This window comes from Chiloscyllium plagiosum, unplaced genomic scaffold (genome assembly GCF_037043375.1).
Source record: "Chiloscyllium plagiosum isolate Xiang-an unplaced genomic scaffold, Cpla_swu_hap1 HiC_scaffold_12, whole genome shotgun sequence".
Lineage (NCBI taxonomy): Eukaryota > Metazoa > Chordata > Chondrichthyes > Orectolobiformes > Hemiscylliidae > Chiloscyllium > Chiloscyllium plagiosum.
The window spans coordinates 30,141,536-30,194,020 of NW_028270150.1; the positions used below are offsets into that span (position 1 = coordinate 30,141,536).

Genomic DNA, 52,485 nt, shown 5'->3' on the forward strand with positions numbered 1-52,485 from the left:
ACCAAAAAAATTCACCACACACAATATATATGTGTGCATGTGGGTCTTTGTCTGTCTGTGTGTGTGTCTGTCTGGGGTGGGGGTTGTGAGTGTGAGAAAGTGAGTGTGTGTGTGTGTGTGTAGTGAGTGCAGAGTGTCTTAAGTCTGTGAGGGGGTGCATGTGTGGGAGTCTGTGTGTCTAAAAGGGTGTGTGTGGGTGTCTGTGTGCGCGTCTGTGTGTATCTGTGTCCGTGTGCATGTGAGAGTGTGTGTGTGTGTGTAGTGCAATGGTGATCACCTGTAATGTGACATGAACCCAAGGTCCCGGTTGAGGCCCTCCCTATGGGTACCGAACTTAGCTATCAGCCTCTGCTCGGCCACTTTCCTCTGCTGCCTGTCCCGAAGTCCACCTTGGAGGATGGTCACCCAAAGGTCCGATGCTGAATGCCCTGGACCACTGAAGTGTTCCCCAACTGGGAGGGAACCCTCCTGTCTGTTGATTGTTGTGCGGTGCCCATTCATCCGTTGTCGTAGCCTTTGCTCAGTTTCCCCAACACAGTACCTTGCCTCTGGGCATCCTTGCCTGCAACGTATAAGATAGACAATGTTGGCTGAGTCACATGAGTACTTGCCATGTACACGGTGGGAAGTGTTCCCACGCGTAATAGTGGTATCTATGTCCACAATCTGACACGTTTTGCAGCGTCCACCGTGACAGGGTTGTATGGAGTTGTCCTGAGAGCCGGGCAGTTTGCTACGAACAATGATCTGTTTGAGGTTTGGCGGTTGTTTAAAGGCAAGTAGTGGAGGTGTGGGGAAGGTCTTGGTGAGGTGCTCATCTCCTTTGATAATGTGTTGCAGGTCTCGAAGAACATGGCGTAATTTTTCAACCCCTGGGAAGTACTGAACAATGAAGGGTACAGAGAACACAGGGGGCTAACACCTTCAACATATTGTCTAGCTATCACCATTGTTAACAGCTAACCCGAGAATGCAACTTTAAAAAAAAGGGTGTTGTGATTTACACATGAAAGAAGTGAAACTATCACTGTATTCTAACAGATGAAAGGCTTAACAGACAATCAATTCTTCAATGTATAATTTCAGTTACATCACACTGCAAATTTTTGCTATAAATTCTGTGTTACGATCGAGCCCTCCACAATCACCTGATGAAGGAGCGTTGCTCCGAAAGCTAGTGTGCTTCCAATTAAACCTGTTGGACTATAACCTGGTGTTGTGTGATTTTTAACTTTGTACACCCCAGTCCAACACCGGCATCTCCGAATCTTAAATGCATATGAGCTTGTGCCAGAAGCCCACAGACAATGTTTCAGGAATCTAAGGTGAGACCCTGGTCAAATATACATTGAGTTTGAAAGGATCAAACAAAGTAATTTTGATAGGTGGATAAGGACATTAAAAATAGATCAAAGGTATGATGCTCTTAGAGGGACAATTATTTTGTAAGAGTTCAAAAAATTCACCTCCTGAGATAATGAGAACTCATGGTAGAACAGAGAGTTTAAAACAGCATGATCAGCAGCTGAAATATCTGATGATTATGAATTGGTTCATAAATCAACATTTGTCTTAAGACATCAATTTCATTCTGTGAGGAATAGAAACTGGGAAGAGGAGAAATCCTCAGGTGGTAAGGGAAAAGTAGATTTCAATGAAGATAATAAAGATAGCTTACCACAGGGTAAAAGGGAAACTCATGAAGGGGAAAGAGAAGTTAAAAAGCTCCGGTACTTTCACTGCAATAAAATAGGCCGTGTGAAGATACAGTGTTGGTGGTTTAGGAAAAGCACTGGGAAGACAGATGCAGGAAAACAGGATAGACAGTGAATTTTGTCAAAGTGGTAAGGAAAAGCACAGTAGAGGCTAAAAAGCTGCTTTAGAATATTGGAGATTGGTTGAGAAGGAAGTGCCAGATCTTTTTAAAGGTTTACTTACACAGGTCAGGAGCATCTTGTAAAGAAGCTACAGTATTAAGAGATATGGGATCATGTCAATCTATGATGTTGAGAGATGAAGAGAAACATAACTCAGAATGACTGTTGCCAGGGAAAGTGCTAGCATGTGGAATTCATGGTGAGACGAGGAGCACTCTATTTTATAAAGTGAGGTTGGAGTGAAAAGTAAAGAAGTGGTGGTAGGAGTACTGGAGAAACTCTGAGCTCGAGCAATACAATTTGTCTTCGGTAACAATATAGCTGGTTCAGAGGTAGGAGTGTTGTTTACTGTGGTTGCAAAGCCAGTGGAAAATCAGGCAACTGAGGTATTACAGTAAGTATATCCTGGGACATTTCCTGACTGTGTGATAAGAAGGTCACAAAGCGGCCAGATGAACTGGAGGAGAAATCAAAGAATACAGATAACGAAGTTGTAATAGAAATATCAGAGGCCATGCTTGATGGAATGATTAAGAAAAAACAAGTGGAAGAGAAAGTGGGTATTTTTAGTTCAGAGAAAATCACTGAATTACAACAGGAAGATGAAAAACTGAAGCAATTGTCTGGAAAAGTGTACACAGAAAAAGAATGAGTGTTTTGTAACATGCACATGTTACTATCTTAAAAATGATCTCTTGATAAGAAAATGGAGACCATCACACATTCAGACCAATGAGAAATGAGCAGAAGTTCATCAAGTTGTACTATTAGTAGGTTATAGAAAGGAGTTGTTGTAGGTAGCACATGAATTACCAGTAGGAAATCATTTAGGGGTAAGAAGAACTCAAACAAAATATAAAATCATTTTTACTGGCCTGGACTGCATAAGGATATAATTGACTTTTGCCAGATATGACATACATTTCAGGTAATTGGAAAACCTCAGGCAATAATAAAACCAACACTTTAGTACCCATTCCTGCATTTGAGGAACCTTTTACAAAGATCTTAATGATTGCTTAGCACCCATTTATAAATCAAAAAGTGGGAATTCAGTATTTGTTGACAATAGCAGATATGTTCACTAGACCTCCAGAGACCAATCCATTATGCAATATCACTGTGATAAGGATTGTAGAAGAGTTACTCAATTTTTACTAGATATGGACTAACCACAGAGGTATAATCAGATAATTTTATAACAAAATTATTCAGGGAAGTTATGGATACTTTAGGAATAAAACAATTCAAATCCACTGCATACCATCCAGAATCACAGGGAGAGTTAGAAAGTGGCATCAAATTTTAAAGACCATATTAAGGGCTTATTGCCAAGACTACCTAGACAATTGGGATAAAGGAATTCCGTTTGTACTTTTTGCCATTAGGGATGTACCAAATGAATCAACCAAATTCAGTCCACTTGAATTTTTAGGCATGAGGTATGTTTAGGCATGAAGTATGTAGACCACTGAAATTAATTAAAGAGAAATTGGTGAGCCAGAATTCAAAGACCACAGATTTGCATAATGTGTCAAATTTTAGGGAACAATTAAATAGGGCGGAGGTGTTGGCTATGCAGCATTTAAAAGTATCACAGCATACAATGAAACGGGAAGCAAACAAGACATCAAAAATTTGCAATTTTACTAATGGAGAGAACGTATATTACTTCCAGTGATAGGTAAACCTTTTAAAGCAAGGAGATTGAAAGGAGATTGAGGTGAATTATTTAATAAAAACTCCAGATAAAAATAAATCTCCCAGAGTGTGTGATGTGAATATGCTCAAAAGGTATTTTGATAGGGAAGGAAAGTCAAAGGAGACTGTGTTACTGGTTACAACACAGAGTGAAGAGCAAATTCAGAGGATTCTGAACTGGACATTCCTCAAATTAAATTGGACAATGAGGAAGTTCTCAAAAATTGGGATAAATTATTGAATTACTTTCCAGAGGAAAATCAAAATAACCTGAAAGGCTGAATAGGCTGTGGCTATTTTCCCTGGAGCATCAGAGGCTGATGGATGACCTTATTGAGATTTATAAAATCATGAGGAGTATGGTTGGGTAAATAGGCAAGGTCTTTTCTCTTGGTATGGGGAGTCCAAAATTAGAGGGCATAGGTTTAAGTTGAGAGAGTAAAGATATAAACAGGACCTAAGGGGCAACGTTTTCACAGAGGGTGATGCATTTATGGAATGAGCTGCCAGAGGAAGTGGTGGAGGCTGGTACAATTACAACATTTAAAGGCACCTGGATGGGTATATAAACAGGAAATGTTTAGAAGGACATTGGCCAAATGCTAGCAAATGGGATTAGATTTATATAGGATATCTGATAGGCATGGATGAGTTGTCAAAAGGGTCCGTTTCTGCATCATATATCTCTATGACTGTATGGTTTCAGGAGGCAGACTTGGTAATAAACCTGGTTAAGAGAGAATTCGCCAAAGCCCAGGTCACATTCCTGGGCCATGTTATCGGATATGGATAATTGACCCCATAGAATGTGGAAAAAAAAGGTTACTTGGGAGTTTCCCACACCATCGCTGAAGACAGCAGTACTACGATTCCTGAAATTGAGTGGGTTTTTCAGAAAATTTGTACCGAATTTTGGCAGTATGGTTGCTGCACTGACTGAATTATTGAAGAAGTGCAGAAAATTTCAGTGGACAACAGACTGTCAGAATTTGACAGTCTGAAAGCTGTGAGAAAGTGAGGACTGCAGATGCTGGAGATCAGAGTCAAAACATGTGGTGCCTGAAAAGCAGTCGGTCAAGCTTCATCCAAGGAGCAGGAGAAAAGTTAACCACTGCCCGTGTTAGCCACACTTAATTATGCAAAGCCATTCAAGGTGGCTATTGATGTGAATGATATAGGTGTCAGTGCTGTATTGTTACAAAATCATGACGAGAAGACAGACCTATCGGGTATTCCCCCAGGAAATTGAATATTCATCAACAGAAAATTCCACGAATGAGGAAGAGATCTTGAGCTTGGTGCTGGCGTTACAACATTTATATTGCTACCAGTGTGTCTGAGACAATTGTATATACTGATCACAGTCAATAAAGTATGAAGCTGGAAAAAGCACAGCAGGTCAAGCTGTATTACAGGAACAGGGGAGTCGATATTTCAAGTCTGACAAAAGATTCTGATGTGAAACATAGACTTACCTATTCCTGGGTGCTGCTTGATCTGCTGCACTTTCTCCAGATCCACAAGTCATCAATTCTGACTAACCAGCATCTGCAGTCCTGACCATCTCCTAAATATTGATCATAACTGATTAAAGCTTTTGGAGAAACTTAAGGACAACAATTCCAGACTGTTTAGTTGGAGCTTATTAATGCAGTCACGCAATTTGAAAATTATACACGTGGCAGGATGAGAAAACATAATTGCCAATGTGTTGTCACAACTTGGATGAAGGCAAGTTGTTCAGCGGCAGGAGTAAACCAACTGAAATAGGATGTAGTAGTGAATGTTTATCGGGTTAGAGTCAACGTTAAGTACAGGTATTGCAGTGTACTAAGAAGAAGACTAAAGGTTTTAAAATAAAGCCATCTTTGTATATTAATGATTTTTTAAAAAGGGGGAGGTGTAACAATGCTGTACTTTAAAGTTATTTTGACCTGGATTTCATTGAAGAGATGTTGCAAGGGCAGAGGTGTTGAAAAAGCTAGGGTGCCAGCCTGAATCAATAGTGTTTCTTTAAATCAATTTAACACTGGAAGGGGAGTGACCAGTTCTCCAAGTTCAGATGTTTCTAGTTTTTTTTTTAAGCTGTAGCACTCAAGATATTTGAGTACCAGAATGGTTGTCAAACTTCAATGAATGATTCCTGACTTTCTCTGAAATGTCTTTGGATGCTGTTCCCTCCTGCCTGTAAAGACCTGTATTTGAAGGGGGCGGGGGGGGGGGGGGGATGCGCAGTGTTTATGGGATGCTACTATATTGGAACAGTTAATTAGTTAAGTTGCTGCATTACGTTGGTTAAGTTTTCCAATAGTTACTCTAAATTCCACTTTCTTTTGTTTGTGTTTCAACTGTATTATTTAAGTAAATTCTGTTCTGCTTAAAGCAGTGATTTGACCAGTTACATCACACCTGGAACACCCACTATACATCTGTCTTTAAAATAAGTAAAAGCATATAGAATAGAATCCCTAGAGTGCAGAAACAGGCTGTTCAGCCCAACAAGTCCACATCACCCCTCCATGACCCACCCAGACCCATTCCCCTACCCTATTACCCTATATTTACTCCCGACTAATGCACCTGCACGCCTTTGGATTGTGGGAGGAAACCAGAGCACCCAGGAGAAACCCACACAAACATGGGGAGAATGTGCAAACTCCACACAGATATTCGCCAGAGGCTGGAATCGGAAACAGGTCCCTGGCACTGAAGCAGCAGTGCTAACAACAGAGTCATCGTGCTGCCTATTTAGGGTCTAGGCTACCTTCTTAGAATATTTTGAGGGGGTCTGGCCTGGTCTATAAAACTTATTAAATAAAATGATCAATTCCTGAATGTCAGAGTAACCAAGGCAGCCATGGAGTTTTCTGAAAAAAGTTCTGGAGAAACTCAGATCTGGCAGCAACTGTACAGAGAAAAACACCGAGTTAACATGTCAAGACCAATATGTCTCTTGCTTGATAATTCTAGCATTTGCAGTACTTTACTTTTATATTACAGGGTATGCTAATGATTGGTTTGCAATACAGAGGGATGCCAAGTGTAGTTCAATTCCAACACTAGCTGAGGTTACTATGACGGACTCAGCTTCTCAGTCCCTCCCATTTATCTGTCCACCCCGGAGGCTCCCTGCCTCATTCCTAATGAAAGGCTTTTTCCCGTAATGTCGATTTTCCTGCTCCTCGGATGCTGCCTGACCTGCTGTGTTTTTCCAGCACCACTCTAATCTTGACTCTGATCTCCAGCATTTGCAGTCCTCACTTTCACCCTTCTCAATTTCTTCCCGCACCTGAGGTGTGGTGACTTTCAGGTTAGATCAGCACCAGTCATCTCTGTCTAATGAGAGCAGCCATATGGCCTGGTAGGGCTATCCCAGTTGGAGGAGAAAGTGAGGTCTGCAGACGCTGAAGATCAAAGCTGAAACTTTATTGCTGGAAAAGCGCAGCAGGTCAGGCAGCATCCAGGGAACAGGAGAATCGACGTTTCGGGCATAAGCCCTTCTTCAGGAATGGGGAAAGTTTGTCCAGCAGGCTAAGATAAAAGGTAGGAGGAGGGACTTGGGGGAGGGGCGTCGGAAATGTGATAGGTGGAAAGAGGTCAAGGTGAGGGTGATAGGTCAGACTGGGGTGGGAGCGGAGAGGTCGGGAAGAAGATCTCAGGTTAGGAAGGCGGTGCTGAATTTGATGGATTTGACTGAGACAGGGTGGGGGGAGGGGAAATGAGGAAACTGGTGAAATCCAAGTTCATCCCTTGTGGTTGGAGGGTTCCTAGCCGGAAGATGAGGGCTATCCCAGTGTAGGTCAATGAGTATAGGAAGAAGAGTACTAAATTATTTGCCATATCAAGCAAAAAAATGTTAACTGAGATCATAGCTTAAGCATTGACAATGCCTCTGACTTTACTCTGCCACCTACAATTTGTTGGATAAACAGTGTACATATAGTAGGTGGTGAAGAGGAACTTTAGGATGTTTAAAGCATGCTGCAGGCCTTGGGTAAGTTGTGGGATCCTATAGTGCAACCTAATGTAGTAGAGAAGACTGTGGTGATGTCTTCCACCTGTGGAACAATTATACTCAAGGGTGGCTTCCATGATACTGTGAATGAAAAGGACAACAGACAAGATTGCATTAGATTTTTTATTCAGCTGAACAGTGCATTGTAGAGAACAGTCAGCAAATTGCCTGTAAACAACTTGTAACACAGAAGCTGTAAACATTCATCCAAAGCCAACTTTAGTAATCCATTGATTTAAGAGGCAACAATAGAAAACTGAAGATTTTAAAATCACAGAAAGTAATGAGAGATTTGGATCATGGAAGGACATTGCCCTGCAAAATGCTGCCATCAAGTGTCAGAAACATGGTACTACAGACTGCTATTGCAGCAAGTGACATTGGTAAACAGGATGTGACACAGGATACAGTAATATTATTGTGAAGGAATTTCATTCCACCCACTAGATAAAGCTAGTTAACCTCCTAGCAAAGAGTCAATCATGCTCAAAGGTCCCCCAGAGTTTGCCAATATCAAAGATGCTTTTGTAGCAGACCTCTGTCACATAGTTCCTAGAATAGGGTTACAGGTATATCAACCAAACCATACACAAAACATACACACACGGATCTGTCTTTGCCACATCTTCTATCTTTATTCTGATATACCATAATTTGCCTTGCAGAGACATCTGGCAAACTACCCACGAGTGAAAAGTGACTTGCTGGCAGAGCAAGAGCTGGACATCAATGAGGGATGAGGCACTGGTCTCAGGTAAGGTGCACAAGAGGTGACCACAGTCTTCTCTTCCCCCTACATTCAAACTAACACACTGCAGTGAGAGGATGGGCAAATCTGTTTCTACATCATTCTCACGAGTGTAACCATCCATCCTGTAAACTGTGGAAAACAATGGTCCAGCAGATACAGCTGACTTTTACAGTATTTTAAAGCTTTTTAAGAATTTGTCTAAGGTGATTTTTAAAAAAGATTTCCTAGTGTGGAAACAGGCCCGTCGGCCCAATGAGTCCAAACCGACCCTCCGAAGAGTAACCCACCCAGACCCATTTCCCTCTGACTAATGCACCTAACACAAAGGGCAATTTATCATGGCCAATTCACCTGACCAGCACATAATTTCATAACAAGAAGCCTAAAATAATGTTCTGGCATCTGTTTCTCAGCTTGTGTTTGGTCAAGAGGAAAGACATTGGTAGCAGTGCAAACATGGCCCTAAATTTGTTACTATATTCACTGCAATGCTGTGTTGTAGTAACACTGTAGTGGGCGGCACGGTGGCACAGTGGTTAGCACTGCTGCCTCACAACGCCAGAGACCGGGGTTCAATTCCCGCCTCAGGCGACTGACTGTGTGGAGTTTGCACATTCTCCCCGTGTCTGCGTGGGTTTCCTCCGGGTGCTCCGGTTTCCTCCCACAGTCCAAAGATGTGCAGGTCAGGTGAATTGGCCATACTAAATTGCCCGTAGTGTTAGGTAAGGGGTAAATGTAGGGGTATGGGTGGATTGCGCTTCGGCGGGGCGGTGTGGACTTGTTGGGCCGAAGGGCCTGTTTCTACACTGTAAGTAATCTAATCACTGAGCTGCACCATACATAGAATTCAGCTAGCCAGGATTTCTGTACCCAACTAGGACAATGGTTTGAAATGCTAATTAAGGACCCTGGATAATATAGTAATACAGGAGTAAGTTTGATTATAAATCCTGTTTATACTTGCTAGATTTCTTGGCCATTTATCTCTAGAACAGATTCTGGCCTGATTTATATTTGAATGTTATTTAAAATGAACTCTCAAAGCAGTCTGCCATTTGAGTTGAAAGAGAAAGATTCATACAGCAAATCAAACAATGATGAGCTGTACTCTACATTAATGGGATCAAATTCAGATTGGGGTCATCATTTTACTGAAAAACGCACTTCAGACTTGCACTTTCTTTTTAGTTCCCTGCCCATACTGACCTTGGCCTCTGACACTGGTCCAGTTAGATTGAGAAACAGTCCCTCATCTTTCAACTTTAAACAGTCATTATTTTCCATGCTTTTTTATGATTTGACTCCATAAATCACTGACCCCATATTTATACACGAGGGTTCTGCTGCTGCTATTTGTAATTCCTCTAATTCCATCTTTTGTTTTATTTCTTGCGCCATCACTACATCTTCTACCATGTACCCTCAGTCCTTTAGGCAATTAATCAGCTTCTTGTTTTTCATCGCTCACAGACCTTCCTTTTTGTTCTTTTCTCCCAACCCTCACCTTTTGTCTATGTTAAATCTCTATCCTCTTCCAGTTCTGATTACCTGAAGCACTGTCTCTTTATGCACATGCTGCCTGTACCTGGCATTTTCATTGCTTTGATTAAAGTCATTGAAACCATCATCTTCAAACAAACAGAATATGAGGAGGGATGTTTAAACCTGCCTTCCAGGTTTATTGTGATGCTGACAATAACAATATCCATTTTGAAACCAAAGGGCAGGCAGTAGCAGATGCAAATTGAAAACAAAAAAACAGAACTTGAGGAAATTCAGTAGGTCAGTCAGCATCTGTGGAGAGAAAGCAGATTAACATTTTGGGTCCAGTGACCTTTCTTCAGAACTGATTGTAGCTAAGTATGCTGCTTCATATGTTTAATATGGGGTGGGGGAGGAGGAGTAAACAATAGGCAGAGATGGAACCCTGAGAGAAGAGCAGTTGGGCAAAGGAATGGGTAGTAGTCAGCCTGGGAGAATCAATAGCTGCTAATGGGCTTATGCCTAAAATGTCGACTTCCCTGCTCCTCGGATGCTGCCTGACCTATGCTTTTCCAGTGCCACACTTTTCGACTCCGATCTCCAGCATCTGCAGTCCTCACTTTCTCCAAGCTGCTAATAGGGGCCAATCTGAAGGGGGGTTACTGAACCCAACATTAACCCTACCTTCTCTCTATGGATGCTGCCAGACCTGTTGAGTTTTTCCAGCGATTTCACTTCTCGATCCTAAAATTATGGAACTAAAAATTGAGTCTAGAAGGCTGCAGAGTCTCCGGGCAGAAATGAGATGCTGCTCTTCCAGCTCACACCGAGCTTCACTTGTGCACTGCAGCAAGCCCGAGAGAGATGTTGACCAGGGAACATTGTGGTACATTGAGGTGGCAGGCAAGCGGATGCTCGGGGTCATTTTCAGAGGCAGAATATTATGCTCTGAAAAGCAGTCACCCAGTGAGAGTTTTGTCTCCCCAATGTATAGAGCAGTGAATACAGTAGACTAGATGGAGTGATGTGCTGCTTTGCCTGGAAGGTGCATCTGGGGTCTAGGATGGTGAGGAGAGAGAAAGTTAATGGGCAATCAGCAACAAAACCAGAAATCGCTGGAAAAAACCTCAGCAGGTGTGGCAGCATCTGTGGAGAAAATTCAGAATTAACATTTCAGGTCCAATGACCCTTCTTCAGAACTGATTACAGCTATGAAAAGGTTGGTATATATGCTGAAGGGGGGGAGGAATAAATGATAGTTGGAGACTGATCCCAGAGGAAGAGAAATACAGTTGGACAGACAAAGGAATAGGTAAAGGTCAGCCTGGGGAATGAGTAGCGACTAATGGGCAGCAGTAGTGGTTGATAGAATTGTTTGTTGTAACAGCCCATATGATGACAAGGCATGTTGTGAGGGGGTTAGGGACATAGCACCAGGTGCTCAAGCCCTAAAATAGTTGAATTCAACGCTGAGTCCAAGAAGGCTGCAGAGTTCCCAAACAGAAAATGAGGTGCTGACCTTTCAACTCACACCGCCCTTCACTGGAGCACTGCTGCAAGCCCGAGACACAGATGTTGGCCAGGGAACAGGGTGGTGTGTTGAAGTGGCAGCTCAGGGCCATGAGCTTGAAATTGTGACCCCTAGTTACTGACAAACCAACTAATGGAAACAGAATATCCTCTTTTATCTTGTCAAAATTGCTGCTCATTTTGAACACCACAGTAAGGTCACATCTTAATCTTCTCTACTCCAAGAATAAGCCCAATTTCCCTAATCTTTCCTTGTATCTAAAACTTATATTATTCTAGTAAATCTACTTTGCCTCTCTTCAGGGCTTTAACATCCTTCCTTAAACAAGGTGTCCAGAATTGAACATAATACTCCAAATGTACTCTGACCGATGATATTGTAGAGGTGCGGCACCATTTCCTTGCTTTTATACTCTATGGCTCTATTTATAAACCCAAGAATCCTATAAGCTTCCTTAACAACTATTTCAACTTGGCTGACCACCTTGAGATAATTATGGATTGAACCCAGAGGTCCCCCTGTTCTTATATTCCCATTAAAGTTGTACCATTGAGCCTGTGTTCTCTCTCCACGTATCTTCTACATAAATGCATTACCTCACATTTGTCTGCATTGAAATTCATCTGCCAGGTATCTGTTCATTTGAACAACTTGTGAATGTCCCTCTGAAGTCGCATCATTCTCAATTCGCTACTCACCTTAGCCTAGTATCTGCAAATTTTGTCCTCAACATCCATTTGCAAATAGTTTATATAAATCAGAAAAAGCTAAGGTCTCAACACTGATCCCTGGAAAACACCACTTTCAAATTCACAATTTGAAGTGACAAAGGAAAAAAACAGTACAAGGAAAGAAAAAAAACCAGATTCTTGATCCCATTAATTGAAAGATGGCAGCAAGAACAACCAGAAATAGTCAGGAGACTGGAGGAGAAAGCACTTGCATGGAGAATGTAGTACGCTTGGTCCATTGGATATAGATAGGAAATGAATATTCATAACAGGTAACTAATACGAAAAGAACAACACCAATGATAAACTAAATTTAGAGAACTTTAGAGAGGTAAATCAGAGCAGGACTTACACACTTAATAGTAAGGTCCTGGGGAGTTTTGCTGAACAAAGAAACCTTGGAGTGCAGGTACATAGCTCCTTGAAAGTGAAGTCCCAGGTAGATAGGATAGTGAAGACGACATTTAGTATGCTTTCCTTTATTGGTCAGTGTACTGAGTATAGGAGTTGGGAGGATGATACCAGGATTGGAGGATTTGAGCTATAGGGAGGAGAGGTTGAATAAGCTGGGGCTGTTTTCCATGGAGCTTCAGAGGCTGAGGGGTAACCTTATAGAAGTTTATAAAATCATCTGGGGCATGGATAGGGTAAATATCCTCGGGTGGGGAGTCCAGAACTAGACGGCATCATATTAGGGTGAGGAGGGAAAAATTTTAAAGGGACTAAAGGGGCAACTTTTTCACGCAGCAGGTGGTGTGTGTATGGAATGACCTGCCACAGAAAGTGGTGGAGGCTGGTACAATTTAAAAGGCATCTGGGTGGGTATATGAATGGGAAGAGTTTCGAGGGATAGGGGCCAACTGCTGGCAAATGGGACAAGATTAGGTTAGGATTTCTGATCGGCATGAACGAGTTGGACCAAAAGGATCTGTTTCCATGCTGTACATCTCTATGATTCTATAACTGTGTAAATGTCTCCCCCTCTTGGTAAAAGATCCTGGTGAGGAGACTGCACATGATAGACAAGAGAAATCTCAAAGACTTAACTCAATGTGATCTGAAAAATTGGTAGTTTGAAACTACACAGTGGGTTTTACCCATGAAGGCATCTTTCTTCTCCTTTAACCCTCCTTTTATCTATGTGCCTAAAGATGACTTTGGTATTCCCCTTTAGATAAACTGTTTGCCTTTTTTAATAAACCCTCTGGCTCTTAATGGCTTTCTCACTTCCCTTTTGACCTCGATATTCAGTTTAATTCTCAAATATAGTTACTACCAGACTCCAGGCCATTTACACGCTTTCCTCATTAGCATGTTCTCTATCTCTTTTATCATCCAGTCAGCTCTGGATTTGTTTGTCCTACTTTTTCCATTCTCCTTCCCCATCTTTTCTGAACATTTTGTAACCAAAAATGTCAAACATGTCCTGCCAAATCTCAAGCCAGGTCTATTATTGCCACATCATAATTCCACATGGCAATTTGTGCCTGTAACCCTCCAATCTCATTTACCATATTCCACGCACTCACATGCATATTTGCTGATTTAGATTTTGTTGCTTTCTGCCTGACTCTGACTTCACTTAATGACTTTCTATTGTCTTTGCTAGCGCTATCCATTGCACCAAGTATTTTGTGCACCAGGGTATCTATGTAAAACACAGTCTCTCTTGGTTCCCACACTTCTTGTGAACCAGTTCTTTAAAAGAATCTTTACTCCTGTATTCAAACTCTCTAGCATAAAAAGCTTAATATATATTTTGCCTTTCTAATTGCTGAACATACCTGCATTTGTAATGAAATGGATCACCGTCTCTGTTTATGTGTGTATCATTTTTACCATCTGGATTGTAGAGCAGTGGCATGTGGGGTTGTGGTAACTTTTCTGAAGAGCTTTTAAAAAATTACCTTGGTCAGGCAGTCTTTCTGGAGCTGAGAATGTGTTGCTGGAAAAGCGCAGCAGGTCAGGCAGCATCCAAGGAGCAGGAGAATCGACGTTTCGGGCATAAGCCCTTCTTCAGGAATGAGGAGAGTGTGCCAAGCAGGCCAAGATAAAAGGTAGGGAGGAGGGACGTTGGAAATGCGATAGGTGGAAGGAGGTCAAGGTGAGGGTGATAGGCCGGAGTGGGGGTGGGGGCGGAGAGATCAGGAAGAAGATTGCAGGTTAGGAAGGCAGTGCTGAGTTCGAGGGATTTGATTGAGACAAGGTGGGGGGAGGGGAAGGGGAAATGAGGAAACTGGAGAAATCTGAGTTCATCCCTTGTGGTTGGAGGGTTCCTAGGCGGAAGATGAGGCGCTCTTCCTCCAACCTTTGTGTTGCTATGGTCTGCCGATGGAGGAGTCCAAGGACCTGCATGTCCTTGGTGGAGTGGGAGGGGGAGTTGAAGTTTTGGGGGTGGTTGGTCCGGGTGTCCCAGAGGTGTTCTCTGAAACCAACCCAACCACCCCGTGGCTCAACACTTCAACTCCCCCTCCCACTCCACCAAGGACATGCAGGTCCTTGGACTCCTCCATCGCCAGACCATAGCAACACAACAGTTGGAGGAAGAGCGCCTCATCTTCCTCCTAGAAACCCTCCAACCACAAGGGATGAACTCAGATTTCTCCAGTTTCCCCATTTCCCCTTCCCCTCCCCCCACCTTGTCTCAATCAAATCCCACGAACTCAGCACCGCATTCCGAACCTGTAATCTTCTTTCTGACCTCTCCGCGCCCACCCCCACTCCGGCTTATCACCCTCACCTTGACCTCCTTCCACCTATCGCATTTCCAACGCCCCTCCTCCAAGTCCCTCCTCCCTACCTTTTATCTTAGCTTGCTGGACACATTTTCCTCATTCCTGAAAAAGGGCTTATGCCCGAAACGTCGATTCTCCTGCTCCTTGGATGCTGCCTGACCTGCTGCGCTTTTCCAGCAACACATTTTCAGCTCTGATCTCCAGCATCTGCAGTCCTCACTTTCTCCTTGAAGTCTTTCTGGAGCAGTGACCTCATGCAGTATCTCTCAGAGAGCATGAAACTTTTAGACATAATGGAGAATTGTTTTTAATGTGGTGGTTTATGAATGTGGGTAAACACAGAGAGCCATCAGCTAGTGTTTTTTTTGGTTCAGGATGATCAAAGCTTGACTGTTTATTTGGAAACCCAGAGATCAAATGTTATTTGGAATTTGAAGGATACTTGGCTGGGGTAGAAGCAAATATAGCTTCTCTCTGAAAAAGGAGAATAGAACAGTTCGTGGCAAGCACCACTACCTCAGTAGAAATATTAAGTTTGGTGCAACATCCAAACCAGGAGTGTCTGGTTAGAAATTTGCAGACTACTAGGGACTGAGAAAATCTAAACTCTTAGATTTGTGCATACTCATGTAAAACAATTTCACATTTCACAGATAAGAACGGAGGAAGATCAATTAAGTCAAAATTAGTAATTAGATATATAGCGGTAACCTCTATGAATTTGCATCACTGTGAAGTGATGTCAGAGAACAGCTTTGACTTTGTTTTGCTGTGCATTTTAAGATTTTTTTTCTAATTATGTTTGATCTCATTAGCTTATTTTTGTGTTTTCACCATTTTATAACAAAATTCTGTTCTATTGTTACAGAAACACTGCAGCCTCAAGTGACAATGTTTCAATTAATGACCATCATATTAAATAACTTTAAAAAATAAATCTGTTAGGCCAGAATGACTTCTCCAGTAGTAGTATCAGCTAGGATCATAAAAATGTTAAGTTTCAGTGATGTACGAATAAGGCCACCCAGGTCTCTTTGAAAATCAACATTTTCCAATCTTCCACCATTTAAGAGAAACTGTTTTTCTTACCAAGGTTGACAATTCCAAAGGTTTTCATATCATTTTTCATCTGCCAAACTCTTGCCCACTCAGTCAGTTTAAGATTTACTTGAAGCATCTTTGCATTCTTCTTACAACTCACATTTCCACCTAGTTTTGTGCCATCAGCAAATCTGGAAATATAATATTTGGTCCCTACATCCAAAACATTTATTTTTTTCGCACCATATTTGCTTATGGCAGCTTGAACAACCATTTCCCTGAAATGTTGAAGATCAACAGAATCTTTAATCATAAAAGGACCCAGTTGAAATCTGCAGATCTAGCCTGGTTAATACACTTCCCTCTGATTCTTCCGAACTGTTACTGTTGGAACTTCCTTCATTAGAAAACTGTCCAGAATCTGTACTGGTTTGACCATTGTCATCACTTATCTCATTTCCAGTATTTGGTAAAGTTAAAGAACTGGAGTATGTACTCAGGTTTTCAGTTTCAAAAATGACTTTGAGTTGATCACAGCACTCTTCAGCATCTTCCTCTGGTGCTAGTTCAATGAATGCATTCTGGGTAGGTTCACTGAAATACTGCAACAATAAACAAAAAAATGATAAATAGAATTGTAATCATTTGCTATATTATTTATGCCAAGCTAAAGCATGTCTACTAAAAAAAAACAATTGTATTGTGTCGTTCGTAAACCCAGGACATTAAAGTACCTTACAAGCAAGAAAATATATTTTACAGCAGTGTCACTGCTGTGATGTAGAGAAATAGTCAGTTTGCATTCAGTAAGGACTCTCAAACAGCTTCAGATATAGGATCAATAGCATGGAAATATACTGGCTAGGACACCAAGATTTCACAGTGCTCTTATTTAAGATCTTTTATTTACACTAAAGGGCAAATGGATGTTTTAAAGTCAGAGATGTACAGCACAAAAACAGGCCCTTCGGTCCAACTCGTCCATGCCGACCAGATATCCCAACCTAATCTAGTCCCATTTGCCAGCACCTGGCCCACATCCCTCCAAACCCTTCCTTCATATATCCATCCAGATGCCTTTTAAATGTTACAATTGTATTAGCCTTCACCACTTCCTCCAGCAGCTCATTCCACACATGCACCACCCTCAATGAAAATGTTGCCCCTTAAGTCTCTTTTATATCTTTCCCCTCTCATCCTAAACCTATGCTCTCTAGTTCTGGACTCCCTGGACCCAGGGAAAAGAACTTGTCTATTTACTCTATCCATGCTCCTCATGATTTTATAAACCTCTATAAGGTCACCACTCAGCCTCCGATACTCCTGGGAAAACAGCCCCAGCCTATTCATCCTCTCCCTATAGCTCAAATCCTCCAACCCTGGCAACATCCTTGTAAATCTTTTCTGAACACTTTAAAGTTTCACAACATCCTTCCCATTGAAAGGAGACAGAAATGCACGCAATATTCCAAAAATGGCCAAATGGGCAGCACGGTGGTTAGCACTGTTGCCTCACAGTGCCAGAGACCTGGGTTCAATTCCTGCCTCAGGCGACTGACTGTGTGGAGTTTGCACGTTCTCCCCGTGTCTGCATGGGTTTCCTCCGGGTGCTCCGGTTTCCTCCCACAGTCCAAAGATGTGCGGGTCAGGTGAATTGGCCATGCTAAATTGCCCGTAGTGTTAGGTAAGGGGTAAATGTAGGGATATGGGTGGGTTGCGCTTCGGCGGGTCGGTGTGGACTTGTTGGGCCGAAGGGCCTGTTTTCACACTGTAATCTAATCTAATCTAATCAAAAAAATCTAATCTAATCAATGTCCTATACAACGCAACATGACCTCCCAACTCCTGTACTCAATACTCTGACCAATAAAGGAAAACATACCAAACGCCTTCTTCACTATCCTATCTACCTGCGACTCTACTTTCAAGGAGCTATGAACTTGCACTCCAAAGTCTCTTTGTTCAGCAACACTCCCTCGGAACTTACCATTAAATGTATAAGTCCTGATAAGATTTGCTTTCCCAAAATGCAGCACCTCATATTTATCTAGATTAAATTCCATCTGCCACTCCTCAGCCCATTGGCCCATCTGGTCAAGATCCTTTTAGTTTAATATCTTAGTTGAAAAATGCATCTCAAACAGTATACTCACTCTTCAGTGATGTATCAAAGTGTTGACTGTTTGGTTTTTAATTATTGACCAAAATTAATTTCTCAAGTCTTTGGAATGTAGCTCAACCCTACAACGTTCAGTTTTAAAAATCAAAATGCTTCCACTAATCAAAACTAACTTTATAAATAAATTTATTCCCTGCAAATTGTGAAGTGCCTTCCTTTCTTCACCTTCACTTTACTACTAATTGGATATGACTAAGTTGCAGATGACATCCTGGGATAGCTATTGGAATTCAAAGTCGCTATTATTTCTCAAACTTACCTCCAGAAACTCCAACCCAAATTGTGAATGTAAACCTTGGAATTGGTGATTCCTTGTAGACATTATTCTTAAAGAAATATTTTCTGTGCACTGCTTCTAATTCTTTCGATTACTAAAGGAACATTTTTCATGGGAGCTTTCAGCCATCTTTTCAAGGTGAAAAATGTCAACTAATTCCCTATAAATTTATGATACCGAAAAGGTTTAATATCTTGATTGTATTGCTGTCATATTAAGACAAGTGTTGACACTCAAGTGAAGGCTAGAGTCCAGTTTTCAACAAGTCCACAATTTATGAATCAAACTGTGGACTTGTTGAAAACTCAAACATATTTATGAATCAAAATAAAATATTTAACGTAACAAGCGACAACCTGTAATCAATTTCTCAACAGTTCGCAGCATGACTCAAATGTTTGCCTTAAAAAGAAGTTTGCTTTTAAAATGATATTCAACATTCAAATTTGAAATAGAATACATACCTCTTGTAAATGCTCTGGCAAAATGTGTGGTGGAAAGAAGGCATACTTTATGCATCGGTATGTGCAATATATACAGAATAAGCATCCTAATGTCACACCAAAAACAACCACCAGTGAGATGATAAAGGTTACACCAATCTGCCACAGTGGAATAGTACCTATACAAAATTAGAAAGAACACCTCGAAATGGATACTATTTCTTGAGAATAACTCCACGACAAAACATAATTAAAGAGCACATAAAATCCCAAGTCACATCACAGGACCATTATGGACTACGATTAGATTACTTACAGTGTGGAAACAGGCCCTTTGGCCCAACAAGTCCACACCGATCCACCGAAAAGTAACCCACCCATTCCCCTACATTTACCCCTTCACTTAACACTACGGGCAATTTAGTACGGCCAATTCACCTAACCTGCACATTTTTGGACTGTGGGAGGAAACCGGAGCACCTGGAGGAAACCCACGCAGACACGGGGAGAATGTGCAAACTCCACACACAGTTCCCTGAGGCGAGAATTGAACCCAGGTCACTGGCACTGTGAGGCAGCAGTTCTAACCACTGTGCTGCCCCATGATATGAGACTACTTAAGGAATTCAAAGTTTGTGAGAAGATTTGTAGCTCGGGTGCTCGTTGCTGTGGTTCTGTTCGCCGAGCTGGAAGTTTTTGTTGCAAACGTTTCGTCCCCTGTCTAGGTGACATCCTCAGTGCTTGGGAGCCTCCTGTGAAGCGCTTCTGTGGTGTTTCCTCCGGCATTTATAGTGGCCTGTCCCTGCCGCTTCCGGTTGTCAGTTTCAGCTGTTCAGACATAACAGACAACAGGACGTTGAACCCATCAACAAAGATGGCATACTTAAACTACTGGACTTGTGCCTCACAACACACTTCACATTCACAACCAGATATACGAACAAATCAACGGAACACCCATGGGCTCACCGATCTTGGGACTCATAGCAGAAGCAGTAATGCAAAGGTTAGAACAAACAGTCTTACCACAAATTCAACCCAAACTCTGGGTCAGATACGTTGATGACACCTTTGTAATCATTAAAAACACGGAAATAGAGAAAACACACCGGATCATCAACTCCACACTCACAGGAATCCGATTCACGAGAGAGGAAGAAAAGGACAACCAACTCCCATTCCTAGACGTGAGGGTACAGAGAGCATCAAACGGAGAATTCACCACTAAGGTACACAGGAAAGCCACACACAGACCAAGTCCTGAACTATGAAAGCAACCACCCCAATACACACAAACGAAGTTTCATCAAGACACTATTCAAAAGCGCCACAACACACTGCAGCACACCAGAACTGCAAAAAGAGGAAGAGGAACACCTATACAAGGTATTCGCCAAAAACAGATATCCTCGCAATTTCATCAACAGATGCCTAAGGGAAAGACAATGGAACGAGGACATGCCGCAACCCAAAGGACTAGCCACACTACCATACATCAAGAACATCTCTGAAATGACAGCCAGACTACTGCGACCAGTAGGACTTATAACAACACACAGACCAACAGCCAAACTCAGACAACAACTCACCAGAACGAAGGACCCAATACCCAGCATGAGCAAAACTAATGTAGTGTACAAACTCCCATGCAAGGACTGCACAAAACACTATATAGGACAAACAGGAAGACAGCTAACGATCCGCATCCACGATCAACTAGCCACGAAACGACACGACCAGCTATCCTTAGTAGCCATACACGCAGACAACAAGCAACATGAATTCGACTGGGACAATACTACCATTATAGGGTAAGCCAAACAAAAAACAGCCAGGGAATTCCTAGAAGCATGGCACTCATCCACAAACTCCATCAACAAACACATCAACCTGGACCCAATATACCGGCCACTACAGCGGACAGCTGAAACTGACAACCGGAAGCGGCAGGGACAGGCTACTATAATTGCCGGAGGAAACACCACAGAAGCGCTTCACAGGAGGCTCCCAAGCACTGAGGATGTCACCTAGACAGGGGATGAAACGTTTGCAACAAAAACTTCCAGCTCGGCGAACAGAACCACAGCAACTACTTAAGGAAACATTGGGCCAGGTGACTTCAAGCTTAATCAAAGCGATGGTCTTAAAATACTGTCTTAAAGGAGGAACTAAGGTAGAGAGGTGAAGAGGAAGGATATTCAATAACTGAGGGTCTAGACAACTGAAGGTGCAGTCACCAACTGTATAGTCATTAAAATTAGGGATGCTATGAGGCCACAATCAAGGGACTGTAGAGGGTTGTGGGAATGGAAGAGATTGCAAAGACAGGGATTGGCAAGGCCAGGGACAGATTTCAAAACAAGAATAAAATAGAAAAATACAGTGCAGTACAGGCCTTTTGGCCCTCGATGTTGCGCCGATCCAAGCCCACCTAACCTACACTAGCCCACTATCCTCCATATGCCTATCCAATGCCTGTTTAAATGCCCATTTAAATGCCCATAAAGAGGGAGAGTCCACCACTGCTCCTGGCAGGGCATTCCATGAACTCACGACTCGCTGAGTAAAGAATCTACCCCTAACATCTGTCCTATACCTACCACCCCTTAATTTAAAGCTATGCCCCCTCGTAATAGCTGACTCCATACGTGGAAAAAGGTTCTCATGGTCAACCCTACCTAAACCCCTAATCATCTTGTACACCTCTATCAAATCACCCCTAAACCTCCTTTTCTCCAATGAAAACAACCCCAAGTGCCTCAGCCTTTCCTCTTTAAAACTTTAAAACCAAGCCATTGCTTGATCAGCAGCCTATAGAATAAAATATTCAATTTAACACATTACTCAGTTTGTAATATTTAACCTCTTCAAAGGATAAAACTTAATACAGTATTTAAATAAAAGACACCTAACTCTATAGAGTCTAATTAAATTAATTTCCTGTTTAGTACCATATTTTGAATGATAGGAGAATGGGACTTAGTGTAAGAAATGGACAGTGGAGTTTGGATAAACTGAAGTTAGACCATAAGATTACAAGGGATGTAGGACAGAAGTAGACCATTTGGCCCATCAAATCTACTTCATCATTCAATGAGATCATGGCTGATCCGATAATCCTTAACTCAATTTTCCTGCCTTTTCCCCATAGACCTTAATTCCCTTATAGATTAAAAAATCTGTCTATGTCAGCCATGAATACACTTGATGATCCAGCCTTCACAATTCGAGGAATTTTACAGATTCACTATTCTTTGAGAGAAGCAATTCCTCCTCATCTCTGCCCAAACTGGGTAACTCCTAACTCTGAGATTGTGTCCTATTGTCCTAAATTTATGGAAAGTACAATATGGGAGACCAGCTATCTGTGTATTGGAGCACTAATGTCTAGAGGCAACAGACATAAATGAGGGTTTCAGCATGAGTTGAATTGAGACTGGGAGAAGCTGTGTGATGTCAGAGGTGGATAGGCAGCCTTAGTAGTGGCATAAATATGAGGCAAAATTAAATCAAATCACCACAAGCACCAAAACACCTTAGTGCCACTGGAAAACTAATACATCATGCTTGATTTTTCTCAGAGTGGAAAGTGTGGGGTCTCGGCAGCAAATGAACTAATGGCAGCGTGAACAGTAACAAACAAATCTGCCAATAGATTGGGTAAATAAGAGGTTGAAACAGAATAATTTTTTGTCCCCTATCTCACTAGCTTCTCTTTACACCTTCAGTTGACCGTTTGACTGACACTGATTGAACTAAGAGTGCAAATCCTTTGAAACAGAAATGCTTGAGCTGTCAGACCACCTTTTGACAGCAACCTGAGCAAAACTGCCCTTCGGCTGAGACAATATGATTCAGTCAGAAAGACTACTACACTCAATAATTTCAAAATTCCAACCCAAATTAGGAGCAGAGACAAGACAAGCATGTTTGTGCAAGTTTAACATTGGCCTGCTCAATCACTTGGTCAGGGAAAAGCATATGCTGTGGAAGCATGGGAAGTTAAAGAATAAATTATTGCTATGGGTAGTAGGTGTTGAAGACGGGGATGTGTTTTTTTTGTTATGCAATACAACCACTAATATTTTTAAAGAGATATAACTAAAAGCATACCTTTAGTCATTTTGCATACCACCTCACTAAACTGTCCTTCTACTCCAATTGTAGAGCTGAAAATCTGAACACGCAGACAGTATGTAGTCCAAGGTTCAAGTTCCAGTGACACTAGTGTACGTGTGCTGTTTTTCACCTGTAATTTAAGTAACTAAGTTAATACAGAATTATAAATCAAATTAACACACTGTTCAATTTGCTACATTTTATTACTCCAAAGAATTTCCTTAACACGGTATACAGATTGAAAGCATTTGATTCTTCAAAGTCGATTGTATTCTAACTAATTAGCATTTTTGCGCACACAGCATCAGGTAAGTATTGAAGGTGAAGCATTAATAGTGAAACCACATTTTCATGGTGGGATATGGCCAGCAAACAAAATTATATTAGCAACCAATGCATCCATGGATCAGAAAGGAAGAGGCATTGTCAATTTTATTTCATCGAAAAAGAAGTGTACTTTGAAGAGCAATCACAAAGTTAACGCTAATATCCTGACTATTCGGTGACTAAAATGGAGGTGGAATGCAGACAATGAATAAAACTGTCTGAAAATATACAAAACAGAAAATATACCAGATAAATCTATGAAATGACTTTTTATAAAGTGGATGCTGACATTTCTCTTAACATCAGGGATGGAGACTGGTTATCTGATAGTATGAGACTGCTCAATCTGATCCTGTCGTCAATACAGTAGTGTTGAAAGTGAGCAATCTTGGTGGAAATTAAGTGGTTTTAAAAGATTTTTATGCTACTTGTCAATTCAAGCAGCCAAGTTCAAATACACTTGAAGCTCAAAAAGCAGGCATGACTATACCATGAAAACAACATGGACTTATGACAATTAAGGACTTTCAGCGTGCTTTAAAGCAAATTAAATACTCTTTTTGAACTGTAGTCACCTACACAACATAGGAACAATGACCAAAGCTTCAAAATGAACATAGTAACTATTAAAGGCAATGGATGCATAATAGATAAACAGGGGAGGTTGTCAAAAGCCTCTTTAAAAGGTACTTAAGCAGCGCAACCTATAAAGAGGAAAAGCAATGGCTTCATTTGTATTACTTGGCACAGATTACAGTAGAAGTATTATATTTAAACTCAAAATCTTTGGCAATATTTGCACATGGGACCACCATGTCCAATTTTGATTGTTACAGTGAAGGATCTTGATTCTGGACATATGACACAGAATGATCCAAAACTTTGAAGTACTTGGATAAGTTCAAGAGTTCAAAAAATTGGGGTTATTCACTTCCAACGGTATTAGATTAAGTTTTAAAAATGACATAATTGAATATTTTCAGCTTTGACAATGCATAAAAGGTTATTAGCCTGAAACTCACTGAAAACCAATGCATTTACAAGGAGTTAAAAATCAGACCCATTTAACTTTTACCACAGCTTCATGCCTGTTGAGAATTTCCAGCACTTGTTGCTCTTCCTTAAAATTAAAAATCCAAATATCTTCCTGTTACATTTATTCATAGAACTGCAGAGCTGGAATGGTGATAGCAATAATGGCAGATAAGTCCATGAAATGATTTGATAATAAGTAAAAACAAATTGTAACAGAAGTGTTGCTGGATAAGGATCCAACGTAGTCCATGAGTAGAATGGGATAGGTGAATGCAACTTGGTGCAAATGTTCGTTTAGTTTCAGATTATATAAGATGAAAGATGGTAGGCGATTGGGGAAACATTGGAACACCGAGAACTAGTGACCCAAATACACAGATTATGGTTTCTGCTGCAGATTAACTGCGGCAGGGCAGACAGGGGTAATGTTATGCTTGCATGATTAAACAGCATTGCTAATAGGGTGCATATGAAATTGGAAGCTCACAGTAGTCATATGGGACATCAGATTTGTGATGTGTTTCATTCACCCTCAGACACCCCCCAGGGAGAATTATTCTGCTGTAAGCTATTAGTTGCAATTGAAACAAGTTGGGGGCAACCAGAACTCCTAGTGCTGTCTGGAATATTTCTTACTGATTTCCAAACAGCTTTCTTTTAAATTGGCTATTTAAGAAATAGCATTGCAAGTATGTAGAAAGTTGCTCTGGTAATTGATGAAACAGGATTAAATGGACCCAACTGCTTTGATCCTGTTAAAATTAAAATAAAAATCCTGATAGAGTATAATATTCTATTTTTTATCACCATCAACCTCATTGACTTCAGTTCAATTCCAGATATCACACAGACTATTCTAGTTTTAATTGTTCTAGTTTGACAGCTAGCAACATCTTTTCTTCTTCATTGCTCCAGAAACATGTGCAATCCTAACAATAACCAATGACAACAAGTCTTTGTTGAGCAAATCTGTGATATAAAAACCGTCACAGGTTTGCAAATCCTTCCATGACCTCAATTCACATCAATCCACCCCTCAACTCTAACTGCTTCCAGGTCAAAAGATCCTTCAATACCTTTGTGCTCCCCCAATCCAAGCCTCTTGCATATCCCTAATTTCAACTGCTCCACACTGGCAGCCATGTGATGAGTTGTCAAAATGCAAAAATTGAATTCCTTCTGTAAACCGCTGTCATTTTTTTTAGAATGCTCTTTAAATCCCCCCTCTCTCTACAGAACATTTCTAAAAAAAAAAGGATTGATCAGCATCCCTTGTTCATTCAGTGAAATGTTAAACTCCCGTGAAGACCTTGAGACTTCTTACTATAAAGGCTGTGACGACACGGGATAAATCCTCCTGCTTAATTTAAAACCAGCAACACAGAAAAGAATCATCCCGAGCAGTAATCTGTAAAAGTTTGAGTGGCCAAGTACTAAGTAAAAATTAACAACTTTATTTCTTAAATATAACAGAATAATTAACTAACCACTATTTAAAATTTCTTTCTCTAACCTATCTTTTACCTTCCCTTCTATACTATTAGTCTGATAAAACTCCCAATTAAAATTTACAAAACACTTATCTCAAAACCAGGCAGCTGTACGCTATCTTTGGATCTTCCTGTGTCTTCTTTTCTCCTTGTTAGAAATTTCTGTGTCATAGGTTACTGATCGAAAAGGCACTTTTAAGAGAGATATTTTCTCAAGCAGTCTGTTAAATGCCAGAGCTTGGCAATTCTCCTCTCAACTGTTCATTTTTCCCCAGGTCTTATACCCCAGAGCATTGGATTGTGTCAGCTTTTAAGATTGTCAATATAGTCAATTCAAACTTGATTGGAAATTGGTATTTGTTGCAGGGTATGATTTAAAATGATTGGCTGAATTTGAATTTGTTTTGGTCTCCAGGTAATAAGCTAATCAAGTTGTTTGACCAAATCTAAAGCTGATTGGGGGCAGATGTTCATAGGTAAAGGGATGGTTGGAAAATGGGAAGCCTTCAGAAATCAGATGAGAGTCCAGAGAAAGTATATTCCTGTTAGGGTGAAAGGAAAGGCTGGTAGGTATAGGGAATGCTAGATGACTAAAAGAAGTAGAGGGTCTAGTTAAGAAAAAGGAAGCATATGTCAGGTATGGACAGGATCGATTGAGTGAATTCTTAAGAGTGTAAAGGCAGTAGGAGTATACTTAAGGAAGAAATCAGGAAGGCAAAAAGGAACATGAGATGGCTTTGGCAAATAGAGTTAAGTAGAATTGAAAGGGTTTTTACAAATACATCAAGGACAAAAGGGTAACTAGGGAGAGAATAGGGCCCCTCAAAGATCAGCAAGGCAGCCTTTGTGTGGAGCTTCAGGAGATGGGGGAAGAGACTAAATGAGTATTTGGCATCAGTACTTTTTGTGGAAAAGGACATGGAAGATATAGACTGTAAGGAAGTAGATGGTGACATCAGGAAAAATGTCCATATTACAGAGAAGGAAGTGCTGAATGTCTTGAAATGCATAAAGGTGGATGAATCCCCAGGACTTGATCAGGTGTACCCTAGAACTCTGTGGTAAGCTAGGGAAGCGATTGCTGGGGCACTTGTTGAGATATTTGTATCATCGTTAGTCACAGGTGAGGTGCCGTAAGACTGGAGGTTGGCTAATGTGGTGCCACTGTTTAAGAAGGGTGGTAAGGACAAGCCAGGGAACTATAGACCAGTGAGCCTTACATTGGTGGTGGGCAAGTTGTTAGAGGGAATCCTGAGGGACAGGATGTATTTGGAAAGGCAAGGATGATTAGGGATAGTCAACATGGCTTTGTGCGTGGGAAATCATGTCTCACAAACTTGATTTGAGTTTTTTGAAGTAGTAACAAAGAGGATTGATGAGGGCAGCGCGGTGATGTGATCCATGGACTTCAGTAAGGTGTTCAACAACGTTCCCCATGAGAGATTGGAGGCCTGTGACCAGTGGATTGCCACAAGGATTGGTGCTCGGTCCACTACTTTTCATCATTTATATAAATTATTTGGATGTAAGCATAAGAGGTATAGTTAGTAAGTTTGCAGCTGACACCAAAATTGAAGGTGTAGTGGACAGCAAAGAAGGTTACCTCAGATTACAATGGGATCTTGATCAGATGGACCAATGGGCTGAGATGTGGCAGATGGAGTTTAATTTAGATAAGTGTGATGAGCTGCATTTTGGGAAAGCAAATCTTAGCAGGACTTATACACTTAATGGTAAGGTCCTAGGGAGTGTTGCTGAACAAAGACCTTGGAGTGCAGGTTCATAGCTCCTTGAAAGTGGAGTCGCAGGCAGATAGGATAGTGAAGGCGGCATTTGGTATACTTTCCTTTATTGGTCAGAGTATGGAGTACAGGAGTTGGGAGGTCATGTTGCGGCTGGAAAAGGATATTGGTTAGGCCATTGTTGGAATAGTGTGTGCAATTCTGGTCTCCTTCCTATCGGAAAGATGTTATGAAACTTGAAAGGGTTCAGAAAAGATTTACAAGCATGTTGCCAGAGTTTGAGGATTTGAGCTATGGAGAGACGTTGAATAGACTGGGACTGTTTTCCATGGAGTGTCGGAGGCTGAGTGGTGACGTTATAGAGGTTTGTAAGATAGGATAGGATAAATAGACAAAGTCTTTTCCCTGGGGTGAGGGAGTCCAGAAATAGAGGGCATAGGTTTATGGTGAGAGGGGAAAGATATAAAAGAGAACTAAGGGGCAACCTTTTCATGCAGAGAGTGGTATGTGTATAGAATGAACTGCCTTAGAAAGTGGTGGAGGTTGGTACAATTGCAACATTTAAAAGGGCATTTGAATGGGTATATGAATAGTAGGAAGGGTTTGGAGGGATAAGAGCCAGGTGCTGGCAGGTGGGACTAGATTGGGTTGGGATATCTGGTTGGCATGGACAAGTTGGACCGAAGGGTCTATTTCTGTGCTGTACATCTCTATGACTCAAAGTGTTACATACATTGTTGCCTTATTGAGAACACTTGATGCAATGTCCAGTAGTTCTGTTGCTTTTAACTCTCAAAGTACACCCACATCTTCATAACAAGGCACTGTTCAACATATGTAAACTGTTGTTACTCTGCCTTGTCATGTTTTCCCCAAAGCAAACAACTTGAACAAAAGCCCTTCCTGACGAAGGGCTTTTGCCCAAAACGTCAATTCTCGTGCTCCTTGGATGCCGCCTGACCTGCTGCGCTTTTCCAGCACCACACACTCGACTCTAATCTCCAGCATCTGCAGTCCTCACTTTCTCCAACTTAAACAAAGATACATCCTACATTTCAAGAATGGCCAAGTATATATTGATGTATTTTTAATATAAAGCAAGTTTAGGTTGGGCCACAGCTTCACTAATGAATGTGAGAAAGAGAACTATTCACATTTCCAATATAGGCTAACAGGTTATAATACATTGTAAACATGTGCTTCACAGAACATACATGTATAGTTTGGTTTAAATATTTTTTCCAGAAAATTATCCTGTATTTAATATCTTTGTAAGTTTTCTGGATGGATTTGCTATTTTCTGTTTGTAGGTCTGAGATGTAGACATTAAGAGTATTTTCGTTTGAGTCCATTTGTATCGACGGAGGACCAATTTTATCTGTAATTTTAAAGAAAAGATTCAAATCAATGATTAAATGCAGAATTACTATTAATACTGATTTATGCAGATAATTTAAAAAACTTTTACTTCATGAATAATTTAACAGTTCTACAATGTTGAATCTCATTACAAAGCTATCATAAGTCTACATTTTGATCCTGGCTAATTATGTATTTTAGTCAGAAGTTCAAAGTTCTAGATCCATACAGAGTCAGAATTACTTTCTGATGAGGGGTCATTGACCTGAAACATTAACATATTCTACTCTATACTATGCTCCTGTCCTATTAAGGATTTATCATTGTCTGTTCCCAATTCCTAGTAATTAGGATGGTGAGGTAGACTTAAATGTCATCAATAGAGATGTGACAATTGATAGCTTATGGATAATATTGCCCAAAGGGCAGCATATAGATGAAAAAAAAAAGGAGACATTAAGGATAGAAATAGTTACTGATAGCTTCTGGCTGTGATAGCTAACAGAACCAGGAACTGTAATCCCAGATGGTAGAGAAGCATTGCAGGATATTGCAGTCAACTGTGTTGAAAGCTGGACAAGTTGAAAGGACAAGGCATATAGCTTATCATTGTCACACTTTTATAGGATGCCATTTGACTTCAAGAACTTGAGTGGAGTAAATACTGGATTGGAAAGATTCAAACTTTTCTGGGAAAGACAAGTACAGATGTGTGAAGAGACAGGTTGTTGAAGGATGTGCAGGGAAAGGAAGGTTGGAGGTGGGGTTCAGAGTTCAAAGGACAATGGAATTAAGGGTTGGTTTGTTGAGAAGAGGCTGATGGAGGATTTCTAGAAGATACACATATTCCTGAAGACAGAGAACCATTAATAATGTCAAGTAACATGATGAACAAGTAAAACTAGGAATATATAAAGATTTATGCGAGGTAGGCAAATCTGGCAGTGAAAAGCTGAACCAGTCATCTGTCCTAACCATTCAAGCCTGTGTCTTTTCAACTTAAGGACTGGTGTTAAAAGCTAAATTGGAACAACAACCAGGGTGAGAGAGATTAATGGTTATAATGGGAGCAATGGCAAGGGTGGAAATGAAGACGTGGTAAAGATGATCAATAACTGAGAAATGTTGAAATGAACAGAGAGTCAAGGGCTGTTTAAGCTAATGTACCTTGTCCATGCTCTTACGTCCTTCCGGTATCTATTCTCATAGAATCATACCTTATAGAAGAGACCCAATGGCCCATCAAATCCACACTGACATAAAAACTACTCTAAATCTGCACTAGTCCCATTTTCCAGCATTTGGTCCATAACCTTCAATATTATGACATTTCATTATCTAAATATTTTTCTACCTCAACTACTCTCCGAGGCATTGCATTCCAGGTCTCCAAAACTCTCAAATCCCCATTTTCAACTTAAAATTACGCCCCTCATTATTTACCCTTCACAACTAAGGAATCAAGTACTTGAGAAAAAACTGAATAGATTGGGTTGTCTGGTTGCTGTGGATAAGTTGGATCATAAATGCTATATGACTCTAATAAACAAGAGTTTATCTTTGATCAATTCTTAGCTTTGGTCCTCAGAGGGGGTCAGTGATTAAATCCAGTCACCATGAAGTCAGTGTCTTGGCTAGTCAAGGAACATATGATGTAGCACAGAACCCTCTAGTCAGTCTGACGGCATCAGGATTTCAAGTGGAAAATGAAGAATGTAATTGCGGGTTATGCATGGACCCAAAGTACTCCTAATTTGGCATCATATTCAAACAAGTCACAACAGATAGGGCAATTGGAAAAATATACTATTGCTGTACTTTAAAGGGTGACATAGATGGATAGAATATTTTGTTTGCACTTAAATCATAATTTTTCTGAACTAATGACATCCTAATTAAAGTCACACTTTATAAAAACTCTAATATCCCTTAACCTGCAGCACAAATTCATTTGAAAAATAGCACGGTATGTCAAAGTTTCACAAGCTATTACCTGTGAACTGGATAATTTACTTATGTGGTCAGCTTGAGAATACACAAATGGAACCCACTGAAACACTACTTAGACTGTCATGCTGCAAAGTATTACGTTACATACTTTGCAAAGTCTTTGCACAAGTATCACAAATGACAGTTAGAGGCAAAAATAAAATTGGCTTATACCAAATATGCACTTGATGCAGAATCCTTAAAGCTAGCGGAAAGGTTTCCATTCCAGCAGAATTGCCGTGGATTGAATTCACATGCCAATGGCGGAAAGCCCTAGTGGCCCAAATATTGTTTGATTTTAATCTCCAAAATGTTTCTTACTGTGTTTATAGGGCGCAAAGCATGCTGATTTCAACCAAGCTGATGTTTGATTCCCCTGTTGTGCTCGTAGACGGAAGGTATAGCTTCCAAAAAAATGGATGTTCTTTGAAGTTAAATCACATTGTGTTTCGTTGATGCTTTTACATCCCTTCACGTCTGCCCAGTTTCCAACATTACTAAGAAACAACAATTAACAATTCAGTATATTGCTACAAGTATGAGTTATGAAAATATGTTTCAGGGCAATGCTTTTAAACAAAGGATAAAATAAAGGGGTTATTAAACTGTTCTGAAGACTGCCTAACAGGTCTAGGTTGAATAGCTGTTAAAGATTAAAGGGAGACTCGTTACTTCACTGGAAAGAACGTTCAAGCTGTTCATGCCTAAAGGCAATGATTGGAGTGTCTGTGTTTACACACTTTCCACTCCTAGGCAGGTTGCGAATGTCAAGTTAAATAGTTATAAATAATGTATTTTAAAGTACAAGATAAAATACAATTGGGATTTAAACAATAGACCCATGTGATACACATTGACTTGGAGATGGGAAGGGCTTCGAAGACATCCTGCAGGCACTCACATAAGGGATTGGGAGGGAGTGTGAAGCTACAGGCTGAAAGACTCTGCCTTGTAAAGGAGAACGCAGGGGGTAGTTTACATTTAGATTGAAATGATCAATTTAATGGGGATTTGAAAATAGTCTGGAAAATATGCTTACCTTGGTGCTGGAAAGAAATCTCCAGGAGAAACCTGACCATGTAAAACTAATTTGAGATCAAAATTAACTGGCTTGGAAATGAAAAGTATTGAAGTAAACCTTAAGAATCAAGAATGACCTTGGGCTGGTTCTGGGAAAAGTGTCTGTTTCTTTAAGGACAGATTGAAGTATAACTGTAACTGGAGAGATTTCCAGCTGCATTACAAGTAAAGGAGAAAGTTTTGTTTTGTGTCTTAAAGCAAGTTTTAATAGCAAGTTTTGAGAAGATTTATAGCTCGGGTTGAGGTTCTGGATGTAGGTTTGCTCGCTGAGCTGGAAGGTTCATTACCAGACGTTTCATCACCCTACTAGATAACATCTTCAGTGCGCCTCAGGCAAAGCACTATACATGATTCCTGCTTTCTGTTTATATGTCTGGGTATCTTTGGGTTGGTGTTGTCATTTCCTGTGGTGATGTCATTTCCTGTTCTTTTTCTCAGGTGGTAGATGAACATCAACTAGCCACAAAATGACATGACCTTCTCTCATTAATATCCTTACATACAGATAAGCAAGGACACCACTTCGACTGGGACAACCCACCCATCTTAGGACAAGCCAAATAGAGACATGCACGAGAATTCCTAGAAGCATGGCATTCCAACTGGAACTCTATCAACAAACAGATCCATTTAGACCCCATCTACCACCCCCTGAGAAAAGAACAGGAAATGACATCACCACAGGAAATGACAACACTAACTAAAAGAAACCCAAGCATATAAATACAAAGCAGAAATCATATACAGTGCTTCACCTGTGGCCCACTCAAGATGTTACCTAGTAGGGTGACCAAGTGTCTGGAAATGAACCTTCCAGCTCAGCCCGCAAACCTACATTAGTCTAATCAATGTTGCTTGTTGCAGTAAACATTGCAAAAGTTGAAACCTTGTGTGATCCTTTAGATTAGTGAAAGAACTCAGCCCTCTTTTTGAAATTCCATTTCTACCATTGTAACAAAATGATAAAGTTTATTATGTAGTACAAACACAATTTCATTTCAAACAAGCTGAATAAACACAATAAGGCAAAAGCAGCTTAATTCAATGACATGCAAAATAGTAGTGCCCACCAGCAAGCCAATTCACGTGCTGCTTATGATGAATAGTACAGATGCTGGTCAGAAGAACAGCCAGAATATGCCACCCAGAAAATTAGGACCATTTTGACTACACTGGGAGAGTGAAACAGGAAATATGGTTACAGATAGAGAGAAGGACAGTGCATAAAAAAGCATACATGCAAACTAGTTTTGGAAATTGCAGAGAGTGATTATTATACCCACATTATCGTGAATTTTTTTATTATGTTCACACCTTTTCACACATACTTACGTATTAATGTTCATTACGTGGTTTACTTGTGCTTCACAAATTCTGATAAGACCAGAGGATACAAATTTAAATAAATTGAAAACATATTTTACAGTGAACCTTTTAGAGTAATGAATCAAAAAAAGACAAGCAGGTTCACAGATGTAAAATGTATCAAAGAAATTAACATATATCTAGATATTAGCCTGACAGCTTATAGCAAAAAAAAGTAAATACCCAATTTTTTTTTTAAAAGAAGTTTTTTTTCTTGGAATATGGAGATTCCTGGCATGGCTACATTTGTTGCCCAACACTAATTGTCCTGGAGAAAGTGGTGGTGAGTTGGCTTCCTAAACCCCACAGTATATATGGTTTTGCATTTTGATGTTTCTATAACTATTTTGTACAACTGAGTGACTTGCCAAATCATTTCAGAGACCAGTTAAGAGTCAACCATATTTCTATAAATCTGGAATCATATGTAGGACAGACCAGGTAAGGACCAGGTTAGGCTTTTATAAAGACAAATGACAGTTTCATGATCACCATAACCAAGACTAGCTTTCAATTCTGAATTTTTATTAACTGAATTTATTAAGTTTAAACTCCATGAACTGCTGTAGTGGGATTTCAACCTGAGCCCTTAGAAAATTAGCCAGAGTCTCTGTATTATTAATTCAATTACATTACGACTAAAATAAAACCAAGAACTGTGGATGGGGGAAATTTAAAACCGAAACAGAAGTTGCTGGAGAAACTCAGCAGATCTGACAGCATATGTGGAGAGAAAGCAGAGTCAATGTTTCAGATCCAGTGCTGCTTCATCAGATCCTTCTAAAGAAGGGTCACTGGGCCTGAAGCATTGACACTGCTTTCTCTCCACAGATGCTGCACACCAGAGTTTCTCCAGCAACATTTGCTTTTGGTACATGACCATTGTATTACTGCTTCTCCCTGTGGAGTTACAAAGTGCAAAGAGACAAAAAAAGAGAGTGATTTCTCATAATAATTCGACTCATCCAACACAAGAAGAGTGCTTAGTGATGACTAACCAGGACATGATGCTCAACACCACCTATGTGCTAATTTAGTATTTCAGATCTTCATATACTCACCAACTCCCACCTATATATCCAATGGCTGTGAAAGACGTCAACAGTTTTTACTAAGTTGGATGGAGGTAACATTTCCTTCAACATAAATCAGAATGCACCTTGTGTGCTTTTCCTGTCACCAGATTCAAATGGGTGTCAGCCTCTGGTCTACCAGCATTTACCAGTTTGCAGCAAAGAAGGGCTTATGCCTGAAACGTCAATTCTCCTGTTTCTTGGATGCTACCGGACCTGCTGCGCTTTTCCAGCAACACATTTTCAGTTGGCAGCAAAGCCAAACACAGGTCGTGTTGAGGATAAAGAAAAACATGAATGAAGAACATAACAGCTGAAATCAGCAGCCATAATTTTGAACATGAAAGTGATTTTGGTGCCAAATTTTGGTTGAGCTTTCACAGTTTTCCAGTGATTTCCTAAACCTGCTTTCACAGGGCAACTTAAAGGTACCCTTGCAAAGCCAGGCAATCAATCCTTAGCACAGTCAAAGAACTGAAATATTTTGCATCATGAATACCACCATGACACAAATGACAGAGGTTATCTTCAATGCTTATGACAGCATTGAAGTCATTTAGATATTAGGATATTACCTTGAAACAGGAACAAGATTTATTAAATCAAATCACATTTAATGATCTTGCTTACTCACTCAGTTAAAACACTAAACCTTTATAACCCCAAAGCTAGACTGTTCTAATAGTTTTCTTCCTAACCTCTTATTTTGATCAATCTGCATTGATCCCCTTGTCCCGGTAAATCTCATGATTTTCTCGATTAGCTTCAATAAATCTCATCGCTAGGTGAGAATGACAACAGTGAAGTAATGTCACTGAAGTAGTAATCCAGAGCTTCAGGGTGATTCTCTGGAGATATGGGTTCAAATCCCACTAAGACAGCTGGTGGAATTTAGATTCAATTAATAAGTAGTTAATTAAAAACTGCAAGCTAGGTGTCAATAATTTCCATTTGGGGAAGGAAATCTATTGTCCTTATCAGGTCATTGTCATAGAGATGTACAGAACGAAAACAGACTCTTCTGTCCAAGTTGTCCATGCCGACCAGATATCCTAACCTAATCTAGTCTCATTTGCCAGGACTTGGCCCATATCCATCTAAACCCTTCCTATTCATATACCCATCCAGATGCCTTTTAAATGTTGTAATTGTACCAGCCTCCACCACTTCCTCTGGCAGCTCGCTCCACATACACATCACCCTCTGCTGAAAAAGGTGCCCCTCAGGCCCGTTTTATAACTTTCCCCTCTCACCCTAAATCTATGCCTTCTAGTTCTGGACTCCGCCACCCCAGGAAAAAGGCTCTGTCTATTTATCCTATCCACGCTGTTCATGATTTTATAAACCTCTAGAAGGTCATTTGGCCTTCATGTGACTCCAAACTCAGTGCAATGTGGTTGCGTTGTAACTGTCTTCTAAAATGGCCTAGCAAACTACTCATTTGGAATAGATAGGGAATTTTCTACATGGAATAGATAAGAAATGCAGGCCTTGTTAATGACACACACATCCTGCAAAAGAAACTGACTGACCATTTCATGTGTGTTCAGGATGCACATGTCTCCGTTGCAAATTACTTCACATTCCTCGTTGACACAGGACCTCTGTTAATTTAGTGGCCTCTGGAACCTTCTAACAAATTTCTTCTGGAAAACCCATCTTTAATATTCTTTTGGTCCCTACTCAGTTTTGTTTTTCTCACCCCTGCTCCATGTTTTCACCTTTACTTCTGCAGTGTGAAGTGCGATAAGATCATTTTCTGTATCCAAGAACTGAGAATTACTAGTTGATTTTCAAAAACTTAAATACAAGAATTACTGGCTTACCTTTTGCGCTGTACAGTATAGCTCACACTGTAATTATCTCGTTGCACATCATCCCATTTAAGCTCATACTTTAGATTATAAGCATGAATTTGTAAATTTGTAGGTATCGGTATTTCTCCAAGCACTGCCAGAAATAAAAACAAAGCAATGAATGTCATATGCACTGAAAAATAAAAGCAAAAGAAACTCCAAATGTTTTAACCTTTCCTGGACAAGTTGAGACTTTTTTTTCATACAATTTACAGTACAGACGGAAGCCATTCAACCCATCTTGTCTGAACCAGCTCCCGAAACAGCTACACCCATTCTCCAGCATTTTTTTTTTTGCTTTCTAAAGTCACCACTTTCAAATATATATTCAGCTCACTTTTGAAATCTCACATGGAAACTGCCTGCACCACTCTCCCAGGCAGCACATTTCAAATCCTAACCTGTCTGAGTGAAGAAGTTTTTTCTCATCTCATTTCTAGTTCTCTTGTTGACAATCTTGAAATTGTGACCCCTAGTTAGTGACATATCAACTAGTGGAAACAGAATATCCTTCTTTACCTTGTCAAAATTGTCAGAATTTTTAATGCCTCAGTAAAGCCACCTCTTAATCATCTCTGCTCCAAGGTGAATAAGTCCAATTTCTCTAATCTTTCCTTGTGTATAAAATCCCTCCTTCCTGGGATCATTCTAGTAAATCTCCTTTGCATACTCTCCAGAACATTAACATCCTTTCTTAAAAAAGATATCCAGAACTGAACACAATACACCAGATGTGGCCTGACCAATGATTTGCAGAGGTGTAGCATCACTTCCTTGCTTTTATAAACTATGCCACTATTTTAAACCCAAGGATCCTTTAAGCCTTCTGAACAAACCCTCTGAAGGCCTGGCTGCCTTCAGAGAAATATGCATGTGAACCCAAGGCTCCTTCTTCATCTGTACTTCTCTCAAAGTTATACTATTGAGTCTGTATTGTTTCTTCTACCAAAATGCATTACCTCACATTTCTCTGCATTGAAATTTATCTGTCAGGTGTCTGTCCATCTGACCAATTTGTCAATGTCCCTCTGAAGTTATCTAGAGATTACAAGGAGATCTTGATCAACTGGGTCAATAGGCTGAGGAGTGATTGGTGGAGTTAATTAGGATAAATTGCATTTTGGTAAAACAAACAGGGGCAGGACTTATACAACTAATCATTAAGTCCTGAGTAGTGTTCGGAGAAAGTGAGGACTCAGCTGCTGGAGATCAGAGTCAAAACCTGTGGAGCTGGAAACACAGCACGGCAGGCAGCATCTGAGGTGCAGGTGAGTCAATGTTTCAGGCACAAACCCTTCATCAGGAACTCCTGAAGGGCTTATGCCCAAAATGACAACTCTCCTGCACCTCGGATGCTGCTTAACTTGATGTACTTTTCCAGCACCACATCTTTCAACTCAAGTAGTGCTGTAGAACAGAGAGATCTAGGGGTTCAGGTACACAATTCTTTGAAATTTGCATCACAGATAGACAGGGTGGTTAAAAAAAGGCATTTAGCATGCTTGCCTTTATTGCTCAAACTTTGATCAAAGGAGTTGGGACGTCATGTTGAGGGCATAGAGGACATTGGAGAGTCCTGTTCTGGAGTGCTGTGCGCCATTCTGGTCACATTGTTATCGGAAGGATATTATTGAACTGGAGACGGTTGGGCTTGAGATATAAAAATGGACTGGAAAGGCTGGGACTTTTTTCATTGGCATGGAGGAGGTTGAGGGGTGACCTTTTTAAGGTTTATAAAATCACGAGGGACATAGATAAGGTGAATAACAAGGGTCTTTTCCTTAGGGTGGGAGAGTTCAAAGCTAGGGGGCAAATTTTTAAGGTGAGAGGAGAGAGTTTTAAAAAGGACATGAGCAGCAACTTTCTTTTTAACAGAGTGGTTTGCGAGTGAAATGAACTGCCAGAGGAAGTGGTGGTTACAACATTTAAAAGCCATTTAAAGAAGTTCATGATTAAGAAATGTTTGGAGGTATATGGGCCGAATGCAGGCAGGTGGGACTAGTTTCGTTCGGAAATATGGTCAGCATGGACTGGTTCTACCAAGGGATCTGTTTCCATGCAACATGATTCTATGATTCTAAGTTGCTAAGTGTCAGCTTCACAATTTTATTTTAGATTAGATTAGATTAGATTCCCTACAGTGTGGAAACAGGCGCTTTGGTCCAACAAGTCCACACCGACCCTCTAAAGAGCAACCCACCCAGACCCATTCCCCTACACTTAACCTGACTAATCCACCTAACACTGTGGGCAATTTAGCATGGCCAATTCACCTAACCTGCACATCTTTGGACTGTGGGAGGAAACCAGAGCACCAGAGGAAACCCACGCAGACACGGGGAGAACATGCAAATTCCACACAGACAGTTGCCAGAGATGGGAATTGAACCCTGTCCTTGGTGCTGTTTCTATTCTCCTTAGTTTCATATCATCTGCAAATCTTGCTCTCAACACCCATCTCCATTTATAGAAATCATTTATGTAAATCAAAAAAGCCAAGGTCCCAACACTGATCTCTGGGGAACATTACTTTCAACTCATCTCCAATCTGAAAAATGCCTATCTATACCAATTCTCTGTTTCCTATCTTTCATTCAACATCTAATCCATGCTGTCAAGGACACATCAACCCTAAACATTTATAATTACTAATCAACTGGCGTGTGGCACCATATCAAATGGTTTCAGACAATCCAAACATACGACATTCGATATCCTCATTCACTGCCTGCGTCACTTTGTCAAAGAACTCAATCAAATGGTCAGTTATGACCTGCCCTTGACAAAGCCATGTTCGCTGTCAAGTATTAACCTGTTTCACTAATGTGATTTCATATAAAACATTCATTTCCTCTTTTTCAAAACAAAAGGATCAAATCTGTAGGATTAAAAGTCATAATCAATACTGATAAGACCATAAGAAACAGGAACAGGAGTAAACTGAGCCTGTTCTTCCATTCAATTGGACCAGAATTGATCTGACAGTCCTCATGATCACTTTCCTGTATTTCCCATAACCCTTGATTCTCCTACTGATCAAGAATCTATCCATTTTTCTTAGCTCTCTGTGGCAGAGAGTTCCACAAACTTGCAATCCTCAGAAGAAATTCCTCATCTCAGTCACTGAATTAAGAGCTGCCAATTTAAGACAATGCCCTCTGGTTGTAGACTGTCCCATGATGGGAAACATCCTCAGCATTTATCTTGCCAAGCCCTTTAAGAATTTATATGTTACAGTGAGATCATAATTCATTCTTCTAAAGAGTAGAGTCCTAATCTGTTTAGCCTTTGCTCATAAGACAATCCCTCCACACTAGGAATCATTCTTTTCTGAACTACCTCCAACAAAATAATATATTTTCTTAAATAAGTGGTCCAAAATTATTCACAATACCTTAAATGTGGTCTCACTTTGTACAGTTGCAGTAAGACTTCTTTAATCTTCTACTCCAACCCCCTTCAGGGACCAACATTCCATGAATCTTCCTGATTACCTACAGCATGTATGCTAACTTTCTGTATTTCAAGTACACCCATGTCCTTTTGTGTTGAAGTTTTCTGAATTTAAATATTATTTGCTTAAAGTGAAGTGTTCACCCCCCCCCCCCCCCCCCTAGTTCCTGAGTTTCCATTGATTGATATAGGGACAACGTCCACACAAAAAAGTCTCAGGCTGGTACTGATGAAACATCTTGAAACGCTGCAGTCTTTATTCATTGGTAGGTGTTAAGTGGAGGGCAAGCATTCTTCTGTACCTGATAGGGTCGAGGAGGTACAAATGAGGGAAATCAACCTCAAGTTATTCTTGCAGACTTACAACAGCAGAAGGTCACTGGACCTGAAACATTAACAGGTGCTGCCAGATCTGCTGAGCTTTTCCAAAAAAAGTTCTGTCTTTGTTTCTGATGCCATATATCCTTGCACTTTTAAAACCAAACTTAAAAGGACGAAATTTGGATGTTAACTTTTACACGGCTAACATTTTCAAGGAATGGACATGCATTCGTGATTTGAGCCAAAATGAATGGATAAGGTCACCTCTCATGGCCAGGAACCCAAAATATTGCCAAATTAATTTAAATAGTATTTAATAGTATTCGTGGGTGGCACAGTGTCTCAGTGATTAGCACTACTGTCTCATAGCGCCAGGGTCCCAGGTTCAATCCCTGCCTCGTGTGACTGTGTGTGTGGAGTTTGCACATTCTCCCAGTGTGGGTGGGTTTCCTCCGGGTGCTCCTGTTTCCTCCCACAACCCAGGTTAGGTGAATTGGCCATGCTAAATTGCTCATAGTGTTAGGTGTATTAGTCACGGGTAAATTGGGGGAATGGGTCTGGGTGGATTACTCTTTGGAGGATCGGTGTGGACTTGTTGGGCTGAAGGGCCTGTTTCCATACTGTAGGGAATCTAATCTAATCTTAAACCAATATGAAAATAGAGCAGTGGCTCATTTCATAAACCCCTCAAACCCAATCCACGACACACTCTCCTGAGGAATACTGCAGAAAAAAAACCAGCCTGAAATTGCATTTCCATTGCATTTCACAAAAATATTGTTCGTTCCTCCAGGCAACTATTTCAGTGGTATCAACAAATCCACCATCCACTCTTGCACAGCGCTAGGTTCCCCTGGTTAAAAATAGAATCAACACTTACTTTAATTATCTCTTTGTAACTTTTATTTTTTGTTGTTGTTACTCACATTGAGAAGCATTTGTTAATTTTGCCCTTAACTTTGCATCTGCAGTCCAGCTATTTCGAGCAATGGCTTCTTTCCTTCCAATATCAAATAATGTTTGGCCTTGACTTTTTTTTTTGCTTTGACCCCCAAAAACCTAGCATTCACAAATCATGTCGTTGACTTGTACAGGATCAACTTTTACACGAGTACATAGTTTTATTATTATCGCTACCACAAAACTCTGCACCGTGTCTGAATTTTGACCACAGTTGGTGCACACTCAGAGCAGAAAATAATAAGCAAAATATTACATTGATCAGTGCCTGATGTTGTATTACTCTATTTTCGCAATGCACCCATTAGAACAAAACTAGATTAAGTGAACACATTGTTACCAATACTAAATATATAACCAAGTTCCTATTGCAGATTATCATGGATGAACTGATCAAGTTAATTACTTGGGTAAAAGAATGGAAAAAGCTTCCTGAAACTTATCAGCCATGACTGAATGATAGTGCAGACTCAGTGAGCTAAATGACATGATTTGGCTTCTATATCTCCTAACCATATCATCTGCTGGGACAAATGATAGCTTGGGAATGGAACTCAAATTAGTGTACGAAGAGGCTAAATAGATTAGTCTTTACATGAAATTGTTGTTTGCTATGTTTGCCTTTATTGGTCAGTGCATTGAGTACAGGAGTTGGGATGTTGTGTAACAGCTGAATAGGACATTGGCTAGGCCACTTTTGGAGTATTGCTTGCAATTCTGGTCTCCTTCCTATAGGAAGGATGTTGTGAAACTTGAAAGGGTTCAGAAAAGATTTACAAGGATACTGCCAGGGTTGAAGGGTTTGAGCTATCGGGGTAGGCTGAATAGGCTGGGGCTATTTTCCCTGGAGTGTTGGAGGCTGAGGAGTGACCTCAGAAGTTTATGAAATTGAGGTGGTCATGGATAGGGTGAATAGGCAAGGTCTTTTCTCTTTGATGGGGGAATCAAAAACTAGAGGGCATAAGTGTAAGGTGTGAGGGGAAAGATATAAAAGGGACATAAGGGACAGCTTTTCCAAATAGAGGGTGGTACGTGGAATGAGGTGCCAGAGGAAGTGCTGGAGGCTGGGACAATTACAACTTTTAAAAGGCATCTGGATGGGTACATGAATAGGAAAGGTTTAGAGGGATATGGGCCAAATGTTGGCAAATGGGACTAGGTTTACATAGGACATCGGGTCAGCATGGACGAGTTGGAACAAAGACTCGGTTTCCGTGCTGTATATCTTTATGACTAAATCATGGTTCTTTGGGCACTGAAGTGAAAATAAGCTCTGTAAAATGTCAGTAATGAAAGTAATCTTTGGCTGATTTAAGTAAGAGAAAAGATTAGTAGGCAGTGTAGCGAGATGTTTCTTGCAAGACTTCTCTATACAAATATCCTAATGGGTGATGGGGAAAGCAGATAATTGGAGCAGACAGTGGAGGCGAGGTGCTTGCAATTTCATTAGTAAGAGAAATATAGTTTCATTTTTACCAATTACTTCTTCAAAAAGAATTCAACTCAGAACTCCCACTTCTGAATGTCAGAAAACAAGACAAAATGCTAAACTCAGCATTACAAACAGGTTGAACAAAACCTTATCATTTTTAACTGGTGCCATTCAGAACAAATTTCAACTAGAAGCCTCAATGACTAGTAACGAATGACAAGTAGTAATTGGAGCTGTTCTGATTCCACAGAAATGAAGCTTTTAGCTATATGTTAGCAATAGAAGCTTTATTATCAGCATCTCTTTACAGCAGACATTATTTTTAAGGAAACATATCACTCATTAAACAGTGTATGGTATGGGAAGCCCAAATTTTGTTACATAGGAGTCAAAAGTTCAGCTCTCTAAACCAGTTCAGTTCACTGATAGTTCATAATTGAAAAATTACTTGATTGCAGAAATCAAAGCACACCGCAAAGCTGTTTAAGTATATAAAATGTTGGAAAAACATATGAAAAATAATACACACTCATTCAAAATTGCAAGATCAACATGGATGAAGGGTTATACAGAAAATCACTACTTTTCAGATCAACATATTGTACACAGCCAAAATCTTCTCTTTTCAATTCAATTTACTGGTGAACAACCTTCTCCATCAAATTCCATTTGTTTCTCTGCAATGGTGATAGTAGATTTTCTAACCATAACATGGTTAGGAGATATAGAAGCCGAATCATGCCATTCAACTCACTGAGTCTGCTCCACCATTTGATCATGGTTGATATATTTCTCAACCTCATCTCCTGCCTTCTCCCCGTAACCCTTATCCTCTTACTAATCATGCACCTGTCTACTTCTGTGTTAAATACACAGAATGATTTGGCCTCCACAACCTTCTGTGGCAATGAGTTCTACAGATTAGCAACCATCTGGCTGAAGAAATTCCCTTTATTCTTGATTCTAAAGGGTCATCCCTTCAAGAGGGTGGTCTCATGGGTGCTAGTCTCTCCTACTAGTTTTCCTGAAGGGCTCATGCCCGAAACGTCGATTCTCCTGCTCCTTGGATGTTGCCTGACCTGCTGTGCTTTTCCAGCAACACATTTTCAGCTCTGATCTCCAGAATCTGCAGTCCTCACTTTCTCCTACGAGTGGAAACATCTTCTCCCTCTTCACTCTATCCAGGCCTCTCAGTATTCTGCAAGTTTCAATGAAATTCCCTTCATCCATTTAAACAGTCCTAGAGTCCACAACTGCTCCTCATATGACAAGCCCTTTATCCCCAGGTTCATTATTGTAAACTGCCTCTGGAACCTCTCCAGTGCCAGCACATTCTTACTTAGATATATGGCACAAAATTGATCACAATATTTCAAATACAGTCTGACCATAGCCTTACACAGCCTCAACAGGATATCTCTGCTCCTGTATATTAACTCTCTTGAAATGAATGCAAACTTTCCTTTTGCCTTCTTGACTGCCAAATGAATTTTCACATTAACCTAAAAAGGACTCCAAAGTCTATTTGCACTTCAGATTTATAGAGTCATAGAGTCACACAGCACAGAATCTCATTGCGCCAACCAGATATTCCAAAGTGATGTAATCCCATTTGCCAGCATTTGGCCCATGTCTCTTTAAACTCTTCCTACTCAAATATCTATCCAGATGCCTTTTAAATGTTACAATTGCACCCACCTCCACCACTTCCTCTGGCAGCTCATTCCATACATGCACTACCCTCTGCATGAAAAACTTACCCCTCAGATCCTTTCCAAGTCTTCCCCATCTCACCTTAAATCTATGCCTCGAGTTTGGACTTCACCACCCTGGAAAAAGACCTTGGCAATTCATCCTATCCATGCGCTGCATGATTTTATAAATTTCTATAAGGCCATCCTTCAGTCTCTGACAGTCTAGAGGACAAAACTCCAGCCTATTTAGCACCTCCTTATAACTCAAAACCTCCAGTCCTGACAATATCCTTGTAAACTTTTCTGTGCTCTCTCAAGCCTACTAACATCCTTCCTATGGAAGAATGATCAGAATTGTGCATAGCATTCTAAAAGCCTCACCAATGTCACGTACAGACACAGCATGCTGTCCCAACTCCTACACTCAAGGTTCTGACAATGAAGGCAAGTGTGCCAAATGCCGCCTTAATCATCTTATCCACCTGCAACTCCACTTTCAAGGAATTATGCACCTGCATCCCTAGGTCTCTTTGCTCTGCAACACTCCTGATGGCCCTCCCATTAACTGTATAACTCCTGTCCTGGTTTGCATTACCAAAGTGCAACACCTCACATTTATCTAAATTAAACTCCATCTGCCACTCCTTGGCCGATTGGTGCATCTCATCTCTGAGATGATCTTCTCCACTGTCCACTAAACCACCCATTTTGGTGTAATCTGCAAACTTACTAACTATGCCTCCTTTATTCACATCCAAACCATTTATATAAATAATGAAAAACAGTGGACTCAGCACCAATCCTTGTGGCACACCGATGATCATAAGTGTCCAGTCCAAAACACAACCCTCTATCACCACCTTTTGACTCCTACCTTCAAGTCAATTTTATATCCAATTGGCTAGCTCCCACAGATCCCGTGTGATCTAATCTTAGTAACCAATCTACTGTGCAGAATCTTGTTGAATGCTTTGCTGAAGTCCATATTGACAATATCTACTGTTTTGCTTTCATCAATCATCTTTGTTGCCTCTTCAAAAAACTCAAGTTAGTGAAACACGATATCCCATGCACAAAATCACATTGACTATCCCTAATCAGTCCTTGCCTTTCCAAATGCATGTAAATCCTGTCCCTCCAACAACTTACCTACCACTGCCTTCAGGCTCATTGTCTATATTTCCTTGTTTTTTTCCTTACACAGTCTTTCTTAAACAATTATCACATTAGCCAACCTTCAGACTTCTAGCACTTTACCCGTGGTTGTTGATGATACAAATATCTAAGAGGCCCAGCAATCTTCCTTCAAAGGCTTGCCCCATTCAGAAAATATAGTCTACTCCCATATTCTTCTTACCCAAGTGACTTTACACTTTCTCAGGTGGTATTCCATCTGTCACTTCTATGTCCATTCTCCTTGCCCGTCCAGGCTTTTCTGCAGTCTCTTTATTTCCTCAACACGACCTGCCCCTCTCCTTACCTTTGTGTCATCTGCAAATTTAGCAACAATGCCCTCAGTTCCTTTGCCCAGATGACTAATGTTTAACATGAATAGTTACGGTCTCAACACTGACTTCTGTATAACTCCATTAGTCACCGGCTGCCATTCTGAAACAGACTCCTTTATCTTCACTCGGTGCCTTCTGACAGTCAGCCCATCCTCTAATTGTGCTAGTACCTGGCCCCTAACACCATGGACTCATCTTATTTCAGAACCTCCTACGTGGCACCCTGTCAAAGGCATGCTGGAAATCCAAATAGATCATGTACATTGGCTTGGCTTTGTCTAAATTGCTTGTTACTTACTTGAAGAATTCTAACACTAAGATCCCTGCTAATAAACTACATAAGAACAGTATTACCAAATCTATTAAAATGAGATAAATCAAACAATTGCAGGACTATGTTATTTTAATTGGAGGAGAAAGTGAGGTCTGCAGATGCTGGAGATCAGAGCTGAAAATGTGTTGCTGGAAAAGCGCAGCAGGTCAGGCAGCATCCAGGGAACAGGAGAATCGATGTTTCGGGCATAAGCCCTTCTGGGCTTATGCCCGAAACGTCGATTCTCCAGTTCCCTGGATGCTGCCTGACCTGCTGCGCTTTTCCAGCAACACATTTTCAGCTATGTTATTTTAATTAAATCACAAGTGATGGGCTAGTGGGCAGATATGAATGAGCAAGATTATTTGGCTGTACTTAACACCTATAAACAATACTTCTTTTTAAAATACCAAAGCTTTTGTCCTTATCACTCTTCCTGAATGTTGCTTCCATTTGCAAAAACTTAATTTAATTTGTCTTTTACATTAGTTTGAACTCGTGCTATTTTCCCTGGGGCATCAGAAGTTGAGGGGTGACCTCATAGAAGTTTATAAAATCAAGAGGGACATGGATAGAGTGAATAGCCAAAGATTTTCCTCCAGGGTAGGGGAATCCAAAACTAAAGGTCATAGGGTTAAGATGATAGGGGAAAGATTTAAAAGGGACCCAATGGGTAACTTTTTCAAGCAGAGATGGTGCTGTGTGTGTATGGAATGAGCTGCCAGAAGTAGAGGAGGAGGCTGGTACAATTTAAAAGGCATTTGGATGGGTCCATGAATAAGGCGGCTTCAGAGGGATATGGACCAAAAGCTGGCAAATGGGACTAGATTAATTTAGGTATCTGGTCAGCATGGAAAAGTTGTACTGAAGGGTCTGTTTCCATGCTGTACAGCTCTGTGACTCTATGAGTGTGTGTGCTGTTGTCTTACTGTCACATCTTTTCCACTGTGATTTATTGTATAACTTTAAACACCTACTTCCAAAGCTGAAAAACTGAAGTTCCACTTCTAATAAGTCTACAGTTAGGATTCTATTGGTTTCCTTAAGTAAAAAAGCAGAATAATATTCCATAATTCAAGCCTACCTTTCTGTACCTTGTTCTCTATTATGGGTACATGGATGAAAATTCATTGATTGATCTGCTATGATGGATCACACTGTCAACTAAATTCTTGAGCTCTTTCAACATCATTCACATAGTACTTACAACAGTCGCCCTACTTTATGTGCCCTAATTAAACTTCACAATCATTTTAACAGATATTTTTGAAAATTTATTTCATAAGGTTTCAAACTTTTAACCTTGGAGTGCTAGCACATGCCTTAAGATTAGAGTTATAAAACTGGGTGAAGGTTTTAGTACTTTTCCTTTGTCTCAATTCTCTACCTCCGATTTTTCTTTGTCTCTTTCACATGCCAGAGTTGACTCCTGAATTCACTATAATTTACTTTCTCTTTGTTCTTGGTTCTGTTTCAATCCTTAAATCTCATTGGCTGAATAAAATAAACTATGGATCCCATGCTTTCATTACATTGTCAGCTTACACTTTAACTTCCAGATAAAACCCATGAAGAGGAAAACATCTAATGGCATATACCTCAAGGTACCATGCCCCATGAAAATCAAGGCCAATATTGCAAAGAGGAACTAAGATAGGCCAAATAGTTTCCCGAATTTTTGTCTGTTTACTGACACTTCTTATTACTTTTTGTTCAAGCTAACTTAGTTCTGCATTTGTTACACTCTTTTGTGGGTTACTCTTCAGAGCGTCAGTGTGGACTTGTTGAGCCAAATGGCCTGTTTCCACACTCTAGGAATTCTATGAAATGAAAAAATTATCTGGTTATCATGTCCTTTCTTCTACACCGACACACTCAATGCATAATTAAATGAATCATCAGATTACTGACAGCACTCTTAGAACAGATGGAAATACTGTAGGCGAGAGAACAGAAACCTTGGCCGAGCAATCATTTCCAAACAAGTGTTGCAAATGCAAAATTTACAAGAAACACTAGCAAGTACTGGAAATCTGAAATCAACAAAAAAAACAGGCTGGAAACGCTCATCAGGTCTATCTGCTAGTACTTCCAAATAAACCTGTTGGACTATAACCTGGTGTGTGATTTTTATTTCTAAATCCATGACGTGGTGATGAAGAACCTTACATTTTCCGTCTTTATGCAAGTGCGTGTTCAATACTCTCAAGTCCAAACAAAATAAAATTGAAGTTAAAAATCACACAACACCAGGTTATAGTCCAACAGGTTTAATTGGAAGCACTAGCTTTCGGAGCGTCGCTCCTTCATCAGATGGCTGTAGCGGCGCTCGGAAAGCTAATGCTTCCAATTAAACCTGTTGGACTATAACCTGGTTTTGTTGTGATTTTTTTTACCTTTGTACACCTCCATCCAACACCGGCATCTCCAAATAAAAACGAGGCCGCGTTCTATTTAGCAGTTGACCACGAAATGTTAAATTACAATAATCAAGATAAAGACGGGGCCCTTCACTTAATTTTTCAGTGATGAAAGCGCATCATTTGATCCCAGTAGAAGTTGGGATGGGCCGCGTCTACTGTCCCAAAGGTGAAAGCTGAAGGAAAAGCCCGCTCTTACCTTGGAGAGTAGACATTGTCAGGATAAAGGCCCACGGCCGTGCCCCCGCCACCACAGACATACTACTCAGCTCTTCCACCCCTGGCTCGTTCCCCACTCTCTACAAACTGTCGTTCAGCTTCCATGTGATTTACAGGAAACATTGTACCACAGCCTGACTTCACTGCGTCACCAACATCCGAAAACCCAACTCACCAGCTCTGCCCCGTCCCGCCCCACTGGGCCGGCTGACCGATAGCGCCGCCCACACTCCCACTCACATTGCCCCCAGCGGCCCGGCAGACTCACTGCACCATTGACACTGACGGAGCCGGGCACAAAGTTATGAATGAACTCTTAACTGGAACCAGCGTGAATGCACAGAATGTAGATAACAGGGTTTTAGGAGTTACAGGCACCGACTTTGGCGTTAACGGAGACTTAGCTCTAGGAATAGCATGTCTGGATGTTCAATATTCCTGGTTACAAGGTGTTTGGAAACTGCAGGGAAGAAAAATGAATGGAGGGATGACAATTGATGTTACGGACAGCATCGCTGCACTGGGGAAAGAGGACGTTTCAAGGGGTTCAAATTCAGAATCGATTTGATTACAGTAAAGGAGCAAAACGCGTGTAATTACATTAATTGAAACCAAAAACTGTGATGTTTCAAGTCCGAAGCAAACAAAACCCCTGTTTTGGCAAAAAAAAAGCCCTGAAGAAGGGCCACCAGCCACAAAATATCAACTTTGCTTTCTCTCGACAGATGCTGCTCCACCTGCTGAGTTTCTCCCAGCAATTTCTGTTTTAGCTTGTATTATTACATTGCTAGGTGCAATCTAAAGACCATCAAACTAGTGAGAAGGGTATGGACGAACAAATCTACAAATGGGACTTTATAATGCGGGACTTCCGTTGTCCGTATATAAATTGGGGTAATGGTAGTTTAATGGGCAACATTCTTGGATTGTGTTCAGGAGAATTTCCGGCAGCAAAATGTATCCAGCTCAAAAGAAACGAGGCAGTGCGTGCTGTTCTCAGCAAAGGACTCAGCTTTGTACCCTTACGTCCCCACCTCAATGAATTCCGGGCTCGACATGATGCTGAGCTCCTCTTCCTTCGTCTTCGTGCTCACTTCTTTGGGAAAGAGTCTCCTCCCCCCCGCTCCACAGATCCTTTCACATCCCTCCAACATTCCACCTTTAATTGGACACCCCCGCCAGGACAATTTCCTGCCCTCGATCTTTTCATTGACAATTGTCAACGGGACATTGGCCACCTTAATTTCTCTGCCCCTCTTACCCGTTCCAACCTCTCTCCATCTGAACTTTCTGCCCTTCGCTCCCTTAGGTCCAATCCCAACCTTGTCATCAAACCTGCTGACAAAGGGCGTGCTGTTGTCGTCTGGTGTACTGATCTCTACCTCGCAGAGGCTGAGCGCCAACTCAGATTCCTCCTCCTACCTTCCCCGGAGCATGACCACACCACTGAGCATCAAGCCGTTGTTTCCAACACCGTCACAGCTTCCAACCTCATAGTCTCCCCACCCCGGACAGCCCGTTTCTACCTACTCCCCAAACTCCACAAGAAGGACTGTCCCAGCAGGCCCATTGTGTCAGCATGCTCCTGCCCCACAACTTATTTCCTCCTACCTCGACTCCATCCTTACACCTCTGGTTCACTCCCTCCCCACCTACATCTGGGATTCCTCGGATGCCCTGCAACACCTTGAACGCTTTCAATTCGCAGGCCCTAATCACCTTCTATTCACCATGGATGTGCAATCTCTTTACACCTCCATCCTACACCAAGACGGCTTTAAAGCTCTTCACTTCTTTCTCGAAAAGAGGCCCGAACAGTCTCCATCCACCACCACTCTCCTCCGCCTGGCTGAACTTGTTCTCTCTCTCTCTCTCAACAACTTCTCCTTCAACTCATCCCATTTTCTCCAAATCAAAGGTGTAGCAATGGGTACCCGCATGCCTGCCTTTTCATGGGGTATGTGGAACATTTCTTGTTCCAGGCCTACCCAGGTCCCCTCCCACAATTGCTTTATCAGTATATCGATGACTATTTCGGTGCAGCTTCATACTCTCATCCTGACCTGGAAAATTTCATAAACTTCCCTCCCAGTTTCCATCCCTCCATCACCATCACCTGGTCCATCTCCGACACTTTCCTTCCTTTCCTTGACCTTTCTGTCTCCATTTCCATCAATAGTCTATCCACTAATATCCATTACAAACCCACTGACTCCCACAGCTATCTGGACTACAGCTCTTCTCACCCTACGTCCTGTAAGGACTCTATCCCTTTCTCTCAGCTCCTTCGCCTCCGCCGCATTTGTTCCGATGAGGCCACTTTCCAAAGCGGTGCTCTTAATATGTGCTCCTTCTCCAACCGTGGCTTCCCACCTACAGTTGTTGACAGGGCTCTCTACAGCGTGCAGACCATCTCCCGCGCCACGACCCTCACCCCCTCCCTCCCCTCCCAGAACAAGGATAGCGTGTCTCTTGTCCTCACCTTTCATCTCACCAGCCTTCACACACAAAGAATAATCCTCCGCCATTTTCGCCAACTCCAACACTAAACACATCTTCCCTTCCCTCCCCCGTCTGCATTCTGCAGAGATTGTTCCCTCCGGGACAACCTAGTCCACTCCTCCATCACACCTAGCACCTCTCCCATCACACATGGCACCTTGTCATGCAAACGCAGAAGGTGCAACACCTGCCCCTTTATTTCTTCCATGCTCACCATCCAAGGTCCCAAACACTCATTTCAGATTAAGCAGTGTTTCACTTGTACCTCTTTCAATTTGGTCTATTGCATTCGTTGCTCCCAATGTGGTCTCCTCTATATGGGAGAGACAAAATGCCGACTGGGTGATTGCTTTGCTGAGCCCCTTTGGTCTGTATGCAATCAGGTCCCGGACCCTCCCGTGGCTTGCCACTTCAACACACAATTCTGCTCCCATGCCCACATGTCTGTCCTTGACCTGCTGCAATGTTCCAGTGAAGCTCAACGCAAACTGGAGGAACAGCATCTCATCTTCTGACTAGGCACATTACAGCCTGCCTGTCTCAACATTGAATTCAACAACTTCAGATGATTATTCCATCTCAACCCTTCTATTTTCATTCTGCTCTGTAATTTTATTTTATTTATTTTATTCCCCTTTTTAAAATATTTTTTCACTGTTCTGTACCTCTTATTTCTTGATTGTCTCTCTTTCTCTCTCTCCCCACTCTCTCATCACCTTTGCCCTCTCCTCTTCCCCCTTTGCTACCCTTCTCCCCTGTTTTCCATTTTCCCTCTGCTTCACCAATCCCCCACATCTCCCCCATATTTTGTCACACAGCAATGGCTTCAGCCTTGGTCATTCACAGCTCCTAATCTCCCTATAATTTCTCTATGCACCGTCATTGTCACCTCTTTATTGCTGCCTTTGCTTCTGGAGCCATGACTCACCTTCTCCCAGCCTAGTATAAATACCTCCCTATTTCTCCCTTTTTTTAGCTTTGACAAAGGGTCAGTTAGACTCAAAACGTCAGCTCTTTTCTCTCCTTACAGATGCTGCCAGACCTGCTGAGATTTTCCAGCATTTTCTCTTTTGGTTGGAGAAAGGAGGCAGTGTTCTTCTTCTTGGGTTGCAGTGGTCCAAGTAGATCAAGCGACAGTGAGGGTACACTTAGGAGACAGTGATCATTGTATCATAAGGTTCGGGATGCTAGTGAAAATGATATTGGTCAGTCCAGAGTATGAGTAATCAACAGGCAGAGAGCTGACTGTAATGGTACAAGAATGACTTGGAGATGCCTGTGTTGGACTGGGGTGTACAAAGTTAAAAATCACACAACACCAGGTTATAGTCCAACAGGTTTAATTGGGAGCACACTAGCTCCCTTCATCAAGTGATAGTGGAGGGCTCAATCCTAACACAGAATTTCGATCATCTTGGAGATCCTCTCCACTTTAAGCCGACAGTTAGTGGTGTCGATAGTAGTC

At 41.0% G+C, this 52,485-nt stretch overlaps 1 protein-coding gene across 2 annotated transcripts; it reads right to left on the bottom strand.

Annotated features, from left to right (window-relative positions):
* Positions 1–14,976: 14,976 nt before the first annotated feature.
* LOC122555369 (interleukin-10 receptor subunit beta-like) lies at positions 14,977–48,657 on the bottom strand. Of its 2 annotated transcripts, XM_043701304.2 has the most exons (8): positions 48,499–48,655; positions 36,169–36,292; positions 33,237–33,278; positions 31,146–31,321; positions 28,691–28,854; positions 22,877–23,012; positions 18,785–18,942; positions 14,977–16,466 (listed from the first exon to the last, which is right to left on the bottom strand). In XM_043701304.2, exons 1-8 carry the CDS (start codon positions 48,557–48,559, stop codon positions 16,170–16,172), a joined length of 1,158 nt encoding a protein of 385 aa, XP_043557239.2. In that variant the 5' UTR covers positions 48,560–48,655; the 3' UTR covers positions 14,977–16,169. The 2 variants fall into 2 exon arrangements, with proteins under 2 accessions (XP_043557239.2, XP_043557240.2); XM_043701305.2 differs by lacking the exon at positions 33,237–33,278 and having other exon boundaries at positions 48,499–48,657.
* Between the last annotated feature and the right edge of the window lie 3,828 nt (positions 48,658–52,485).

Bases quoted from the DNA above. Each gene is read 5' to 3' on its own strand.
- LOC122555369 (XM_043701304.2), bottom strand. From the start codon at position 48,559: ATGTCTGTGGTGGCGGGGGCACGGCCGTGGGCCTTTATCCTGACAATG. The intron at 33,279-36,168 runs GTAAGCCAGTAA...TGGTCTTATCAG, and splicing joins TATACTGTACAGCGCAAAAG to AATTTGTGAAGCACAAGTAA. The intron at 23,013-28,690 runs GTATGTTCTGTG...CTTAAATTACAG, and splicing joins ATTTAAACCAAACTATACAT to GTGAAAAACAGCACACGTAC.